At 33.0% G+C, this 72,089-nt stretch overlaps 3 protein-coding genes and 1 long non-coding RNA gene across 5 annotated transcripts; 2 read left to right on the top strand and 2 right to left on the bottom strand.

Annotated features, from left to right (window-relative positions):
- The first annotated feature begins 24,646 nt into the window (after positions 1–24,646).
- LOC145031294 (uncharacterized) lies at positions 24,647–25,413 on the top strand. Its single transcript, XR_013676914.1, has 2 exons — positions 24,647–25,081; positions 25,149–25,413. It is a non-coding gene; the product is annotated as an uncharacterized LOC145031294 (long non-coding RNA).
- A 5,127-nt stretch (positions 25,414–30,540) lies between these two features.
- LOC145031293 (ras-related protein RABA5e-like) lies at positions 30,541–31,536 on the top strand. Its single transcript, XM_078979815.1, has 2 exons — positions 30,541–31,001; positions 31,100–31,536. The coding sequence occupies exons 1-2, from the start codon at positions 30,668–30,670 to the stop codon at positions 31,420–31,422; spliced, it is 657 nt and encodes a 218-aa protein (XP_078835941.1). The 5' UTR covers positions 30,541–30,667; the 3' UTR covers positions 31,423–31,536.
- An 11,180-nt stretch (positions 31,537–42,716) lies between these two features.
- LOC145031292 (DNA topoisomerase, type IA, core) lies at positions 42,717–49,692 on the bottom strand. 2 transcript variants are annotated; one of them, XM_078979813.1, is made up of 14 exons: positions 49,570–49,692; positions 49,433–49,489; positions 48,605–48,708; positions 48,381–48,474; positions 48,177–48,276; positions 47,851–48,091; positions 47,543–47,705; positions 47,330–47,449; positions 47,134–47,213; positions 46,456–46,734; positions 46,189–46,357; positions 44,991–45,332; positions 44,717–44,896; positions 42,717–43,511 (listed from the first exon to the last, which is right to left on the bottom strand). In XM_078979813.1, exons 1-14 carry the CDS (start codon positions 49,588–49,590, stop codon positions 42,900–42,902), a joined length of 2,562 nt encoding a protein of 853 aa, XP_078835939.1. In that variant the 5' UTR covers positions 49,591–49,692; the 3' UTR covers positions 42,717–42,899. The 2 variants fall into 2 exon arrangements, with proteins under 2 accessions (XP_078835939.1, XP_078835940.1); XM_078979814.1 differs by lacking the exons at positions 49,433–49,489; positions 49,570–49,692 and having other exon boundaries at positions 48,381–48,469.
- A 7,145-nt stretch (positions 49,693–56,837) lies between these two features.
- Positions 56,838–63,942, bottom strand: SEC (Tetratricopeptide repeat (TPR)-like superfamily protein). The gene is made up of 28 exons (XM_078979812.1): positions 63,480–63,942; positions 62,613–62,758; positions 62,422–62,520; positions 62,267–62,317; positions 62,038–62,154; positions 61,919–61,975; positions 61,389–61,508; positions 61,227–61,289; positions 61,054–61,132; positions 60,856–60,965; positions 60,724–60,777; positions 60,567–60,634; positions 60,385–60,487; positions 60,102–60,304; positions 59,916–60,012; positions 59,723–59,794; positions 59,562–59,638; positions 59,358–59,474; positions 59,102–59,186; positions 58,867–59,034; positions 58,679–58,789; positions 58,502–58,588; positions 58,255–58,382; positions 58,068–58,150; positions 57,826–57,931; positions 57,594–57,740; positions 57,384–57,504; positions 56,838–57,200 (listed from the first exon to the last, which is right to left on the bottom strand). The coding sequence occupies exons 1-28, from the start codon at positions 63,694–63,696 to the stop codon at positions 57,087–57,089; spliced, it is 3,000 nt and encodes a 999-aa protein (XP_078835938.1). The 5' UTR covers positions 63,697–63,942; the 3' UTR covers positions 56,838–57,086.
- Between the last annotated feature and the right edge of the window lie 8,147 nt (positions 63,943–72,089).

Here is a 72,089-nt window from a genome sequence, read left to right as displayed (position 1 = left end):
AGGGGGGTAGCAGGCTTAATTCATGGTTTGAGTCCCAATAAGTCATGCAAAAGCATAAAGTTTTCAACTTTATGACATAATACACTTTAATAACCTTGGATCTGAATTTGGATGTCAAAAGCTTAATGGGTAAGAAATTACAAGATGGATGGTTGTCTGACCAGTACGATGGGCGTACTCTTGAGTACACTGTGTGTACTAGGCCAGCACCCCGATTCCGGATCATGCAGTGTACCCCGAGCGTACGAGCCAAGTATGTTACACGTACGAGCTTCCTTGGGCCTTGGAAGTTTTGGGCTCGGGATTTGATGGGCTTTTGGGGGGAGCTCACTAATCTTTGTGCTTACAGTTTTTAGTTTATGTTTCACGTACTTCCAGCTCGAAAGGGAAGGGCCCAGCCTGATCGCACCGTATTTGCCCATATTTTCCGCATTACATTAGGATTTGTACTATGATATTTTTACACTATGATGCACTTTTGGTTGTTTTGACATGTTTACTAGACATTCTGGAATGAATTGGAAATGAAATTATTGTCTATGAATTTTAGGGTGCTACACAAAGATTTTGGTAACATGTAACCATCTTACATGAAACCATGGAATGAGTTTGCAAATCCCTTCTTGTAGATCATCGCTATCTAGAGTATCAGTAATACTCACAATCATCACTGCTTTCCAGGGATAAAAATCATAAGTCTCAAAGCTTTAGGACAACTCACAACTTTCAACCCAACACACATTCATGATTGACATCTCATTTCCAAATGAAATAGTTTGTCTCCATTTCTAAAACTTCTTTACAAATACATTTGGTGAATATATATATATATATATATATATATATATATATATATATATATATATATATATATATATATATAGAGAGAGAGAGAGAGAGAGGTTCAAATGTTTTTGATAACTATTGTGTGCATGAATGCACCAATAGGAATTCAAGAAAAAATAAATACTTAAATAATCAAAATAAGGCTAGATATGTAATTTTGCATATAAAGTAAATAATAACCAAAATAAATCTTTTGATTTATGGATCAAATCCCTTAAATGAGGCAATCAATTTAGCAAACATATAGCACCACCACCGATTCCCCCTTTTCTCTACAAATCATCGTCTACAACAACCCTTCGTCGTTGCCTCGTTTCCGTCGGTCCTCCACTTGCCGCTGTTAATCGCTCGAAGTTCACCACCGTTCTCGCTACCCCCTAAAAACTCTATCACACAAACATATATGCTCAATTGAATAGTTCATCAATTGGGTTTTCTTATATTACATGTAATTTTGATTATTGAGTTTTTGATTTGAAAAAATATGATTCTATAGTTTTGGTGTTTGTTGAAAATGGTTTAAAATTTTAAGCGTTTTGGTAAATTAGCAAAACGTTGCTATGCATTTGATGTAATCGAAGATTAGTCATGGCAATTCAAGAACCCAACATTGCGATTATTAAGGTTAGTTTGATATTTGACTTATATTTTTCTTCTTGCATTTGAATTTAATTAGGGATTTTAGTTGTAATCTTGATTCTATTCGTAGCTTCTTTTTATCTTCGTATGTTTTCTTAATACAAATCCATGTTGTAGTTTTTTTTTAAATAAAAGAAATTATTAATTTTTTCCACCATTATTTTGACAGAATTTGTATGGTTTCAAAACCGATACAAATTCTATAAGAATATTGAAAACCATTGTTGGAGAATTTTTACTGTATCATTCTTGCAGAATAAACATATTTCTTGATAGCTATTAGACTCTAAGTAATATTATGTTAGAATAATTCTTTAATTTGGTGTATTTTATGTTTTTGGAGTCTTTTTTTGATTAAAAATTGGTGGTTCGAGGATTACATTCTATAAAAATTGTTGAACAAGTTCACACTTCTTTAAATACTTTATATTAATGATTTATTTTCCACTAGAGAATCTTCTTCCTACTTATTGTTCCCTTACGAAGATGGTTTATATATTCTAATTGTTTTTTTCTTTAGTTACATTTTGTGTTAACATGATCTTTTCATATATTTATATTTCAAATGTTTTCTTCGTTGGGTATATTCTTGATAATACAAATTCTTTAAGAATATTCAAAACCATTCTGCAAGAATAATTTATTCTGTAAGAATATTATTGTTGTATTCTTATAGAATTGTAGTTAATTATTTATATGTTTAATGTGCATTTATTACAAGTGTATCACTATAAAATATCTGGCAATGAATTTGTGATAGAAATGGCTTGAAGAATGGCTTGAAGACCTGATGGGAAAATCTTGTAGAATGAATTAAAGAATGACTACACTCACTGTTTAAGAATGTTGTTATTTTTTAAGAATTACACTTGTTATTCTTTCAGAATGATGTTATTATTCAATGAGTCACAATCATATAATGTAATTATTTGGTATATTATTAGTTCAAGAATCGATTTTGTATATTATTTCACAATTTATTTACTAGTTCATAGTTAGCATTATGTCATTCTAACAGAATAAAATCGAAAAATATATTTACTAGTTTATGGTTTGGATTCTATCATTCTGACAAAATAAAATCGAATTTTTAAATTTGAATTAATTAAAATATTCAGATTTTTTAAAATAAAGGAATTAAATATCCCTAAAAATCCGAAAATTTCCTTTTTAATATAGTTAATTAACTAAAATGCCCTATGCTGAAATTTGTGTGATTATATAGTACATGTTATTCTATTCTAATATCATAGACACTCAGATCATGACATTTGATTATATTTCATCCGGTGGTCCAGATCTGTGCATTCTGGCATATAATAGTTAATAAAAATAAAATAATCTAAGTCCATATATATATATATATATATATATATATATATATATATATATATATATATATATATATATATATATATATTGGATGTATATAAAAATTCAATAAATGATGATAATAATTAACTTCTAATCTTATGACTTTAATGGCCTTAAAATAATTATTAATTAATTATAGAGTAAATTACAGTTTTGGTCCATGTGGTTTGGTCATATTCACACAATTAGTCATATCTTTGAAAAATTGACAAGATATATTTCTATGGTTTAAATAAATCACACCTGTATTCCCTGGTCCAGATAAAAAGATAGTATTACCCTTTCTAATTTAAATTTTCTTTTTTCTGTTACTCGTTTATATTATTATTTGTTAATAATAGGAAATAAATAAATAATTTCTTAGTTTGATTAATATGACATTATAAAAATCACCCACTTCACCCCAAACACCCATCCCTATGTTGTCCTTCTTCTTTCTGTCTTCCTCCCCCATTACCCTTAGACGGATGGGCCACAACGAAAAACGATTTGGCTAAGGTGGCACACGAAAACGTCATCATAACCACGCGGGGGGGGGGGGGGGGGGGGGAACACCGCCCCCTACTCGTTGAATCTCACTATGGCTTCACTCGTGGCTATTACCACGAATCGCAACGGATGAAATTTTGAATGTTAATTACTTCGACCATTTGCAAACGATCAAAACTTAAATAAAAAAATTTAGTTTTTAAAACCTTTGCCTCATTCTCTCTATATCTTATACACATATTTTCTTCTAATTTTTAAAAAATTGAGCAAAACCCAAACACCCCCCCCCCCCCCTCCATCATCAAACTCAAACACAAGCTCGCCTCTCGAATTTGCGGATTATGAAAATTATATCAATATTTATCGTCTCAAGGATCACCACAAATCTCATACCAAGGCGCTGCTTTCAATCTCGCTTCACCGCCACTGCAATTTTCCAACTCACCTTACCTTCAACAAAATTTAATTGGTTAAAACCCAAATTTACAACAAAATCTTTTCCCTACTTTATCTTCAATACAATAAACAACCAACCAACCATCACCTACAACACAACCATCGGTTGAAGTGGAAGCGGGAGGTAGTAGAAGAGGGAAAGGGAAAGGGAAACAGAAAATGCAGACGTTCCACAATAGTGGACACCGGAGGAGGAATATGCTTTGACGGCGGCTTGGTGTGCTACTTTAAAAGATGAACTCGGCAGAAATGGAATAAAGAAAGGAGCTTAATGGGGGGGGGGGGGATGCGTGACAAGTTTCACGCTATTTTAAAGAAAAATCCGTATCACAACAATGACATGTTGTGTAGCAAATGGGGTCAAATAACTAATCGGTGCAACAAATTCAACGATATTTACAACCAGCTTCAGGTGCAACAGCAAAGCGAAACCAACGACTTCGATTTGTTAAAATATGCTAAGGAACAATATTGGGTCGAAATGAGACGTGTTTTCGACTTTGAAAAATCATGGGGGTTGTTGCAAGTGGATCCAAGGTGGAATAAAATGCCTACATCGTCAGAGGTTCAATCCAAAAGGTCTCGCAAATCGAGCTCGGTCGACGTGTCGGACGTACGGACTCACATTGACCTAAATGCCGACACCGATGAGATCTTGAATGATATCAAGGAGATATCCCCACCACGAAAACCGCCCGGACGCGAAAAAGAGAGGCGCACTGCAAGGCATGCAGATGAGGTTTAGGCGAAAGCAAAAGAGGCGATGGAAATAACAGCGAAATTCGACGAGCACAATTTATTAATAAAAGAAAAAATGACTTGAAACGTCGTCATTTGGAGTTCCTAGAAAGGCAGGCACGGGAGAAGCATGAGAAAAAAGATAGAGAGCTAATGACATAACAATTGTCAATTCTTCGGACTAGCAAGGAGGGTTTGGCGCCTCAAGATCTAGCGGTGCTACAAGCCATGAAGGATCAAATTAGGAAGAAGTATTTGGGTTAATTAGAATTTTAGGAGTAATTTGAATGCTATTTTAGTTATGATTTTTGCCACAACTAGCCTTTTTAGCTAAGAAATTATGTCTTCATGTGAAGATCAACTCTTGTATAACTTGTAATCTAAGCTGATGTCAAGTACTACGCTCATTCAAAATCAACCATTTAAATCAAAACTCCTGAGTGAAGTTCAAAACATAATTCAACACATCTCATATACTCAACTATGGGTTTGAAACCCTAATATCCACGTTCAAACATTTTAATGAGCCATGAATCAGCTATTGGGCCTAATGGACTACTAAAACCTCAACTTGATTCTTTTTAAGATAAGAGTCTTCAATTGGGCCCTAATTGGACCCATATTCATTAAATAATATCATTTTGGGCCATAAGACCTCTCATGGGCCTTATTGGGCCTAAAATGTCTCTCTTTGTCATCATGGGCCGTAAATGATTTTCTTGAACCCAAATGGGTCGTAAACTCCTTTTCCCCATCATTATTGGGTCGTAAACCCTCATAAGGGCCCAATGGACCGAAAATCTGCAACTTGGGCCTCATAATTTCGAATATAAGCAAGCATGGCCCAAACCCTTCCCTTCTCTTTCCTTCCCCCCTTATTCTCGACTATACTACAAAAAAATATATATGGGGCAAATTGTGAGGAAGACACATCACCATTGCATGGTGAGTATCCATGCCTAATATCCATCAAATATCTATGTTAAACTGATTTATCCATGTATGTCCCATCTCATTTCTCTCTTCTCTCTCTGTTATTCTTATTCACAGCTAAAGCTGTCACACCCCAAAACCAGGAACGACGGAAATGTTTTGGGGCAGAGGACGTCATGTACAGTATCACAACAATGAAAAGTAGTAAACAAGCAACAACATCATCCATTGCATTAATAATATAATTATTATACAAATGTGTTTTGTCAAATTTTGATAAACACTAAAACATAAATCAAAATGAAAGATGAGTCTTGAACAAGCTCCATCTTCCTTTCTCCTTGCATCGGTACCTGTCTATGATGACCTAAGGATACAAGTAATTTTGAAAGCGAGTATCAGCTTTGAAGCTGGTGAGATCATAAGTATTTTAGTGACTTAATTTGTATATAAGTATTTGTATATAAGAATTTGTATATGAACTATAAGTAATTGAAAATGTTTGTAAAACAACTGTAAATGTTTGAAAAACCCTAGAAATCCCTATGATTCCTACTATTATAACAGGGAGTCTTCTATCAACACTTAACTGATCTCTATATAACCTTCTACCAAGGCATCTAGTGTCTGTGTGTGTCTCTTGTAGGATTGTGTATTTTCCCAAGTCTGACTACCATTAATTAAAAGATAGTTTCTACATTATTGTGCATCGTGTGAATGTTCACAAAGTGAATGTAATGGGAAAACGGAATAGTACTATGGTGTAGCACTGAACTACAACCGTACCATTTACCTTAATTCTAAGGTAATACTTCTAAGTACTGTAGTATTTGTAATAAATAACCACATCGGTACTCAACTGCCTTATTTAAGGGATAAGGTATAATGTGATGTCTAGATCCCAGACTATACGCTCCCCTATCAAAGGGATTTTGGGACCTACCCATGACCCATGCATGTATGCAAGCCATGAGCATCCACATTACTATGATCATGTATACTCGATATAACGATCACAATTGCGTTGTGATTCATCGGTATAGTTAGATCCTGAACTGGTTCCATGCTATAGCACCTAGTGACGTCTGTCCTATGTATATGTAAGTGTGATCATGTAGTTGTTCTCATGTAAGTGTGATCATGTAAGTGATCATGTAAACATATCTATGTAATAATATAATAATGTACTGTAATGTTCCACGTGTGCTAGCTGTAAAGTGTGATCTCCCTCTATCTAGCATGTATAGTAATGTACTCGTTCTAGTATCGTTGTATATGTTCTTCTCTAATATAGTTGTATATGTTCCTCTCTAGTATTGTTGTATATGTTCTCATAATAGTAAGTATTGACTCATGAATGAACTGACTCATAGTATGATATTGTGTTCTAGTAATAGTTCTAGTATCTGCCTAAACTACCCCTATGGTAGTTTACTAGTAATCTCACTAGTACGTATGGACATGGATGTATACCCTTGCTACCCAAGGATATTGATTGAACTGGAAGAACCTTTATGACTACATATGTACACATGATATATAACTAATATTTAAACGACCTTCGGACGGTTACCCGATATCCCACCAGACCACATCTCAAGCGCGAAAAGGAAATAGGGTGGATAGCCTTCCTAAGTCTTTTAAACATTGCTCATATAAATATACATATATAGGCATGCAATTTATAATATAAAAGCATAAATATGTTTTGTAAAACATTTGAAACATAATTATTATCTTAAGAAAAGATCGACTTGATGTCAATCTATAAAACAATTTGAAGTCATGGGTTTGATAAAACAGTTTAGTATAAAGAAACGTTTGTTTGAAACACAATTGTAACTAAGTTTGAAATGTAATATACAGAGTAAAATATACAGTGTAATAAAGAGTTTAAAACATATAAAATGTTTATAAGAATCATTTGAAGAAAACTGTTTGGTAAAACGGCTAATGTGTAGTGAATCATTTGAATGTTGCATATTAATCACATGTGATTGATATAATAACTAGCATAATTCTACTTATTAATCACATGTGATTGATATAATAACTAGTATGATTCTACTTGTATCCCCCCCCCCCCCATAAAACATTTAAAAGTAGTTTAAAACATTGATTAAGGGGTATGAACTCACCTGGAGTAAGTGACTGGAATTGAACGGACTGTTGTCGTAAGGAAGGATCAGACAAGTGCTTGGTGTCAAGTGAAGACTTTAGACACACACAATGATCCTAATTACATATGAAGACATATGTATATAAATAATTAGTGATTAAAACACTAATTATACAAGTATAAACATTTTAACGCGGGGAAAACACTTTTGGTCAAGTGCTAGGAGGCTAATGGGTTGCAACCAAGGAGTGTAATACCTCAAATAGGAGTTTAAGGTCTAATGACCATATTCTTTGGAGTTTACGGCCCAGGGGAGTAAACTCCTGGCCGTAAAATCTACATTGGGTCATTAATTGAGACTTAAAGTTGTCACAACTCAAATGGTAAACTGTTCCAAGGTTTAAACAAGTGTTTGGGTGTCATATTAACTCCTTTAAGGAGTTTACGGCCCTGGGACCATATTCCTTTGGATTTTACGGTCGTAAACTCCCTTGGGAGGGTGGTTATGGTGTTTTCAAGTCTCAAACCTTTCTAGGTAATGATCTATGTTGGGTTCTGGGCATAAGGAAGGAGTTAGGGTGTCATTTGACCCCTTTATAGGTGTTTACAGCCCAAGAGCTTGTCTTGGCCGTAAAATCTTTAACACATGTGATTACTTATGTTTTCTAGGCTATAAACACTTTAGGGTACTTGTCTAAATTCAAGCCTAAGCCTTAGGAAGTGTTTGTGGCATCAAAACACCCCTAATATGGAGTTTTCGGCCCATGAACCAATTGGCCATGTGTTTGCGGCCGTGAACACCCATAGGTGTTGGTATTTTGATTATTTTGAGTCCTATACTCACCAAGGTAATTTTCTATGCTAGTCTCTTGCCTCAATAAAGGCATTTAGGGCATTTTGGCATCCAAAAATGGAGTTCACGGCCTAAGAACTTCCTTGGCCGTGAACTCACTTTCACCATTGATTCCTAATTGTTTTTGTGTCCTAAACGTGCAATGGTAGTCCCTATGTTGAGTTCTAAGGCTTTGAGGGACATTGGGACACTTTTAGCCCTTAAAATGGAGTTTACTCCCCAAGTGTTCTTGGGCGGTAAACTCCGAAATCTTGGGGTTTTGGTCCGATTTTGATGTTATAATACACAATCTAAGCTATATAATATAACTAGATCAAAGTACTCACGATTTGGGATAAAAACCCGAAGATCCGTGAGAGAGAATTTTGGCTTTTCTCTAACTGGAAATGTAACTAATGAACTATTTGGTTCCGAATTCTATTTATAGTCCTGAGATATTTTTGGAAGAAAATATTTTTATTCCTGAAACGAACTCTAATTTCCTAGAGTATTGGAATAACAGTGTTGCACAAAACCCTAGTGCAACCACTCTCCTAATATCTCCTTAAGTGTAAATCCTGAAAACTGCCAAACTTATACTCGAAATCTGAGTTTTCACTGTAACTGTTCTACTTCTATCTGCTTGATATGGCTTGTTCAGAATGGAAATTTCGGGTTGTCACATCATCCCCCTGTTGAAGGGAACTTCGTCCCGAAATTAGAATCTAGGCAAGGAAGTAGGTACGAATGATCGAGTCGTGAGGTGGAAACTTCCAAATCAATTGGTTCTAGCGCACCTAAGTGAAATCGGGTTCTCGGTTGGAATCCCAACGAACCTTCACTAACTGGCGACGACGTTGCTTCGTCCGCTTGACCTCTCCGTCGAGGGTCACTACGGTTCTAATACGAAGGCGAGGATTTCGACGAGTGGACTTACAAGAGTCCTAACGGAAAGGTATGGTTTCATGATCGAGACACTAAGAGTATAATGTACATTACTGAGTTCGTGGAGTAGGTCTAGTTTGTGAGATACAGGACCGATTCTGGTAAGAATCTCGGTGGTCCTAACTATATTGGATTCAGCTTTCCACGCGATACGGAGCGTATTAAGCCATTCCTAGAGTGAGTTAACCTAAAGAGCTTGGTCACTCACTTGGAATTCCAACGGTTCCTCTTCTTGCTTAACTTCTCAGTCAAAGGCCACCCCTTGCTGGGTCAAAGTCGTACGGGTTTCTGTAATTTTTTGAGGAGTTCTGAATGAACTATGACAGTAGGTCTGTAAGACCTAGAATTTGGCGAAAGACTGTCGGCGTCTCAAGTGTCGACAAATTTCTCAACTGTTTTGACAAATTGTAAGAGTACTCAAAATTTCCCCCATCCCTAATAGTGTGTCTTAGGAAATTTTGACTCTTCAATTCCAAAGCTTGGGTCCAGAGAACTTCGCGAAAAGTACCTCTGAAGGAAATGTTTCCATGGTTTTCTTCTTACTACGAGGGTAGATAAGTAAGTCATTATATGGAGAAATGACGAGCTGATCCAAGTAAGAAAGACGTACCTTATTCATTTAGCTCATGAAAACTATGGGCGTATTGGTCCTATCCGAAGGGTATCACTATGGACTCGAAGTGTCCGCATCGAGTTCAGAAGGTAGTCTTTCGGACTTCCTTCCCTCACACTCAAACTGGTGATATTCGGATCTCGGTCCAATTCTGAAAAGTACTCGTTCCTTGCGTTAGCTCAACCGCTTCATCTACACGCGGCAGAGATAGAGATTTCTAATAAAAATCTTGACGGAGTCCTCGATACCCGAGGCACATACGATGTAATCCGTTGATCTCTGGGAGAATAAGACTGGGGTTCTCCAGGGTGAGAAGCCTAGTCTTCTAATTCTATTTCTATGTAGTTCGCTAAGTTTTCCAGACTGTTCTTGTATCTCCGTAGGTGTTTAAACTATAGGGTGATTTGTTTACGGGAGTCGTACTGGGTTCTAAGTTTGTTCGCATGACGATGCGATTACTCGTAGGCTTAAGCAGTTCTCCGTCTTGAAGTTCATATTAGAATTCATACGTGGTTTCACAATCACAACTTCGGGTATACGAGTCGTATATAATTAAGATTGAAAAGGTAGTCGAATAACTGATTCTTCCTTAAGCTCACATCCCATCGGGGAAAAGAAGTGAAAGTGGAATCATCAATTCTAAACCTGTAGAAGCTTGATTATATATCACTCTTATGTATACCTTCCTCAGTGATAGATTCAATCGCATGAATCCTTGGATTAAACTTGACGTACTGCACGAGTGGTACTTCGGGGATTTCTTCGGAAAGAAAATAACTAAGAGGTACTCCTGGCATGAGTACTTCGGTGTTCTGGTATGACGGCTTTGCTGGAAAAGTGATCTAGAAGAAAGAGATTTACATATGAAGTTGTTTTCGTGAGGATCAAATTGAATCGATTCGTATGATAATGTCGAAATCATACAGAAACTCACGGACATTAGATCTGAACATAAAACGTTTACAGACAAAAACAACCGTGCAACCACGAACAGAGTTACAGTACTTTAGATTTACTACAAGACTATTGTTGCGAATAAGATATACTACAAAAGACAAGTATACGCAACACGAGCATCCCTATACCGACAGGATCCCGCAAAAGATAAGACTCTAGTTGCATTAGTACTGGATAGTTTATAAGTCTGTTACAACAACACGCCTGAATTACATTAACGTGGGTTCCGGAGCAGGTTCTCCTGCAGCTGTGATCCGGAAAATTTTTCCATCTGCGCCAGAGTTCTTTGTTATAGGACAATCTTTCTTGAAGTGTCCTATCTCACCGCATTGGTGGCATGACTGGCTAGTACTAGCTTTGGTGACGAGATTGCGGTGTTTAGCCAGTGTTATGTGGACACGAGTGCCTTCCTCATTACTCCACTTTGAGAATTGCTTCCTAAATTGTTCAGCGTCATAACTACTCTTGTGTGTAGGGTTAGTCCCGATTGAAGGGACTTGAGTGATGGGTCGTGCCGGTGCTCCTCAGCTACGAGCATGGTGCCCTATGTTTAGGAAATTGCAACATTGCATCTCACGGCAAGCCCCATGATGATGGAAACTACACTTATCACACTTGGGGAGCTTTCCCTCGTATGGCCTGCTCGGTACGGGAATGGCAAGGGTTTCCACTTGCTGTTGTTGTATAGCCAGCCTTTGGGATATCTTGCGTTCTTTCCGGGATTGACGCTTTCGTTTCTTGTTCTCTACTCTTCGGCTTTGTGAGCCTATGACTATTAATGTTTGGCGACTCCCTGGATGGATACCACGATTGGAGCCTTCATTCCCATCAGCAGCATTGACTATGATGATAGCGCTACGGTGCGCAAGGACTGCGGTTACGACAGCCACCACGGCAGCTGTAACTGCTTTTTGAAAGGTAGCGGCGTTCATATGAAAGGCGGAGGTTTCGTCGTTCGACTAATTGCTTTCGGATGACGTCATGATTCTGTAACACGAAAGATAAGAATTTTGTGAGCGATTCTGGTTGACCCTTGATGTACTTAGATTGTTCATGAAAAGAGTACAACTATGTTCTCGAAAGTTTGACCTACATCCCTATGATGAAGTCCTAGTACGGAATGGAAGTATGATCGCGAAGGTTTGACCTACATCCCTATGATGCAGTCCTGGTAATGAGTAGAAGTAAGTTCATAGAATGGTCTCAAGACGTTTGACGTTCGAACCGAGGTATCGTGGGTTGGTGAATAACAAGATCCAACCACTGAAAAAGACTTGGAAATGTCTTCGGAGATAAATCACTATAGTCCAATGACTTGACTAAAGCATGTTTCAGATAGACTCCAATGAAAGTATGATAAGAGTACTTGAATGAAGAATGGCACAAAAGTTAGCCGGCTGTCAATATCTTTGATATTTACGATGTAAAGATTCGGGAAAATGACCTTGTAAAGGTCTTACATCATATCCAGAGAAGATAGTTCTTAACAGCATAAAGGCCTAACTAAAGTACTTACAGTACAAGATAATTTCATAGAAAATGCCACATCGGGCATAGACAGAAAAACACGATTCCTTTTTATAAGGAAAATAAAGTAAAGCGTCTATTACCAGCGACAGTCATCCTTCTGGTGAACTCTCAGTTCAGCCAGTTGACGTTCCACGTCAAGTAAGTGTCTTTCGTACACCCTATGGCGTACTCGGAGCTCTATAACTTTGGCTCGTAATTCAGTCAGTGCTTGCAGCAGGGTTTCATGGTTTCTCTCTGATCTCTCGTGAGAATCTTCTAGACGAATGGTGCGGAGGGTATGCATTCTCGCATTGGCGACAACTTCGGTAATCTGATGTAGGGCTGTCCTGTCTTGAATCTCATTTCGGGCCACTCTGCAGACCAAGATTGGCAAGCTTCTGTCTGCCGAGCCCCCATTGCTCAGGTCATAAAAGTTTCGATCACTATCAAATGGCATGGGTTGATCTTGTCCTTGGCTCCATGTTTCCAAACATTCCACCCATGGAGGCGTCGGGCCATGAAAATTCGGGCGAGGGTTAGGAATTTGAACGGGAGCTGCCTGGGGTAGATCTTTAACCTCGGGTTCGAAATTAGCACCATCCGAAAGGTCTTCATCATGGTGATCATTCACAGGGATAGGTGATCATTTTCTGGCTCTTCTTCAAACCATCCAGCAATAACTTCGTTCAGAAGGAACAGGTTGCCGTGGGGATGGAGTCCAGCCATGTTATCTACGCGAGATTTGGGATAAAATAATTATTAGACGGACTATCTAGATAATTAGTTAGAAAATATCCATCAGTTACATCGCTATTTGTGAAGTGCATACCAGTTATATGTAATCGAAACAGGATAGGCCTTCGAATAAGTGATCTTAACTCCAAATTCACACAGAATCGGGGTGAAGTAAAATTTTCACAGATTCTAAGTCTATAACATCCTAATTACATACAGCCTTAGTGTATCCACTTAGCAACTATCAACTTAGTAATGAACATCCCGTTTTAGTTCTCAAGTATAAAGTACTTATAGTAACACCAAATACTCCTATAGTATTTTAATTTTAATGTTATGTTCTATTGTTCTCATTGTGGTAGGGTTAGTAAGATTTTAGCATTGTTGCAACCACACAATTAAACTTAGGCACATGCTAGTCAACCCTCGGATAATATAGGTGATCAGGCTATATCTTCCCAGTTTCGACCATATGTCTCTAAGCCCACTTGTGTTGCCCAACAATCGTAATTCTTTTGTATTGTCCTAGTGACACTTATTTTAGTATGAATGCAGACACGTATACTTTATTAAATATTTTATTATTTAAAGTATAAAATCTTGGTTAGAGTATTTTTATCCCTTATGTATTTATAGTTAGTATATCTTTTATGGGTTGATATACTTAATTCACTATAAACAATGCTCTGATACCAATTTGTCATACCCCAAAACCAGGAACGGCGGAAACGTTCTGGGGCGGAGAACATCATGTACAGTATCACAACAATGAAAAGTAGTAAATAAGCAACAACATCATCCATTGCATTAATAATATAATTATTATACAAATGTGTTTTGTCAAATTTTGATAAACACTAAAGTATAAATCAAAATGAAAGATGAGTCTTGAACAAGCTCCATATTCCTTTCTCCTTGCATCGGTACCTGTCTATGATGACCTGAGGATACAAGTAATTTTGAAAGCGAGTATCAGCTTTGAAGCTGGTGAGATCATCAGTATTTTAGTGTCTTAATTTGTATATAAGTATTTGTATATAAGAATTTGTATATGAACTGTAAGTAATTGAAAATGTTTGTAAAACAACTGTAAATGTTTGAAAAACCCTAGAAATCCCTATGATTCCTACTATTATAACAGGGAGTCTTCTATCAACACTTAACTGATCTCTATATAACCTTCTACCAAGGCATCTAGTGTCTGTGTGTGTCTCTTGTAGGATTGTGTATTTTCCCAAGTCTGACTACCATTAATTAAAAGATAGTTTCTACATTATTGTGCATCGTGTGAATGTTCACAAAGTGAATGTAATGGGAAAACGGAATAGTACTATGGTGTAGCACTGAACTACAACCGTACCAATTACCTTAAGTCTAAGGTAATACTTCTAAGTACTGTAGTATTTGTAATAAATAACCACATCGGTACTCAACTGCCTTATTTAAGGGATAAGGTATAATGTGATGTCTAGATCCCAGACTATACGCTCCCCTATCAAAGGGATTTTGGGACCTACCCATGACCCATGCATGTATGCAAGCCATGAGCATCCACATTACTATGATCATGTATACTCGATATAACGATCACAATTGCGTTGTGATTCATCGGTATAGTTAGATCCTGAACTGGTTCCATGCTATAGCACCTAGTGACGTCTGTCCTATGTATATGTAAGTGTGATCATGTAGTTGTTCTCATGTAAGTGTGATCATGTAAGTGATCATGTAAACATATCTATGTAATAATATAATAATGTACTGTAATGTTCCACGTGTGCTAGCTGTAAAGTGTGATCTCCCTCTATCTAGCATGTATAGTAATGTACTCATTCTAGTATCGTTGTATATGTTCTTCTCTAATATAGTTGTATATGTTCCTCTCTAGTATTGTTGTATATGTTCTCATAATAGTAAGTATTGACTCATGAATGAACTGACTCATAGTATGATATTGTGTTCTAGTAATAGTTCTAGTATCTGCCTAAACTACCCCTATGGTAGTTTACTAGTAATCTCACTAGTACGTATGGACATGGATGTATACCCTTGCTACCCAAGGATATTGATTGAACTGGAAGAACCTTTATGACTACATATGTACACATGATATATAACTAATATTTAAACGACCTTCGGACGGTTACCCGATATCCCACCAGACCACATCTCAAGCGCGAAAAGGAAATAGGGTGGATAGCCTTCCTAAGTCTTTTAAACATTACTCATATAAATATACATATATAGGCATGCAATTTATAATATAAAAGCATTAATATGTTTTGTAAAACATTTGAAACATAATTATTATCTTAAGAAAAGATCGACTTGATGTCAATCTATAAAACAATTTGAAGTCATGGGTTTGATAAAACAGTTTAGTATAAAGAAACGTTTGTTTGAAACACAATTGTAAATAAGTTTGAAATGTAATATACAGAGTAAAATATACAGTGTAATAAAGAGTTTAAAACATATAAAATGTTTATAAGAATCATTTGAAGAAAACTGTTTGGTAAAACGGCTAATGTGTAGTGAATCATTTGAATGTTGCATATTAATCACATGTGATTGATATAATAACTAGCATAATTCTACTTATTAATCACATGTGATTGATATAATAACTAGTATGATTCTACTTGTATCCCCCCCCCCCCCATAAAACATTTAAAAGTAGTTTAAAACATTGATTAAGGGGTATGAACTCACCTGGAGTAAGTGACTGGAATTGAACGGACTGTTATCGTAAGGAAGGATCAGACAAGTGCTTGGTGTCAAGTGAAGACTTTAGACACACACAATGATCCTAATTACATATGAAGACATATGTATATAAATAATTAGTGATTAAAACACTAATTATACAAGTATAAACATTTTAACGCGGGGAAAACACTTTTGGTCAAGTGCTAGGAGGCTAATGGGTTGCAACCAAGGAGTGTAATACCTCAAATGGGAGTTTAAGGTCTAATGACCATATTCTTAGGAGTTTACGGCCCAGGGGAGTAAACTCCTGGCTGTAAACTCTACATTGGGTCATTAATTGAGGCTTAAAGTTGTTACAACTCAAGTGGTAAATTGTTCCAAGGTTTAAACAAGTGTTTGGCTGTCATATTAACTCCATTAAGGAGTTTACGGCCCTAGGACCATATTCCTTTGGAGTTCACGGCCGTAAACTCCCTTGGGAGGGTGGTTATGGTGTTTTCAAGTCTCAAACGTTTCTAGGTAATGATCTATGTTGGGTTTTGGGCATAAGGAAGGAGTTAGGGTGTCATTTGACCCCTTTATAGGTGTTTACAGCCCAAGAGCTTGTCTTGGCCGTAAAATCCTTAACACATGTGATTACTTATGTTTTCTAGGCTATAAACACTTTAGGGTACTTGTCTAAATTCAAGCCTAAGCCTTAGGAAGTGTTTGTGGCATCAAAACACCCCTAATATGGAGTTTTCGGCCCATGAACCAATTGGCCATGTGTTTGCGGCCGTGAACACCCATAGGTGTTGGTATTTTGATTGTTTTGAGTCCTAGACTCACCAAGGTAATTTTCTATGCTAGTCTCTTGGCTCAATGAAGGCATGTAGGGCATTTTGGCAACCAAAAATGCAGTTCACGGCCTAAGAACTTCCTTGGCCGTGAACTCACTTTCACCATTGATTCTTAATTGTTTTTGTGTCCTAAACATGCAATGGTAGTCCTTATGTTGAGTTCTAAGGCTTTGAGGGACATTAGGACACTTTTAGCCCTTAAAATGGAGTTTACTCCCCAAGTGTTCTTGGGCGGTAAACTCCCAAATCTTGGGGTTTTGGTCCGATTTTGATGTTATAATACACAATCTAAGCTATATAATATAACTAGATCGAAGTACTCACGATTTGGGATAAAAACCCGAAGATCCGTGAGAGAGAATTTTGGCTTTTCTCTAATTGGAAATGTAACTAATGAACTATTTGGTTCCGAATTCTATTTATAGTCCTGAGATATTTTTGGTAGAAAATATTTTTATTCCTGAAACGAACTCTAATGTCCTAGAGTATTGGAATAACAGTGTTGCACAAAACCCTAGTGCAACCACTCTCCCAATATCTCCTTAAGTGTAAATCCTGAAAATTGCCAAACTTATACTCGAAATCTGAGTTTTCACTGTAACTGTTCTACTTCTATTGGCTTGATATGGTTTGTTCAGAATGGAAATTTCGGGTTTTCACAAAAGCCCCCTTCACTCACCATTCTCCATTCCACACTTCCAACACTACAATCCTCGTCTCAAAGCCATCTAAGATTCTCTCATTTCCATCCCTCAAAATTTCGTAAACTAAGGTGTGTTCACCAAGGTTTTCTTCAAAGATCATCACTCATTCGGTAAGCTCTTTAAGCTTGATGATTTACTTCATTATATGATAATCTTCACTCCTTAACATATTATTTCGTGATCCATGCCCCTAGATCCATTTTAAGTTCGAAAAACTCCACTCAAGAAGCTTTTAGGGCCGAGATCTCATATATCCTCCATCAAAAACCAAAATCTACAAATCAAAGCGAGTTCATACCCCTTATTTTTGGTTTTTACTATGTTTTGGGGGAGAATAAAAGTTGTTTTGTGTAGATCTATGTGTGTATGCATGATTTTGTTTGTTTTTCATGATATATGTGTGATTATGTGTTATAAACTCCATGAACTTTAAGACATGTTAAAATATGATGATAATTGTAGAACATAACATCTATTTCAAACTTCTTATGTAAAGAAAGGTTTTTAAATACTTCAAGGTTGCTTAAAACCATGAAAAGTACATAAAAGGGCCAAAAATGACAAAATAATAAAAAATGAGGTTATTATATGTAACTCGCGGCTTTAAGGGACTAAAAATGATTATTTTTTATAAATATGATTCCTTATGGCATTTGTGATTTTAAAAGGGTTAAAGGGGTAAATTTTCACAAATGGGCCTCATTTTTGGGCTTTCACGGTTTTTGGCCAAAAATTGTAAAATTTTAAACTTTTTGGGCTTAAGTGTCATTTTCAACTAAGTTGTGCCAAAAATTTAAATTTTTTATAAGAAGATCTAAAAATATAAATTTATTAAAACTTGGGCCAAAAAGATAAAATTATTTATAAATGGACTGAGAATGCACATTTTCATAAAGTGATAAAACTAAGCCAAAAATGATATTTTTGACAAAAGTGAGTTAAAGATATTATTTTTACTAAAACTAACCTTAAATGCAAACTTTGGCCTTAAAGGACCTAAAATGTCATTTTTACCAAAAAGGTGTCATAATTGAAAATTTTCGGTTTTTAGGACCAAAAATGACCTTTTACAAAAAGGTGGGCTTTTATGTCATTTTGGTAAACAACGAAGCTTAAACAACCAACGTAACAAACCACGGATCAATTACGTCATTTATACTTTTATTGGGTATGAAATATAATTTACATGCTTAGTGGACCTTTGTTGTCCACTGATATGTTTATTAGGCCTGGAATATACATTATATGCTCGTTGGGCCTGAAATATAATTTACATGCTTATACCTTTCATGTTTATTCGCGTAAATTCGATTAAGGATCTAGTGAGACGTTTCGTTTGGCACCAAATGAGTGTACAAATGTAGCCTACAGTTATAACAAGAGTCTCCCGGAGAGAGAGCAATAGTTTGTGTATAGATCTATACGGGGGTGACACCCCACACCTGAGTTGTTCGCTACAGTTAGACTAGGCCACTCTAGCGTGACAAACCTTACCTTAAACAAGTCGGCGTCTAATAGACGTCATGACAGGCGAAATTCTCATTATCAAGTATGGTTATAACGACTCACTTAGAGGAATTAACATCATTATAAAATTTACGGGAAACAACCGTTTTTGGATAACACGGTAACCATACACGCACTGGTACTCAACCTCGGGTGTTGAGATTCCAACATTTTTTATAGACATACAACTTCGGTTTGTCTGGGGTCATTCTCTTTACATTCTCATAAACATTAACACACATGCATTAATACAAGATCGGACACAAACATTTCAAACCGCTTTTCAGAAAATATCGGATTTTCTGGTGTTTACAAGTAATACAAAACATTTTTTTTTAAACATGCTTATGAACTCACCAATATTATATATGTAGACCTTTTTAAATTAATTTGTATTCTCAAAAAATCGTTGAGCAGGTTGGTCAGCAAGAATACATGGATATTTTGTTATGTTATGTTTTCATCTTACTTTGGATATTTTGATATGTAATACTGAATTGAAATAGTTAATGTAAACAATGACTGTTGTAATATTACATGTGTGATGATGATTATGTTATGTTTTAATTATATCAATGTGATGGTACTACTAGAATGAAGTCGCCCAAGCCTTCAGACGTTTCCGCCGTCTGGGGAGGGAGGAGGGGGGGGGGGGGGGGGGGGGTTGACAATTTTAGGTTTAAAATTATCTTTTTTTATTGTAATCGTAATTTTAGATTTTAAATATTATGTTATTTTTTAATTTTATGTTTTATAAAAAATATATTAACCTCCAACCTAAGAAAAAACATTATCTTAATATAAATTTCAACCTTTCAAACCCAACAGTTAAGAAAGATAGAGGAGAGAGTTAGCAAAGTAGGAGCAGGTAGGTGGCGTTACTGGGAATGGTGATTGGTGATCTCATATTCTTTCCTTCCCCCTTCCTCTAACCCTTTATCATCTTCTATACATCTCGCATCTCCACAGACTAACATTATCTTTATACCATTATCGCATCCCAATAACACAAAATACTACTCATTATGTGTACGGTGACACCTCTATTCATCAAGAACACCCATAAACCCATGTTCATTATTGTTGTAATCCAGAGATATTGTGTATTTTGTTCATAGGAGCAGCTTGCAATCTGGTAATAATTCTTTGAGAAGTGATGTGGTAAAGCATAAAGGTTATGATTGTGATGCAGACAATAGTAAAGAACGTAGTAACTGGATTCATTGATTTGGTTGTATTTATTTTTGAGAAACAATTGAGAAAAAGATAAGGCTACGGTGGTGATGCTGACAATATTTCATTAGACGCTTTTTAACTTGCACATCAATTGTTTGTAGAAATGTCTCTATGTAACCATCATCAGAAACATCACATGTATCACACACGTATTACCTGAAGCTGTTATTAGTGGTGTTTAAGAACTTCCTTCTAATATTTGGGAAGTATGGTGTATTGTGTTTGTGAGGTTGCTTGGAAATCCATTTTCGTTTTGTGAAAAACAATTATCTTGGTGTTTGGCTATATAAGGGCTGACAAGGGACTACAAATTAGAACAATGGTTGAAGATGATGGTGGTGTATGGTGGTTCAGTTGTTGATGTTGTTGGTTTGATGATGTAGAAATGATGAATGGTTTGTGATGTGGTGGTGGTTTGTAGACCGATGCTTGATTTCATATTGTTTACAAAGTGTAGATCTTCACAAGTTGTGGTCGGAGATAGTAAATTTGGTAGCCGGAAATCAAAATGGAGGTGGTGGTGAAAAAGATAGATGAAGACGATATGATGGGGTGAGGTGGGTCTAAATGGGCCCTTTATTAATTACTGTTATTAATACCGTAAGTAGTAAAAAAAATAAATAAATAAATAAATAATAAAAAGAAATAAAAAGGGTAATATTGTATTTTTATATAGGCCAGGGAGCATGGGTGGAGTTTCTTTAAACCATGATCGTCCTATCAAATTCTCAAAAGGTTAGACGAAATTGCTAATTTAAACAAGGGAAAACTACAATAAAGTCCCTACATATTGGTCTCATAATCGATTTAGTCCTTATATATTTTTTTTATTCAATTAAGTCCCAAATACCGGTAATCGTATTCAATTTAATCCTTTGACCCGGTCAACAGGTCATCCAACTTTCAAAAATTACATTTTTGGCCCAGATTTCAAAATTTATTACAAATTTGGTCCAAAATTTACACTTTTGGCCCGGATTTTAATTTTTTTTTACAAATTTGGTTCAAACTTTACCTTTTTTGCCCAAATTTTAGAATTTTATTATGAATTCATCCTAATTTTAGTTTTTTTGCAACTTTTTTTTTTCAAAAAATTGTTTCTAATATGTTTTTTCTTTATAAAATCATATTTATACCAAAAAAATGTATTTTCACATAAAAATCTTATATTTTCTATATAAAACTTTTTTTAAAAAGTTTTTTGTATATGAAATATCTAGTTATAAAAATATGTATTTATTTAGTATATAAATATATATAAATTTGTTTTTATAAAAAAATGTATACACACCTATCACCTTTATATATATATATATATATATATATATATATATATATATATATATATATATATATATATATATATACATATATATATATATACATATATATATATATATATATATATATGCACACAAATAGGTGTGTATCTATATTTTTTTTATAAAATCGTGTTTGTTTATATTTTTTTTATAAAAACGTGTTTGAATAATTTTTTATATAATACGTGTTCGTATACATTTTATAAAAACGTGTTTAAATAAGTTTTTATATAATACGTGTTTGTGTATATTTTATAAAATCGTGTTTGTATACATTTTATAAAATGTATACAAACACGTATTATATAAAAAAAATATTCAAACATGTTTTTATAAAAAAAAAATAGGGAAAACTACAATAAAGTCGCTACATATTGGTCTCATAATCGATTTAGTCCCTATATATTTTTTTTATTCAATTAAGTCCCAAATACCGGTAATCGTATTCAATTTAATCCTTTGACCCGGTCAACAGGTCATCCAACTTTCAAAAATTACATTTTTTTGGCCCAGATTTCAAAATTTATTACAAATTTGATCCAAAATTTACACTTTTGGCCCGGATTTTAATTTTTTTTTACAAATTTGGTCCAAACTTTACCTTTTTTGCCCAAATTTTAGAATTTTATTATGAATTCATCCTAATTTTAGTTTTTTTGCAACTTTTTTTTTCAAAAAATTGTTTCTAATATGTTTTTTCTTTATAAAATCATATTTATACCAAAAAAAATGTATTTTCACATAAAAATCTTATATTTTCTATATAAAACTTTTTTTAAAAAGTTTTTTGTATATGAAATATCTAGTTATAAAAATATGTATTTATTTAGTATATAAATATATATAAATTTGTTTTTATAAAAGAATGTACACACACCTATCACCTTTATATATATATATATATATATATATATATATATATATATATATATATATATATATATATATATATATATATATATATATATATATGCACACAAATAGGTGTGTATCTATATTTTTTTTATTAAATCGTGTTTGTATATGAAATATTTAGTTATAAAAAAACTTTCTTCAAAAAGTTTTTTGTATATGAAATATTTAGTTATAAAAATAAGTATTTATTAAGTATATAAATATATAGAAATCCGTTTTTATGAAAAAAAAAATGTATACAAACACCTATTTTATCTATTTTTTTTATAAAATCGTTTTTGTTTATATTTTTTTTATAAAAACATGTTTGAATATTTTTTTTATATAATACGTGTTTGTATACATTTTATAAAATGTATACAAACACGATTTTATAAAATATATACAAACACGTATTATATAAAAACTTATTTAAACACGTTTTTATAAAATGTATACGAACACGTATTATATAAATAATTATTCAAACACGTTTTTATAAAAAAAATATAAACAAACACGATTTTATAAAAAAAATATAGATACACACCTATTTGTGTGCATATATATATATATATATATATATATATATATATATATATATATATATAAAGGTGATAGGTGTGTATACATTTTTTTATAAAAACAAATTTATATATATTTATATACTAAATAAATACATATTTTTATAACTAGATATTTCATATACAAAAAACTTTTTAAAAAAAGTTTTATATAGAAAATATAAGATTTTTATGTGAAAATACATTTTTTTGGTATAAATATGATTTTATAAAGAAAAAACATATTAGAAACAATTTTTTGAAAAAAAAAAAGTTGCAAAAAAACTAAAATTAGGATGAATTCATAATAAAATTCTAAAATTTGGGCAAAAAAGGTAAAGTTTGGACCAAATTTGTAAAAAAAAATTAAAATCCGGGCCAAAAGTGTAAATTTTGGACCAAATTTGTAATAAATTTTGAAATATGGGCCAAAAATGTAATTTTTGAAAGTTGGATGACCTGTTGACCGGGTCAAAGGATTAAATTGAATATGATTACCGGTATTTGGGACTTAATTGAATAAAAAAAATATATAAGGACTAAATCGATTATGAGGCCAATATGTAGGGACTTTATTGTAGTTTTCCCAAAAAAATATAAACAAAAACGATTTTATAAAAAAAATAGATAAAATAGGTGTTTGTATACATTTTTTTTCATAAAAACGGATTTCTATATATTTATATACTTAATAAATACTTATTTTTATAACTAAATATTTCATATACAAAAAACTTTTTGAAGAAAGTTTTTTATAACTAAATATTTCATATACAAACACGATTTAATAAAAAAAATATAGATACACACCTATTTGTGTGCATATATATATATATATATATATATATATATATATATATATATATATATATATATATATATATATATATATAAGGTGATAGGTGTGTGTACATTCTTTTATAAAAACAAATTTATATATATTTATATACTAAATAAATACATATTTTTATAACTAGATATTTCATATACAAAAAACTTTTTAAAAAAAGTTTTATATAGAAAATATAAGATTTTTATGTGAAAATACATTTTTTTTGGTATAAATATGATTTTATAAAGAAAAAACATATTAGAAACAATTTTTTGAAAAAAAAAGTTGCAAAAAAACTAAAATTAGGATGAATTCATAATAAAATTCTAAAATTTGGGCAAAAAAGGTAAAGTTTGGACCAAATTTGTAAAAAAAAAATTAAAATCCGGGCCAAAAGTGTAAATTTTGGATCAAATTTGTAATAAATTTTGAAATCTGGGCCAAAAATGTAATTTTTGAAAGTTGGATGACCTGTTGACCGGGTCAAAGGATTAAATTGAATACGATTACCGGTATTTAGGACTTAATTGAATAAAAAAAATATATAAGGACTAAATCGATTATGAGGCCAATATGTAGGGACTTTATTGTAGTTTTCCCTTTAAACAAACCAAATTGGACCATTTCTATAATTTATTTCTCATAAAATAAAATTCAAATGTGCTTACAAAAGTAACAAGTACTGAGCTTAGCCAAACCACTTTTTCTTTGGCCGGCTGGTTTTAAGCTCTGGCTTCTATTCAAGCCGGCTTGGGTTTTCGGAGTTGCGGCTTTAGTTTACTTTATCATCGGCTAACCCCTTTTATGGCTAAAAGTATCGGCTCCACCGCTTAAATTAAATCCCCTAAATCACAAAACGATCCTCTGTGCTTGAATTTCCATTTTACTGGTGTTCCTGGTAGTGGCCAACAAAAGCCCTAAATCGATTTCAATCGTATGCTCTGCATCTCCATTCAACATCAACGATATGTCAAACCTTCCTTGTATCTCTCTCGTCGGGTTTGAACCCCTCCCAAACCTCCGATTTCATTTCATCGCCTTCAATCAAATCGGCGCCAAGGTGAAAGGAAGACAATCTGTTGGTCCAGAACGAAATCACGACTACCGATGAGGACGACGATCAACCAGATTCTGATATTGACTTTGAATCGAACTTGGACTCGGAGTCGGATTCGGGGGTATTCAGTGTATTCTTCAGACGATGAAAACGGACACGACGAGGAGAGCCGGCGGAGACAATCGACCGATGAGGTCGACGCCTACTACTCCTTTGTATTTCACTTTCTTCTAGGTAACACTCGATCATCAGAGGAAAAAGCTTTGGTATAAAATTCTCAGTATCTCTTTGTGTGTTGCAGATAGTAGTGGTTGTTGCTGACACTGTTTGTTTTCAAAAAGGTATTGTATCTTTTTGCTTATTGAGTGTAGCAGATTCGTCTTCAATCCCAACAATATCATAAGCTCTTCATCTTGTAGCAAAAATATGTGAGTTAATGTAGTCTGAATTGTACATGCTTTGGGAAGTGGATTATGGAATAGTTGTAATTGGAAATTGGATTGGTATACAACTTTCATTCCTCGATGTTCTTCATTTGAAGTAGATGAATATGTGTGAGGCTAACATCTGATTATTTGTTTGCAATAAACTTTTCTACCATCGGACCAATCATCAATTTTCCCTCCATAATTATGAAGGAGTAGCCTGGTGTTTCTTTTTTTTTTTTCTTTTAGAAATTGAGTTGATAAGTTGCAAATTACGCAGGTTTTTTATTGTTTTATAGAAATTAGATTAATTACTTTCATAATGAAATTAGTATTAAGTGTTTCAGTTTTAATGTTTTAGGGATTATATTGTGCAGTTTGCTAAATAAACAAGATTAGTTTTGCCGTTTTCAAAAACTAATTAATATGTTTATTGGTATTAGTAGGCTAAAAAACTGGTCGCCCTTGAGGCTCCTTAAGGGTCTATTTAGTCTTAATGAAGATTGAGTCGAATTCTAGTTCAAAATCGATTTCAAAGGTTAATAAATCTCTATTTGCTTTATTTAAAGAACTACTTATCCATATTGAGTTAAACAACATCAAAACATGATTCCAAATTTTAAATTGGTGATTAATTTATAAATCAATGATATGATCCAATTTAAAATGAACCAAATCATCAATTTCATCTTAAAAAGGTTTTAAAACTTCATTAAAATCTCAAAGTTTCCAATAAAAAGCTTGACAGTTTTTTTTTAATCTAAAACACTGTTGTTTTATTTTGTTTTTCGTTCAGAAAACCATTTCTTTTATAAAACCACATATTTCTTAGTTTTTTTTTTCTTTTCAGAAAAGACACTCAGTATAAAAAAATAAAAAAATAAAAAAAAACCATCTTTTTTAAGAAAAATAATACTAACACAACATAAATTATAAGCATTTAAAAGAGTTTATTAACGGCTAGAGTTGGGGGTGGCAAATTGAACCACGTGATAAAGTTTTATGTAACACGAATACTACACGATAATATAAAATAATAATTAATTTATTTAATTAATATTTAATCATACAAAAAACGACAAACAAAGGTTAAATTATGTTAATTTCGTATCGAAATTTGAACATGAACATGACACGGAATCGTGTTTTTTACACTTGATACGAACACAAATTTGAATTTGAATTTCGTCTCAATTTCGTTCGCGCCGTTATTTTTATCATGTCGTGACATCAATTGAAACACCTAGCTAGGAGTGAGAATTGATTTGTGTTTGAATAAAATGGAAACTGAACCTTTTTCTTACTTGAAATTTTTTATTTTTTTTACTTTGAAATTTCCGACTTTTATATATAAAAAAGCCAACTAAATAGAAATATATAATTTTTTTGGATAACTATATCCTTTCGTTTATTTTTTTCTTGATTCTTACATATAAGAAAACAAACTAAACCGAAATAATTGGCTTTTTAAATAATTGATTTGTTTCGTTTCTTTTTTAAGTTGTATATATAAGAAACCAAACTAATCTGAAATAATTGGTTTTCCTTTTTTTTTTTGGTATGATTTTTGTTTTTTGAATTTTTGAATTTTTTATTTTGATTATTTATTTATTTATTTTTGCAAATTGTGCTATTTATCTATAAGTTTTATATAACACTTTTTCAAAGATATTCATGATTTCTGTTGAAATTTAATGTGAATTTATTAACGATATATGAGAAAGAACAATAGAAATGTAAAGTTTCATTTAAAAAAAAAAAAAAAAAAAAAAAAAGGAACCGAAACAGGAAAACCCATAACTTTGTATACTCAAATTTAAAAACCAAAAAGTTTTAGTGTGGTTCGAGTTTTTGTAAAAAACAAACCGTTCTCACTCTCGTAAGATAATAAATTTCGTTCACTGAAAAAGTTACATTCTTTTTTAATAAAAAAAACATCATTATAAAAACCGGAAAAACAATTATCTCATTTTAGTTTGCTTTCTTACATATAAAAATCGGAAAAATAAAACTAACCAAAATACCTAAACTACATTGTTTTCTTTTGAAGCAAACCGAAATTTTCAATTCGTTTATCGTTTGCCCAAATCAATTCATACATATTGTTGTTAACAAACTTTGTTCCATGTTTAGAAATTTTTTAATATGTGCCCTAAGATGATGGGGTATGGAGGATGTTTGTACGCGTAAATAGTGACGTGGAGGGGGGTATTCACGCGTGAACACCGCCGCCCTCCATGGTGAATGTGACGTGGATTGAGATGGGTCACGGATGATTACAGAAACTTTGATTGGTTACCTCCAAATTGAATGCATTCTCATTGGTTGTTCACTAGTGAACATCATTTCCACCCTATAGTGAATGAATGGTGAAAAATGATTGATGATGATGTGGCAGCCCTTTAACGCGTAAAATCTCAAAACCATACTTCATAGCCTAAGGGCACATATAAGAAGAATTAATTGAAATATTAATTATAAGAAATATTATCAAAATTAAATGTGATAAACATTAATTATAAATAATATTCTTTATAATTAATGTATTTTACATTTAATTAGATAATATTTTATATTATCACATTTAGTTTTGATAATATTGTTTATAATTAATATTTTAATTAATAATTTTTTTATATGTGCTACATATTCGAAAATTCCAAAAATTTGTATTATGGGAAAAAAAATCTAAAAAAAGATGTTTATTGAAAGAAAAATTTTGATATGAATGGTTTTTATGAAAAGTTTAAGAAATATAAATGTTTTTTTTAAACAAAAAATAAATTAATAAGTTTTCAGATAAAACCTTTAAAAAATTATGATATTTCTGATTTAAAAAAATAAAATATTTTCTGATAAAACAACAATCAAACTACCCAAAACTATAAGAGATCATTTGTCTAAATTAAATTACTTTGGAACCAAGAAACATCAAATTTTGCAATAAAATAGAAGGAGAATGTGGGCATGTGACCACTTGTTAATTATGGACATGGGAACGTGATCATCATCGTCACGCTTAATCACTTTGCGTTCCCATTTCTGATTTCCCCCACTCTCTACCTCCCCACGCCTCGCCTGGACAATAGACCTGCACTTTTTTTTATTAAGTGATTATTTTTTTTATATAATAAAATAAGTATTATTTTATAAACTTTGCAGTTTGAAAAAGAAAATAATTATTTTGTAAAATAGTTTTTATAAAAGCAAAATGTCCTTCGCTTCAAAAACTTAAAAAAGTTATATTTTTAGTGGACCCTTTTTGAAAGAATGATGTGTCGTAAAAATCACTTTATGAAATATATACTTATTTTGTTATATATGTTCAAAAGATGGTACGTATAATACAAAACCTCTATTTTTATCATTTTTATGTTTAACTATATATTTTATAAAGAATAAACCTTAAAATTCAAAACTATTTGAAATAACTTTCAATAGCTTTTACGAGTTTTAGAACTTTTAACTTTTATATTATTTTACAAATTACAAGTTTTTAACTTTTAACTTTTATATTATTTTACAAATTTGAAAGGTTTAAAATCTAATTTTTTTTAAATATTTTTATATAAATAGAAACTATAGTTATGAGCTTATTAGTATTGATTTATCAAACATATATTTAAGATCATATTAGGGGTGTTTGATATGTTTCTAGGACTCATAAGAGACTAAGTGAGCAAGTGTTATTCGATTAGATTCAGACCATTTGATATCATAGTTATAATAGTATTGTTTTTTCAGTATAAAAAGTATCATTAAAGTATACTATTTGTATGTAGAATACCAACGAAATACATATATGTTCAAATAAAAGCTTATGGTAACCGGTTTTTTCAGGTAAATGGAAAAACGACTTAAAAATGTAACGAAGTTTCCAAAATATTCAAGAAATATCATTGTTTTTTTAGTACAAAAAACATCATTGAAGTATATCATTTGTAAACATAATACCAATAAAGTACACACATTTAGAACAAAAAATATCATTGAAGTTTCCAAAATATTCAAAAAATACCGTTTTTTTTTTCATAGCACTTTTTGTTAACTTCGTCTTTGTCGGATTATGTAGAATACAGTCACCAGAGATCATTCACCGTCATATCATTTCACAACAGTTGTATACTCTCTTTTATTCCCCACTCGATCGTTCTTGAAGTAACATGAGAAGTAAGTGTGTAATAACATTAGTTAAACGTTCTTGCTTCCAAATCATATTATATGCCTCAAAACTAAAATTTATATATGTTTTATACGTACACATATTATACTTTAGGGTTAGCCGCTCATTAGTGTTGCAGCACAAAAGAGACACAAAAAACTAGACAAAGGAATGGTTGCAGATTTTGTGACACTACAAAGTTTGTCGGCGGACGATGTTTCACATAATCGGTTAATGAGAGAAGCGAGTGTGACATTATGTCATGAGAATTCCTAAATGTGGATGTAGAGGGTAGGAATTGTATTTAATTCTCAAAGACCATTGAGGGATGAATGGTCAGGAACACTCAACGTCATGTGGCTGAGTTGATAACGATTTGTAGTCAAAGTATAGAGGGGAAGAATATGTGTTGGAGCGCTTGAACGACTTGCATCCTAATTGATGGATTCTTAGTTATGTGTTTTTCTATGATTATATTTAGATACAAACTAATCGAGTAGGAGAATAAAAGAGTGTGCACAATTATTGTGAACTGGTATGACGATGCATGATCTTCATTGACTATATTTTATATAATCCGACAACAACGAAGTTAACAAAAAATGATTTAAAAAACAATGATATTTTTTGAACATTTTCAAAACTTCAATAATATTTTTAATATTAAATGTAAGCACTTTGTTGATATTATATATACAAATGATATACTTCAATAATAATTTTTTATACTGAAAAAACAATTATATTTTTTGAAAATTTAGAAACTCTGTTATACTTTTAAGTTATTTTTCCATTTACTTGAAATAACCAATTATCTGAACGTACGTATATTTCATTGGTATTCTATTTAGTGATTTTCTAATATGTACCCTAAAAGCATATATAATAAGCATTAATTGAAGGTATATATTACCATAATTAATTATAAAATACATTAATTATAAAATATATTACCATAATTACATATAAAGATAAAATCCAAACAAATCAATTTACATCCTAAATTTAAGTTTGTCCATGTGATATAGCACGCAAAAGGTATGAGCGCGTAGGAATTGACTTGGTGTCAATCGCTAACAAAAAGGTCCACAAACGCACCCCTGTCTCTGACACCTTTTTACCTTTTTTCTTCTATTTCGTCTTCGTCTTTTTCTCTCAAATCAAACCAAAATTCACCTCTTCGATCATTATCAACTACAGATTCCACTCAGATTCTCCTCATTTTCTCAAAAAATGGACTCATCGGATGATGAAGGAGAGGAGTATCTGTTCAAAGTAGTGATAATCGGAGACTCAGCTGTCGGCAAATCAAATCTGCTCTCCAGATACTCCAAGAATGAATTCAACATGCACTCTAAATCCACCATCGGAGTCGAATTTCAAACTCAAACCATGGAGATCGACGGCAAGGAGGTTAAGGCTCAGATTTGGGACACCGCCGGTCAAGAACGCTTCCGCGCTGTCACCTCCGCTTACTACCGCGGCGCTGTCGGTGCGCTCATCGTTTACGATATCTCCCGTAGCACTACTTTCGATAGCGTCAACAGATGGCTTGAAGAACTCAAAAGTGAGTTCGAATTTCGTATTTTACTAAAATTTGTTAATTTGCGATTATCTGTTTCAGAAGAATCTCATGTGATTAGATCCGGTTGAAATTGTATGCAGCTCATTCGGATACAACAGTGGTGAGGATGTTGGTTGGGAATAAATGTGATTTGGGGAATATTCGAGCTGTAAGCGTTGAAGATGGGAAAAAACTTGCAGAAAACGAAGGGTTGTTCTTCATGGAAACATCTGCACTTGATTCAACTAACGTGAAAACAGCTTTCGAGTTGGTGATTAAAGAGATCTACAACAATGTTAGCAGGAAAGTATTGAATTCTGATTCGTATAAATCTGAATTGTCCATGAATAGGGTAACTCTTGATAACAGGGGTGACGATGATGGATCAAAGCAAAATCAAAGCAGATCCTCTTGTTGTTCTTGAATCTTTGAGTAGTTAAGAAGTAAAGCAAAAAATGAGGTCTTTCATGAGTTGTATCTATGTTTATAGACTAAATTTGATTTCACATATTTAAAATAAATTTTTTTTTTCCAGAAATTGTTTTGTGCTTGAATTTTATTCAACTTATGGAAACCAATATCCGGAAATAAAAACATTCTTTGTGATGTTTGACCACAAATGAAACAAACTCATGATTTTTGTTTACAGAATCTCGTTCGTCTATATTGTTTTGAATCACTTGACTTTGATATATTGGACCATTTATATTCCCTTTAAAATAATAATTATTCAAGATGTATTTGCCTCTATTTAAAACTATATTTTTAAATGAAAAAACCGCAAAAATGATCACCGTGTTATGTATTTTTTCTGGAAAATGGTCCATGAAAGTTTTGGATTTGTGGTTTTTTTTTGAGCATTTTATATTTGTATGTTGTTTTGATCTCTACGAAAATTAAAATTACTAAATGGCCCTTATAATATTCATTTTCTATTTTTATTGTTTATATTAAATAAAGATAAGGCATGTGCAAACATTTCATATACAAGGAGTCCCACCATCTTTATACATCAATTACTATCCCATATCATAAACCCATTTCTGAGTTAGGGTTTCATATGAACGAATTGATGGTTTTTGAAGTTTCAAAATCAAAACTTACCATGACCCAAAGCCAATAATCGAATTTCGAGCTGACAATTTCAAAAAATCAAAACCTGCAAGTTGTCAACAAGAAGAAAGGAACTAGAGGCTGTAAGATTTTAGAATGTCTGCAAGATTCCGACGAGATGGTTGATTCAGTTGAAGATTATAGACAAGTCGCATTTTAGTCGAGACTAAATCCTGCTCATTTCGGAGTAAAGGTTGTGAGCAAGAGGCTTATGGATATCCTTCCATGGATCGTAATTGGGTATGGAGATGGATATATGATGGTGGATATGGCGTGGGAAGATGATTGTGAATAGTAGAAAAGGATGGTGGCACGGAGAAGATGACGGAAACAGTAGAGTTGGAGTTGTTTGTGTTTCTTTTTGTAGGTTTATGTGTGGCTGGAATCAAATCCTCATGTTCAAAAGGACTATCAATTCAAAACTTTAATAGTTTAGACGATTTTTTTGGAAAAAATGCATATCATAAGGACCATTATTGCAGTTTTGTCTTTTTAAATAGACGTATGGTTTCTCAAAGACGTTGAAAATAATTCTTTACAAGGTGATTAGTGAGTTAGATTGTTACTTTTTCCTCCTTCCATGGTGGTGCATTTTCTAGCTGTTCAAGTTCGGGATCAAGAATAGACAAAAAAGTAGGTATGAGAACAAGAAGTTATTGCAACATTATTATATCCTAAACTCATTGGCTACATGGGGAAAGAGGACGATATTGACATTCTAGTTAAATGTTTGTTCTACAATACTAGATTGAGATCATTGGACCAAAACCGAACTATCGGTTTTAAGAAAATTTGAACCCAACCCAACCCAAAACCGATGAGTTTGTTTTTTCGGTTTCTCTGGGCTCGGTTTCGGGTTTAATCGGTTTTAAAACCGCAAATTTTAAACTTCATAACCAAATACCATCCATGGAATTATTAGGTTCGGATCAATCCATATCCAGTGAATCGATCAACCCATATCCAATGAATTCATTATATAGAAGAATATATTAAGGTGAGTTTGATCCCAACTTCGATGTGGCACAACTCTAATATGATATTTAAAACACATCACTTAAACTCTCCTTTATACAATCAACCTTGATCTTTTGTGTATAAAAAGACAACAACTTACCAAGCCACCAAGAAGCTATATGTGTTCTTATTTCTCACAATATATCTATATAATATATATGTATAATACGTTTTTTTATGTATTTAATAAACTTCGGTTCGGTTCGGTTTTTCACGGTTTCTTAAATTTATGAAACTGACCCAAACCGAAATTTTCGGTTTTTCAAAATCCCAAACCCAAACCGCTGGTTTCGGTTTTCGTTTTTTCGATTTTTCAGTTTATTGGCTCGGTTTTGCTCATCCTTACAATAAGGATACCGCATTCAAGAGGATAGAACACTCGGCATACCAACCTCAAGCAATATCTATGTAAGATTGTAGGTGGATATTTTACAACATTAGTGAAAGTGTTATGCTCCTTGAAACTTGATTGTCAGTGGCGGATCTTGGGCCAGGAGGGGCCATGACCACCTCGCTTTTTGCCTAACTAATGTCACTATACAAGTTATATACATGTAATTAAATCCAAAAACTAAATAAATAAAATAAAATAAAATAAAATAAAAAAAAAAAAACAATCTCATGGCCCCTGAGGTGCATAAAATGCATCCAAGAAAATCAAATAAATTAGGAACTAAATCGATAACTAACAAAAATCCATGAATTACAGAAAGAATCAAGAGCAATCCTAGTAAAAATATAGAATATTGATATCTATAAAAATCTAATGTACAATTTATTCATGTAATCTTGTAGAAATACAAAACTCTGAAAAGTTATCTTTCCCACCGGAACCGGTGGATGCCTTCGACGACTAAGTGTTTACCTCCTTTGTTCACTAAACTAGTGACCTCCATGCATGCTCTCTCTGTTCTTCGCCCTTGCTGTTCACCTCCGTGCAGTCTCTCTATATGTGGTCCGCCCTTTTCGTGTTGTTCACCATCTCCGACTGGTGACCTCTGTGCAATCTCTCAATCTCCTCTTTAAACTTGTGCGTGCACTCTTTCTCTCACCAATAATTATTTTTATCTATTTCTTTATTTTCTCTCACTAGTGATTAGGCTGAAGGGAGTAGTAACATCTTTAGTATGTTGTCATATAGGATTTTTTAAGGCCACATAAGATTTTTTTTAGCCATGTAGGATGAATAGAGTGGTAACAAAAAGGTTGAGAGTGGTAGCATTTAATCTTTTTTATTTATATTTTGGAAAAAAAAGAACAGAAAAATAAAATCAACCAATCAAGGACCTTTATTTCCCAATCTCTTTCTCTTTCCTCATGCTAAGAGGTTGACGACTTTGTTTTGGCGAGGGCTTTGACACATTTGTAGGGAATGGGTTTAGCACTCTTAGCAAGCTGGAGGCGAGCATGGCTGGCGAGCCACTCCCTCTAGCCTTAAGAGAGATGCGAGATAATAAAAAGAAAACTATGAATTCCGAAAAGATAAAAGGTCTCCTGCCAACTTTTAAATATTTATAATTTTCTTGTTTATTTGTCTTATAAAGAAAAAAATTTACTTGTTATTTTAGTAACTTATTAATTATAACTAAAACATCAATCTTATTTTATTATATATATATATATATATATATATATATATATATATATATATATATATATATATATATATATATATATATATATATATATATATATTGAAGAATAATGACGGCTAACATATTCAGCATCCCTTATTATTGCTTATTAGTAAATATAATTAACTTTTTTGTACAACATTTTACTAAGGTCAAAATAATTACTGTCATTTTCTTAGCTAACTAGAGAATTATACGAATTTTATGATGTTTTAGTTTCGGCCCCTCTACTTATAACGCTCGTGTTCTACCCTTGATGATGGTGATACCATAAAAGCTCTGGAGGCTAAAAATTCATACAAGCCACCCCATACAGAGCACATTTTCTGAGCCTCTGCTTGTAATGGAGAATAGTGTCCTTGGTTGCATTAAATTGTTTCCTAAAGGAACTTCGGTGTGGGAGGGATAAATTTAGGGCGCAACATTTTTTGGATTCTCTATGTGGAGAGGGGTCTGATATAGCCATAGATCTCTTATGTGCAATCACAACAATGATTAATTTATAGCTAAGGAAAGATGTTTGGAAGAAATTGATGTGTCTGCTCATCTTACGTTGCTTTTAAAACCCGATAATATTGTATCCTAAACTCATTGGCTACATGGGGGGAAAGAGGACGGTATTGACATGCTAGTTAAAATTTTCTTCAACAATACTAAATTAATATCATTGAAACAAGGATACCACATTCAAGAGGAGAGAACAGTGGGCATACCAATGTCAGGCAATGATACCACAAAGGCTTTGGAGGCTAAAAATTCATACAAGCCACCCCATTCATTCATGTTGAACACATTTTATGAGCCTCAGCTTGTAGTGGAGAATGACAATGTCCTTGGTTGCATTAAATTGTTTCCTAAAGGAACTTCGTTGTGGGAGGGACGACTTTAGGGCATAATTTTTTTTGGATTCTCTATGTGGATATGGGTCCGATGTAGCCACAGATCTCTTATGTGCAATCACAACATTGATTAATTTGTAGCTAGGGAAAGATGTTCGTCGAGTTTAGAAGAATTGGTTGTGTCTGCTCCTCTTATGTTGCAATCACAACAATGATTAGTTTGCTCTCAGAAAGGTAATCTAGAGGTGCAATTTTACCATTATAAGTAAAATAGAAAATAAGGAGTTTGTTTGTTTATATGGAATGGAATAAGAAAGGGAATGGGGTGAGTTGTTACATTCCATGATAATGGTTGGTTGGCTTTATAGTGGACTAACGTACCACCTTAGGATTACATTATTTTTAGGATGATGAGATATGGTCAGTTTATCGCAAGACATACTTAGGCTCTTTTGGGAAGAATATAGTACATTGGAGAGAGCTCATGGGATTCAAGTATTGACACAATATTGTTCGAGATATATTTAGGTAGGCTGGAGTCTTTGTCAAGAAAGAGACACTTGTGAACTTCTTGACTGACCTGCTGGAAAAAAAGTCAATACTTAGACCAGCTGACGTTTTGGTTTTTGGAATGGTGAGAAGAAAATCATATGTGTGGATCTAAGAGGGATTTCCCCTCTTGTGGGATTGAGGAGTTGGGGTTTCACTATGTGGCAGATTGCTTCAAAAGTTACTTCATTAAAAGTGAGAAAATGGGTATGGAAAATCAACTAGTACTTATATCATTGTGTTTGATACTTTTGGTTTCCTTGCACAAGATGTTGTGGAGCTCCTTAATAAAATTCAGCGGATCATGCATAGTAATTTTAAGAGCCTGAGATCTATGAATAAAGTTTTTAAAGAAATAGTTTTGACATCCAAAAAGAGCTAGCAATACAACTTACTCCATGTGTTACCACCACCTTGATGTAAAAATGTCAAGTTTAAAAATATATTGTAATGAAGATGCGCTAAAACACAATATTTTTTTATGAAGAACGAATCTCACACTTTTCATATGATGAAACCTGTTTGTAATCAAGTCAGTTGACAATTCACACCAACAATTTTGCATATTTATGTTCAAACATTTCCTTTATCTTCCTATCATAAGTATTAAAGCCCAATTACATCTCAAGAAATTTTTACACTTCGTTCCTATCAACATTCATGTACCTCTTTCATCATAATTATAAAGGCAATATATCTTCGACTCCGATCCTTTTATGCATATTCATAGAAACAGGGGCAAGGACAGAAATATCTAGCATTAATGACACCAAAAACAAAACCCGATCAAATATAATAACATAGTCCTAGAAAACGGATCCATTTAGGTCGGGTTGAGATATGACAAACCCATGAAACCTGTCAAACCCAAGTTAAAGTTATGCATAAAAAATAATATAATATATTTTATGAGGTACTTGTTTTCGTAGTTAACATGATCATATTAACAGATAAAGTAAGTTTCTCATCTTTGTTAGTGTTTTTTTATCAAATCCAGTGTCCTTTGGTTTAAAACCGGAACTTAACATAACATATCCATAGTTAGCATACAAAATAAAAATTATGCATAAAAATAACATATTAGTATGTTTTATTAGATAACTATTTTGATGGTCGACATGATCATATTGAACATATCCATAGTTAGCATACAAAATAAAAATTATGCATAAAAATAACATATTAGTATGTTTTATTAGATAACTATTTTGATGGTCGACATGATCATATTGAACATATCCATAATTAGCATACAAAATAAAAATTATGCATAAAAATAACATATTAGTATGTTTTATTAGATAACTATTTTGATGGTCGACATGATCATATTGAACATATCCATAGTTAGCATACAAAATAAAAATTATGCATAAAAATAACATATTAGTATGTTTTATTAGATAACTATTTTGATGGTCGACATGATCATATTGAACATATCCATAGTTAGCATACAAAATAAAAATTATGCATAAAAATAACATATTAGTATGTTTTATTAGATAACTATTTTGATGGTCGACATGATCATATTGAACATATCCATGGTTAGCATACAAAATAAAAATTATGCATAAAAATAACATATTAGTATGTTTTATTAGATAACTATTTTGATGGTCGACATGATCATATTGAACATATCCATAGTTAGCATACAAAATAAAAATTATGCATAAAAATAACATATTAGTATATTTTATTAGATAACTATTTTGATGGTCGACATGATCATATTGAACATATCCATAGTTAGCATACAAAATAAAAATTATGCATAAAAATAACATATTAGTATGTTTTATTAGATAACTATTTTGATGGTCGACATGATCATATTGAACATATCCATGGTTAGCATACAAAATAAAAATTATGCATAAAAATAACATATTAGTATGTTTTATTAGATAACTATTTTGATGGTCGACATGATCATATTGAACATATCCATAGTTAGCATACAAAATAAAAATTATGCATAAAAATAACATATTAGTATGTTTTATTAGATAACTATTTTGATGGTCGACATGATCATATTGAACATATCCATAGTTAGCATACAAAATAAAAATTATGCATAAAAATAACATATTAGTATGTTTTATTAGATAACTATTTTGATGGTCGACATGATCATATTGAACATATCCATGGTTAGCATACAAAATAAAAATTATGCATAAAAATAACATATTAGTATGTTTTATTAGATAACTATTTTGATGGTCGACATGATCATATTGAACATATCCATAGTTAGCATACAAAATAAAAATTATGCATAAAAATAACATATTAGTATGTTTTATTAGATAACTATTTTGATGGTCGACATGATCATATTGAACATATCCATAGTTAGCATACAAAATAAAAATTATGCATAAAAATAACATATTAGTATGTTTTATTAGATAACTATTTTGATGGTCGACATGATCATATTGAACATATCCATGGTTAGCATACAAAATAAAAATTATGCATAAAAATAACATATTAGTATGTTTTATTAGATAACTATTTTGATGGTCGACATGATCATATTGAACATATCCATAGTTAGCATACAAAATAAAAATTATGCATAAAAATAACATATTAGTATGTTTTATTAGATAACTATTTTGATGGTCGACATGATCATATTGAACATATCCATGGTTAGCATACAAAATAAAAATTATGCATAAAAATAACATATTAGTATGTTTTATTAGATAACTATTTTGATGGTCGACATGATCATATTGAACATATCCATAGTTAGCATACAAAATAAAAATTATGCATAAAAATAACATATTAGTATGTTTTATTAGATAACTATTTTGATGGTCGACATGATCATATTGAACATATCCATAGTTAGCATACAAAATAAAAATTATGCATAAAAATAACATATTACTATGTTTTATTAGATAACTATTTTGATGGTCGACATGATCATATTGAACATATCCATGGTTAGCATACAAAATAAAAATTATGCATAAAAATAACATATTAGTATGTTTTATTAGATAACTATTTTGATGGTCGACATGATCATATTGAACATATCCATGGTTAGCATACAAAATAAAAATTATGCATAAAAATAACATATTAGTATGTTTTATTAGATAACTATTTTGATGGTCGACATGATCATATTGAACATATCCATAGTTAGCATACAAAATAAAAATTATGCATAAAAATAACATATTAGTATGTTTTATTAGATAACTATTTTGATGGTCGACATGATCATATTGAACATATCCATAGTTAGCATACAAAATAAAAATTATGCATAAAAATAACATATTAGTATGTTTTATTAGATAACTATTTTGATGGTCGACATGATCATATTGAACATATCCATGGTTAGCATACAAAATAAAAATTATGCATAAAAATAACATATTAGTATGTTTTATTAGATAACTATTTTGATGGTCGACATGATCATATTGAACATATCCATAGTTAGCATACAAAATAAAAATTATGCATAAAAATAACATATTAGTATGTTTTATTAGATAACTATTTTGATGGTCGACATGATCATATTGAACATATCCATGGTTAGCATACAAAATAAAAATTATGCATAAAAATAACATATTAGTATGTTTTATTAGATAACTATTTTGATGGTCGACATGATCATATTGAACATATCCATAGTTAGCATACAAAATAAAAATTATGCATAAAAATAACATATTAGTATGTTTTATTAGATAACTATTTTGATGGTCGACATGATCATATTGAACATATCCATAGTTAGCATACAAAATAAAAATTATGCATAAAAATAACATATTAGTATGTTTTATTAGATAACTATTTTGATGGTCGACATGATCATATTGAACATATCCATGGTTAGCATACAAAATAAAAATTATGCATAAAAATAACATATTAGTATGTTTTATTAGATAACTATTTTGATGGTCGACATGATCATATTGAACATATCCATGGTTAGCATACAAAATAAAAATTATGCATAAAAATAACATATTAGTATGTTTTATTAGATAACTATTTTGATGGTCGACATGATCATATTGAACATATCCATGGTTAGCATACAAAATAAAAATTATGCATAAAAATAACATATTAGTATGTTTTATTAGATAACTATTTTGATGGTCGACATGATCATATTGAACATATCCATAGTTAGCATACAAAATAAAAATTATGCATAAAAATAACATATTAGTATGTTTTATTAGATAACTATTTTGATGGTCGACATGATCATATTGAACATATCCATGGTTAGCATACAAAATAAAAATTATGCATAAAAATAACATATTAGTATGTTTTATTAGATAACTATTTTGATGGTCGACATGATCATATTGAACATATCCATAGTTAGCATACAAAATAAAAATTATGCATAAAAATAACATATTAGTATGTTTTATTAGATAACTATTTTGATGGTCGACATGATCATATTGAACATATCCATGGTTAGCATACAAAATAAAAATTATGCATAAAAATAACATATTAGTATGTTTTATTAGATAACTATTTTGATGGTCGACATGATCATATTGAACATATCCATAGTTAGCATACAAAATAAAAATTATGCATAAAAATAACATATTAGTATGTTTTATTAGATAACTATTTTGATGGTCGACATGATCATATTGAACATATCCATGGTTAGCATACAAAATAAAAATTATGCATAAAAATAACATATTAGTATGTTTTATTAGATAACTATTTTGATGGTCGACATGATCATATTGAACATATCCATAGTTAGCATACAAAATAAAAATTATGCATAAAAATAACATATTAGTATGTTTTATTAGATAACTATTTTGATGGTCGACATGATCATATTGAACATATCCATAGTTAGCATACAAAATAATAATTATGCATAAAAATAACATATTACTATGTTTTATTAGATAACTATTTTGATGGTCGACATGATCATATTGAACATATCCATGGTTAGCATACAAAATAAAAATTATGCATAAAAATAACATATTAGTATGTTTTATTAGATAACTATTTTGATGGTCGACATGATCATATTGAACATATCCATGGTTAGCATACAAAATAAAAATTATGCATAAAAATAACATATTAGTATGTTTTATTAGATAACTATTTTGATGGTCGACATGATCATATTGAACATATCCATGGTTAGCATACAAAATAAAAATTATGCATAAAAATAACATATTAGTATGTTTTATTAGATAACTATTTTGATGGTCGACATGATCATATTGAACATATCCATGGTTAGCATACAAAATAAAAATTATGCATAAAAATAACATATTAGTATGTTTTATTAGATAACTATTTTGATGGTCGACATGATCATATTGAACATATCCATGGTTAGCATACAAAATAAAAATTATGCATAAAAATAACATATTAGTATGTTTTATTAGATAACTATTTTGATGGTCGACATGATCATATTGAACATATCCATAGTTAGCATACAAAATAAAAATTATGCATAAAAATAACATATTAGTATGTTTTATTAGATAACTATTTTGATGGTCGACATGATCATATTGAACATATCCATGGTTAGCATACAAAATAAAAATTATGCATAAAAATAACATATTAGTATGTTTTATTAGATAACTATTTTGATGGTCGACATGATCATATTGAACATATCCATAGTTAGCATACAAAATAAAAATTATGCATAAAAATAACATATTAGTATGTTTTATTAGATAACTATTTTGATGGTCGACATGATCATATTGAACATATCCATAGTTAGCATACAAAATAAAAATTATGCATAAAAATAACATATTAGTATGTTTTATTAGATAACTATTTTGATGGTCGACATGATCATATTGAACATATCCATGGTTAGCATACAAAATAAAAATTATGCATAAAAATAACATATTAGTATGTTTTATTAGATAACTATTTTGATGGTCGACATGATCATATTGAACATATCCATGGTTAGCATACAAAATAAAAATTATGCATAAAAATAACATATTAGTATGTTTTATTAGATAACTATTTTGATGGTCGACATGATCATATTGAACATATCCATAGTTAGCATACAAAATAAAAATTATGCATAAAAATAACATATTAGTATGTTTTATTAGATAACTATTTTGATGGTCGACATGATCATATTGAACATATCCATGGTTAGCATACAAAATAAAAATTATGCATAAAAATAACATATTAGTATGTTTTATTAGATAACTATTTTGATGGTCGACATGATCATATTGAACATATCCATGGTTAGCATACAAAATAAAAATTATGCATAAAAATAACATATTAGTATGTTTTATTAGATAACTATTTTGATAGTCGACATGATCATATTGAACATATCCATAGTTAGCATACAAAATAAAAATTATGCATAAAAATAACATATTAGTATGTTTTATTAGATAACTTTTTTGATGGTCGACATGATCATATTGATAATGGTCATATTGATAGTATTTTCACCGTAAGCAATAATGATGCTTTTTTTCAAAAACAAAACACAACAAATTCTAACCAAATTGTACAAGCCACTAGATACAATATTTTCTCACAACCTAGAATGGTTTACCAAGGTCAACATCTCATACATGCTTTTTAAAAAAAAAATGTTCAAGTAACCCTATTATTTGCAAAAAGACAAATTGCCATCAAAAATCTCTAAAACTCATTTTGGGGTCTTGTTTCCTCCCACCTCTCCCCCTCCCCCTCCCCCTCCCCCTCCCTCTAAAAAACGACTTCCCATGCTTCATTTCCACAAGCGAATGCAACAAGTCATCACAAAGTATACACCCAGCATGCAACGTTTCCCCATCCTTCAAAGGCGTAGTTTTCTTATTAAAATCCACTTCAATAATTCCACTCTCACACTCCTTACATTTCTCCTTGGTTACACTTATCCTATGAGCACCTTCCGGAAGCAAAACAAGACAATTGCACATGTTGCAATAGAGCCGCCATTTGGGGGCGCTGACCGGGTCAAGGACGAGGGTCCCGTCACATTCAGGGCAGGCACACACGCCTTGTGATATCAGAGAGTGGCGGCATGTGGGGTGCGGGCAGAGGAAACAGGGCATGCCGACTCCTTTTCCTAGTTTTGGTGAGGTGGCGGTTTTTGGGGCACCGAATAATGTGTCTATGCCTTCGAATGGAGGGTTGTTGTAACAATAAGGGCATAATGGGAATGATTTTCCGTCGGGTCCCGCCATGGAAAATAATAAAAGCTCGAAGTTGTCTAGAGGACATGTCAGTTCTTTGTAGAGCTGTGTTAAATTTATAAAAATGAAAGTAATTAGAAAACCTAATTCGATAGTATCAATGTATTTTATATAATTTGATAGGTTTAATATCCCATAAAAGATGTTGTATTTTGGGTATTTTTTTTCCGGATTAAACATCAACTTTATTTTTTGTCTTCAAAAAGACCGACCTTGCATTTTTACATTTATTCCGATTTGGCCCTTTTAGCAGGATTGCTTATAATCTTCGAGATTTAGACAATTTTTTCTGAAAAAACCTGCACTTTTTTTTCGAAAAATCCCAGATTTTTTTCTTTTCTTTTCTTTTTTTTTTTTTTTGAAAAAAAATCCCTCAACTTTCTTTTCCCCAAAAAAGGGTTGATATCATTAAAACAAAAACTTATATATTTAGTTTTTTCCAGATTAAACATCAACTTCATTTTTTCTGAAAAAGACCTTGCAGTTTTTCATTTTTTTCAGGAAAAAATAACCCTCGAGTTTTTATTTTTTTTCCTAATAAACCCTCGACCTTTTAATTTGTTCTGAAAAAACCCTCTGACTTTATTTTGATTTTCATAAAAACCCCTCGAGTTTTTTCGGAAAAAAAAAACTGCTAAAAGGGCCAAATTGAAAAGGGTTAATCTCATAAAAACCTTATATTTTGTGTGTTTTTCTGGATAAAACCTAAAAAAAAAAAAAAAAAAAGGACCTTGTATTTTTTCATATTTTCTGAAAAAAACCCTCAACTTTTTTAGTTTTTCTTGTAAAAACCCTCACATTTTACAATTTTTTTGGAAAAAAAAAATGACTAGCAGCTAAATCAGGAAAAATGAAAAAATACAAGGTCTTTTTCAGGCAAAAAAAAAATTTGAGGTTTAATCCAGAAAAACACAAAATATAGGGTCTTTTATGAGATTAACCCAATCAAAAAATGAAAAAAAAATAAAGTCTGGGTTTAATCCCGAAAAACCACAATATATAAGGTCTTTTATGATATTAACCCCGAAAAAAATGTCAAATCTGAGGGGGGTTTCCAGAAAAAAAAAATGTGTCTAAAACCAGAAGATTAGTTGTAAACCTGCTAAAAGGGCCAAATTAGAATAAATGGAAAAATGCAAGGTCTTTTCTTAGACAAAATAAAGTTTGGGTTTAATCCGGAACAAACACAATATATGAAGTATTTTATGATATTAAGCCTTTTTTTATATAACAGAGTTTCCATAGGATACCTTGATTGTGCCCTTTTGAGGAACATAATAGACTTCCTCACATGTATTACAATACAACCTTGATGGAAGCATAGAGATGTACTTCATATATCGCAAGCATTTCCCACATTTACTAAGCGCACGTCCCGTGTCAGAAAGTGGAGAAAATTGTGCTTCAAACAACGCATCCATATTCTCAATCTACACAATCCATAGCTTTTATAATTAGTAATACAAATTAATTATTAATGAAAGTATGTATGATGCTACAATACAAATGATTGAATTTGATTACCTGTTTGATGAAGTAAGTGAACTTCTGTTTGAACTGTTGAAGAACGTGTTGCACAACAAGGGAATGATTTGCTTGACCTTTGGAAACGAGAGTGATTTGGTGTTCAATGAAGCTTCGGATATCTGGCAAACAAAGATCCGGATCGATGCATTGATAGCCTCGTATAAGACTGATGCCTAAAGTTGTTGGAACTAATTTTCTTCCGGATTCTACTTTCACATAGTTGCGTTCACTTATGTTGTTGATGTGGACGGGAATGGAAGCGTCTGTTCCAATTCCGTGTTTTTCCATTAGAGAGATGAGTTCGCTCTCGGAAAGGTAATCCGGAGGTGTGGTTTTACCCTGGAATGGAATGAGTCGTTACATTCCATGATCGTGTTTAGTTGGTTGGCTTTGTAGGAATGGTGGAAATATGGAATGGAGTTTTTGTGGTGTATGTAAATAATTAAAACTTGTGTAATCCATTTAAAAGATTGACCACCTTTTGACCTTTTAAAAAAATGACCATTGGTTAAATGCAAAATTACTTTTAGGCAAAAAAAAATATATTATTTGTTTATTTTATTCCACAAAATGATTTTTTTTTGGTTATCTTTTAAGGTTTTTTGTGGTGGGACCATTCACCATTCATAAAGCAAATTTGCAATTGACCACATTATGAAATTGGTCATTTTGTTAAAAGGCCAAAAAGGTGGTCAATTTGTTTGTTAACAGAATCACCAAGTTTGGTCATTTTGTAATTTATTTTTGGGATAATGACATAAAAGCCCTTAAGTTTGGCAGAAATGTGCGGATTTACCCTTTTGTGGATTTTAGGTTTCATTAATACCGGATACTTGCATGTTTCTGCCAAACTTAAGGGCTTTTATGTCATTATCCCATTATTTATTTGTTATATTAAGAAAATAAAACTGAAATTGAATGAAAAAAATAATAATAACATAAAAGAAAGTTGCAATTTTTCATTCCATTCCAAAATGTGAAAAAAAAAAAAAAAAAACTAACAAAATAGAAATAATCACATTCCTTCTGGAAGCAGACAAAACAAACAAGTTTTTTTTTTATATTCCTATGGAATGGAATGAACCATTCCATTCCTTCCCTGATTCCATCATACCAATAACTACCAAAGTAACACAACCATTAACACAGAAGTTACTATTTAAAAAAAAAAAAAAAAAAAAATTGAATATATTACCTCGTAGAGCTCAACTTTTAAAATCTCTATTTTCTCCCCTTCTGTAAATTGAGGTAAATTCTTCTCACTAACTGCCAACCATGGCATTATGGCAGTAAATCCTTTCACTGTCACATGCTGTCCAACACAACTGAACAACTCCCCACCAACAGAATACTCAATTTTCTTCCTATCAACATTTTGAAAAAAAAAAAATAAAGATTTTAAGTAGTGCAATCAATACTGAATCTAATATCTTGAAATTATTAAAAATTGTTTTTTTTTTACCTTACATATTTACAATCAGGAGAGAGGGTACCAAGAAAATGCTGACAGACATACTGATAAAGTCTCCAAGCATCTCCACCCAACATATCTTCATTAGCTGACTTCATAGGGGTAATTGGGGGATGATCACCTACATCAGTTCCTGATTTAGGCTTATGGTAACCATTGGTGAGTAGTGTTTGGACATAACTACCCCATACTGGATTACTCACTATTGTGCCAAGTGTCCCTTTGAAGTCATATGATGAAGGGTATGCTGTACTTTCAGTTCTTGGATAGCTGACATTATTAACAAGTGGATATTATTATATTAATTTGTTATCATTCCTTTTGGTATGCAAAATTGTTACTTTGTCATGTTAATTAAAACTTAGCCTTTTTGCTTATGTGGCATCCAGCTAATGGTGATATGGCAAATAAAAATGCCAAATCAGCATACAATACAACCGTTACTTCTTAGCATTTATTTCTATTTGTCTGATGAATGGATGCTGATTTGGCATTTATATTTGCCATATCACCAATTCACCATTAGTTGGATGCCACATAAGCAAAAAGGTCGAGGTTAAAAATTGCTATAACTGGTAAGTATGTTGCTATAAAGGGTAAAAAATTGATGATATTATTAAATGATTTTGGTGAAAATATTAAAGAGATCTATAAAGATGACAAGATTACCTGATAAAACCTTGGGTATACAAACGCTCAGCCAATTGCATGGCTACATGAGGTCCCAACCCTAATGCACTTGAAGCAACCTGGTTTGTAATTTGTAAATAAAATTATAAATAATTATCATCCACTACCTTTAAATGTATTAAAAATTCATAGTACACTTGAATAACATAATTTGAAGATTATGTTGTTTTCTGACCTTCAAAAGGTTGACTGTATTAAGGCCAGAAGGACGACCTTTGGTTTCTTGTTTTTCAGAAATGTTGGTGACTTTTACAACAGTATCTTCCAATATTATCTTCTGAAACATCTCTGCCACCTGTTGATTGGTGGTTATAAAAGTCAGTGGATGGAAAAAGACAGATATACCCTTAATCAATGAAGATGAAGAGGAAGAGGAAGAGAATCTCACATCATGATCAAACAACCTATTCCGATCCCATTCCAGCTTTAGTTCAAAACCGTTCTTTATTATGTAAGGAAACACAACCCAAAACTTTTCTGGCTTGAAAGTACTAATTTGAAGGTAGCGTTGCACACAAAATCCAAGTGTAGGAGTTTGACATGGGCCATATCTGAGAAAAAAAAAATTAAAGATATATTATTTTCAGTGTTTTTTACTTCAATAGAAGTTCCATCACATGAGTGGTTGGATAAGACTAAGGGGGAGTTTAAACAAACCAAATGCCCCTTTAAAGTATGTGATAGAATAGTACTTACGAGATAACTCTGGAATCAAGATTCCCATATTTTCCTTGAAAGTAAGTTGTCTGAAACCGTGTAAATGCAACTCCAACTTTCAAATCTATTTCTTGGCGAGCATCTACAGCCAATGCCTCATCTTTATTAGGTTGAACAAGATTTTTCATAGCATGAGTTATGTCTTTTTCAGTCACAGAAGAAAATCTTGCACGATGAATTCTTCTACCATCATTCGGATGAAATCCAGCACACTCAATAACTGAATGCAACAAAATGTTAAAAAAAATGGTACCCAAAAAGGATTCTTTAAAAGCATTGAGCAAAATTTTAGCAACTTAGAATACCTTCAAAGCATATATTTTCTCCTTCGCGATCACAGTCTAACCAAAGTACCAAATCTCCACAACCACGAGCCTCTCGATTTAGATGTTGACGAATATGAGCCTTTTTATAGGATATTTAGCAAGAAAGTGGAATTAGGTGATGAAATGATCAATAGAAAACAGATATAGATTATGATGTAGGTCAAAGAATGAAAGAAGCAGTACTTTTGGGTTGGATTCTGACTTGAGAACTGGAGCTTGAAAAAGAGTGAGAGGATCTGTGGCTGCCCAATCTTGATAAGTTGGTGGAAAATCTACACTAGATTTGCACATAAAGAAGTGGAGATCTTCAGAAGTGTTAAAAGATTTATAGAACTATAAATAGATTTTAGTTTATCATGATTAGTATTGATGATATAGTCTATGAAGTTTTGGTGTAAAAAGAACACCTGAAAACATGACCAATCACTGATGTCACTTTATATTGGACCCGATATCCTAAAAACATTCCATCAAACTCATGAACCTCAGTACTACCCCTTCTTGATGACATCTGCAAAACCAGTATAGGATTCAGAAATAAAATGAGTAATAGTTAATTCCAAAACTCTTTTTTTAGAAATAATAGTCAAAAAATCAGAAAGATATTTACAGAAGATAGCTATGTTTACTGATTCATAAGAATTGCCAAAAGAGTGAAAGGCTTGAAGAAGAACTAATACCTCCCATCCCCTTTTCAAAAGCATAGAATGGCATAGAGGGTATAACTAAAGTCTTAACTACTACATGAGCATGAAGATCCAACACATCAGAAAAAAAATAATAAAGGTTTCTTAAGGTTTTGAATTTGGATATATCCAAAAGAATTCTCATGTAAAATCCATTTGCTATATCATAGTTATGGTGTATAGACAGCAAATCAGTGAAATGCATAGTTTGTATTCTTCCATTTCACCATTTGTATCACCATAGCAACTTTACCTCTCATTCTTCTCACTCCCAATTCTAATCAACAGGTTTTCAATGAAGTACAATTACATAAAGATAGGAAATACAGAAGATAAAAAGAAGAGGATGAATTGTCAATCGATGATATGACTGAATCCTGTTGATAAACAATAGAGGAGGGAAAAGCCTATAACTGTTTATATGTTATATAAGGTAATTTAGCAATCAGAAAAATCATAACTACTCAGAACCATGTCAAATTCGAAGTTACAAAAAACCTAGTACAATAGAAAATGCACAAAAACGAAAAAGGAGTCGCAGGGACTTACTCGACCACCGGAGAGTGCTGTAGCAATCGAAAGTGCGATGCTTGGCTTCTCCGCGACCTAATCATAGAGACATAGAACAAGTGAATGAAAGTTGAAAGTTGAAAACCCCTAAAAAGAGCTACGAAGTATTCTCTCACCATGAGTACTTTGGTCGCCATTGTTAGCTTCGTGTAGAACTCTGATGGAAGTCTGAATCAAACGCAACGCCCTCTCAAAATTTCATTCTAAAAAAAACCGAACCGGTCGGACTGTCTTAAAGGCTCTTTCAGCGGTTCAGCTTGAGATTATAAAGCCCAATTGCCCACAGTTCCGGATGTGGATCGCATCATTAAAAGTAATCGGGCTAACGATGGGCTTTTACAAGAGAAATAAGTGAGCTTCTAAAATTAACATAATCTCTTCGTTTCAAATTCTTAGACCCGATGATGTGTGCGGGGATGCCTGCACCCCCTTTCTGTCCGGCCTTATTATCTTATGTATTCTTCATCCCCTTGATGGGAGGACAGACTCTTAGGTTGAGGTGCAAAAACAAAACGAGTAGAAACTAGTCTAAGAATCAAAGTGATTTGGGTTAGAAAATCAGTTTGAGTGAAACTGGTCCGATTGAAGCTGATTATGCAGTTTGGGAGCGGTTTGCAAATGGATTGGCATGTGAAACGTTGAAACAACTATATTGAAAACTATCTTGAAACCTACTAAAAGAAAATGATTTTCATATTAATATAAAAATATCGTTTCATCCATTATTTTACTCTTAAATTCCAAATTAAAGATCACAATACAATGAGTGAGAAGGAAAAACGGGTAACAAACAGCGCCGCTAAACCTTTTTGGATGATAAAGTTATTTTTTTTAAACTACATCCATAGATCTAGAGAGTTGTAATCTATTAAGAAGTTTCGTGGAATTTGACATAATAAAACCAAACGTATCAAACGCGAAAGGTATGAAGATGTGTTGATTTTCCAAACACGTTTTCTCATATTTTATGATTTTGCATGTAGCAGCTTTCAAAGCAGTTTGTCATGCCTTCAAACCCCCAGCCCTCAATCCCACCATAAGGGATATCCTTGTAAGGTCCACACAAACGTGTTGACCTTCCTTTTGTCGGGTCAGTCAAGATATTCACAAGTGTCTCTTTCTTGGTAGAAACTCCGGCGTGCTTAAATATATCAAACAAAACATCTATAACCATATCATGTCGTTATTTGAACCCTAGAAGTTCTTTACAGTAAACTGCATGCTCTCCAAACGAGTTCAAACATATCTTGCAACACACCACACATATCTCTTTAGTTTGAAATATTAAGATCATGAATTGATATTTAAGAATAGCATGATATTTTCTAATGGCGGTTTTCATTTTATTAGGTTGAATGCTTGAGAAACATTTTTCCAGGCTCCAAATTTTCTATGGGATATAATTATTTGTTCATGCTTGACAGAGAAATCTCCAATAAAATCTCAAAATTTTAGTATTGTTTATGAAAAAATCATGGCTTTATTTTCTAAAATAAGAAAGCCAATTACTTACGTAAAATGACAAAAATATACTCTTTTACATGTTAGGGTTTTTTTAAGGTAGCATTTAATCAGTAATTTTCAAAAAAAGAAAATATCATATTATAAACTCGTTAACAATAAAACCATTAATAGATTTCAAAGACAAGAAAAAAAATAATAATAATAATAATATATGTTCCGCGTCTTTTCAAATCTTTCATTAAAAAAAACTACATTTTATACTCGTTTAATACTTAGATTTATACTAAATAGATATTAAGTAATAATAATAATTTGAGTAAATTACTGAAATCGTTCCTATAGCTTGGTTAAAATTGCACGTTTGGTCCTTAACTTTTTTTTTGCACTTGGATCGTCCCTATAGTTAAATTTTGTTGTGTTTTTCATCCCTGAAGTTTGATTTTGTTGCGTTTTTCGTCCCTTACATACATAAAATTAGGGACCAAACGTGTAATTTTGATCAAACCATAGGGACGAAAAACACAACAAAATCAAACCATAAGGACGATTCGAGTGCAAAATAAAAAAGTTAGAGATCAAACGTGTAATTTTTACCAAACCATAGGGACGATTTCAGTAATTTACTCTAATAATTGTAGTTTAAAATTGTTAAATTATACTAACACTTTATATTATTAATAACAAAAATAAAATAAAAATAATAACAAATGCAAATGGTAAATCATGGTACTCAATGACAACTGTTAATATTCTATTTGTCTTGATGTGTTTAGTAGGTCTACTATTTTTGGTAATCGCATGCTTCTTTATTTCTTTATGTTTAAAAACAAGAGTATTTTTAGACTTTGGTGCAAAATATCATCTATTTTTTTCAAATTGACGCTTATATCATAGCACATGTCTATTTAGTAAATTATGATATTAACAATTTTAGTTGAAAATTTTTTAGGATCTGTTTGGTTGTTTGGTAAGCTTGAATGGAATAATGAAAGCACGGAGTTGAGGAAGTAAATGAACGAATCTATATTATTTCATTGTCATATTTGAACGTGGTGTAATGAATCATTATCGGATGTTGTTTGGTAGATAAGAAAAAAAAAAGTTTGAATAGTATAAAATCAAGACAAAACTGCAAAAATAATCTTTGTGCTATACATTTTTTTTGAGGTTTAGGTCAAACCTCGACTTTTTTTTGGTTTCATGATCTTTTTGAGGTAATTTGTTTGTGGAATTAGTCTCTAATAAACTTGAAAAGACTAATCTATTCTTTTAATTTGTTTTCCTGTTTTTTTAACATTTTTCTTTTTTATTTAAATTTTTAAAAGTAAAAACAAATAAAAAGGGGGCCTCTCTCTCTCACTCACAGACACACACACATTTTTCCCAAATATTCATTTTCAATATTTCATAATCAAATCCTTTTTTTTATAAGTTTGCTCTTAAATGGGTTATCTTTCATCTCCTTCCTCCTTATCATCGTTTTCATCGAGCTCTATTTTCATGGTTGCTCAATCACACTCGAAGATGTACAAGCTCTTAACCAGTTCATAAATAGCATCAATATTTCTCGATCTTTCTCTCTTCTAAACCATCACCGAATGGAGTATGATCCATGGTTTGTGTTTTTGATTTCTAGTAGTAGAGTTTGTGGATTGACCGCCTGTATTTTCAGGGGATAGTCATACGGAGAATGATATTGGTGGAACGGTAATGGTTTTGGTAGAGTCTGTGGATTAACTGTCTGTATTTTCTGAGGATAGTCATAAGAAGAATGATATTGGTGGAACGATAATGGTTTTGGATCCATCGCTCAAAAACAAACCTCATTACAGCTCGAAAAGCAGGACATCTGTTGCAACCGACGTGAACCTTGATGTTGCCGATGGCCAGCTCGACTAATGTCGACGTCTCTTCCATAGAACAAATCCGTTGATGATTTTAGGGTTCTTATTTTTTTCATCTCTCAAGTTCTTCACTTTCTACCTTTTATCATGTTTGATCTAAAATTCTAAATTGATGTTGTTAGGGATATGTTTGTTGAAAGATGATTGAACAAAGCCATATTTGATTGTGACTGTTGCTTCATTATTGATGGTCATTTGATGAAAATATTTATAGGTTTGTGTTGGTTGATTTATGTTGTTTCAATGAGATTGAATAAGTGAATATATGTGTCTCAAATGGATGATGGTTTCCTCTGAATGGGTTCTCGATCCAATCTCAAGTTTGGTTGTGTTTAAAATGGTTTCAAATGATTTGCAGGTTTCAATAGAAGAGGGAGATAGGGTAAACTCACCGTTTGATGCACGGTGATGAGTAAACGAGGATGTCGATGAACAAGGGTAGAGAAAAAGTTGTTTAAGTGTGTGTGGATAGAGAGAGAGCACCCTCTCTTTATTTGTTTTTATTTTTTTAATTTTAAATAGAAAGGAAAATGTTTAAGAAAATAGAAAAACAAAATTAAAATGATAGATTAGTTTTTTCAAGTTTACTAGAGATTAATTCAACAAACAAACTACCTTTTTTGACCATAAAACCAAAAAAATCAAAATTTTGATTAAACTTGTAAAAAAAAACATACCAAAGACCATTTTTTGTCTAAAATCAATTGAAAAACCTTGTATCCTAAAATTCATACAACATATAATTTTTAATAACTATAAAATTTCCTAGAACTCAATAGTTTTTTTACAAGTTATGTATCTATATGAAGAATCATCATTCATACTTAATTTTGTTTTTTACTTCAGACACAATCTCTTCTTCATTACTCATCCCCATCCGAGGGATTCTAATGACACACCTATAATATTTAATGATAGCTTATTCTTATTTAACATTAATTTTTTTTAATTCGTATTAAAACGAAAGGCTTTCACTCAATTTTGATTTGGTGATATCATGCATATATTACATTTATATAAATGTTACAAATTACACCTAACTTTTGTTTTATATAAATATTTTTAAATTATATGTTTACGACTTTTTAAAAAGAAAACATTTTAGAACAAAATTGAACCATATTTTTTTTAAATTAAAATCATCATATAATATTAATATAAATAAAAATAAGTAAATAAAATTAAAAAACTCACTAACCAACATCACTTACTACCCAAACAATATCATCCACCACCACCTCTTACCGCTACCCACCACCACCACCACCCATCACCACCACCTACCACCATCACCCCCACCCACCACTCACCAAAACCACCACCCACCACAACAACCGCCCATCACTACCACTCACCCACTACCCACCATTATGACCAAAACCCGCCACTACCACCAACCACCAACTACGACCCACCAACCATCATCACCACTCGTCACAACCACTTATCACCACCACCCTTCTCCACCACCCACCCCCACCATACATCATCACCACCCCACCACCACCTATCACCATCACCCGTCTCCACCACCCATCGTCGCACTTGCCACCGCTACTTGCCTCCCACTATAATCACCACACCTACCACCACCCACCACCATCACCATACATTACTACCTACCACATCTCTTCTTTACCAAACAAATCCACCAATGTAGTATATGTTTAAACGTCTATAAATAATTGTTGTTACCTCTACAAAGCAAAAATAGCTAGAATTTACTCCACATACGTAATTAACTCAAACATCAACATTCAACAATCATAAATTTATAAGCACACCTTTAATTTCATAGTGTGCATAATAGTAAGTCAGATTCACAATGTGAATATGAACTGATCGAACTTTTTCACATTTTGAATATTAAAAATTGAAATATTTACAATGTAGATTTATAGTGTGAATCTACAATGATCAAGGTTTTTTTCCGAACTTTCTCAGATTCACAGTGTGCATAATAAGAAGTCAGATTCACATTGTGAATATGAACTGATTGAGTTTTTTAACATTGTGAATATTAAAAATTAAAATATTTACAGTTTAAATTCACAGTGTCAATCTACACTGATCAAGGGTTTTTTTTTCTTTTTAATCGGTGTTGATGTTTATTAATAGAGTACAAAAAATTAATATTTTTGGTATAATTAGTGTTTTTTTTTTATAAAAATAAAATTAAATATTGAAAAAAAAACTAACAAAATGAAGTGAGTTTTTTTCGAAAAAAAAATGGTTTTTTATTTATATCAATATGCATCTCTATGAAAAAATAACGAAAAATCGTGAACAACGGTATATTCGGTTTTTTTTTCGATAAAAAACATGACCTAAAAAAAATTAAATGAAAATACATAAAAATAATATGTAAATTTATTAGAATATATATATATATATATATATATATATATATATATATATATATATATATATATATATATATATATATATATATATATATATATATAGGGTAAAGTGAATATACCTAACAACCTTATATAAGCTTAGGTACCTAACATCATCAAACTACGTCATTTTGCATTAAATTTTCATTGCAATCATCAAAGTTTTTTAAAGTTCATTCCTAAACTTGATTTACTTCAAAAAAATTTGGAAATTCATCATTATATTCTCCTACATCCTTTCATTTGTAGCAGTAAGATATGAAGCCCATCAGATGGTATTCGATAGAAAGACGTAATGTAAAAGAAATATATTGTTGAAACTCCAAAGATTTTGGAAGTAATCAAGTGATGAGGTTGAAGTTTAAAAACCTTAGGCAATTACAATGTAAATATGATACAAACTGATGTAGTATTATAGATTTAGGTATCTAAGCTTATATAAGGTTGTTAGGTATATTCACTTTACCCATATATATATATATATATATATATATATATATATATATATATATATATATATATATATATATATATATATATGTTCAGGTTCATTTGAGACCATTCTAATTTTGTGAGACCGTGAGAACAAATCTAAAAATAATTTTAAAATGCAAAATAAATGAAAAAATCCAAAAATTCCTTTTTAAATATTATTTTCGGAACTTGAATTAACTAAAAAAAATAAAAATAAAAAATAAAAAATAAAAAATAAAATCCAGTTTTTTTTTTTTTTTTGAAAAATACGTGAAATATTCTAAATAGAATATTACACTGACATATTCTAAAAAATAATTATAAAATGCAAAATAAATGGAAAAATCTAAAAATTCTTTTTTTAAATATTATTTTCGGAACTTGAATTAACTAAAAAAAATATAAAAAAAAATTCTATTTTTTTTTTAAAAATACGTGAAATATTTTAAATAGAATATTACACTGTACATATTCTAAAAATAATTTTAAAATGCAAAATAAATGAATAAATCAAAAAATTCTTTTTTCAAATATTATTTTCAAAACTTGAATTAACTAAAAAAAAATTTTAAAAAATAAATAAAAAAATAAAATAAATAAAAAAATGTGTCTCACGATCTCACAAAATTAGACCGTCTCACATGAACCTAACCCTATATATATATATATATATATATATATATATATATATATATATATATATATATATATATATATATATATATATATATATATATATATATATATATATATATATATATATATATATATATATATATATATATAACGGTGATTTATTGGAATATAAATAACATGTAAATTTATTAGAATATAAATAATATGCAAAATAGAGAATCGTAAATACATAAAACTTGTTAACGACGATTATTAAATTTAAAAATATAAAAGGTTGAAATTGAAAATAATATAAAACACGAGGGACTATAATTGTAAAAACAAAAAGATCATAAATTTGGTTCTAATGATGACGCGTAGGAAAAGTAAAAATGGTTTTTAATGTGGTATCGACTTTAAAAACTGGTTTTGACCTAATTTGGGTGTGAATAACAACACCCTCCTCATCCACATCCCTCCAACCAACATTCAAATATAATAACTTGAGTTGAACCAAAGACAAGATGAGGTAAGGTCATATTTTGATAAATGATAACAATAAAAGCATAAGCATACGAGTAACCCATCTGACATTCTCATATACCTGTCACTCACATACTACAAACCATATATATATCTGTTCTTTAAATATTCAGCATCCTAGACAAGCACAATATTATAATTATTAATATTATTATTATAGCAATTTACATTCTCTTCCCACTCATCAACAACACACCGATGCCTCACCTACCATGCGATTGTGATCTATCACTAACGATCATAAGGATATTCTGTATCATTCTCCACCACTTTCAAGTGCTGAGGTTGTTCACCCAAACAGTGTACATTCCACATCTTAAAATACGCCCTTTCCAAGTTTTTCACCTACAAAAAAATAAAAATAATAATAATAATCCCCTTAAACCATATATAACTGTACTATGAACAACAATCTATCTCTATTCTCTAGGGGCATTTGATTAGTAGAATGTTTTTATATGACATGGAATTCAATTCCTTCCATTTGGGAATGGAATGGAATCGCGAGTTCCAATTCCGAGAGCTTACCCAGCGGGATGTGTCAAAGAGAGGACAAGTAAGGCGTGATAACTTAAGTTTGCTCTTCAGCTCTTCAAGTTTCGACCGGTTTAAAGCAAGATACACCGCCCTCTCTTCATACTCTTTCATGCTTCATAATTTCCAAAAAAAAAAAAGTTAAATCAGAATATTTCAATTCCAGCCCTTGAGGTTTAAAGAAGCAGCAAAAGTTGCACAAACCTGTTAACAATCATTTCCTCACCAACTCCTGTGGCTAAGCAGAGTGAACCAGCAACTCTAGTGGCCATTTTCTCAAGGGGAAGTGTCACCATTGGCAAACCAGCCCAGAGAACATCTGTCCCTGTTGTATGCGCGTTACATAGGGGCCTATTTTAACATAATCACAAAACTATAAGGACTTAACTATAATATAATTAAACAAAAAGTAAATAAATAGGGGGAGGGGGTTTACGTATCAAGGCAAAGATCTGCCAAAGAACTGCGTCTGATGTGTTCGTTCTTCATAGCAACATCTGTGAAAATAATCTGGTCTGGTTGCACACCCTGTGCAGCAGCATCTACACAACACCCAAAAACATGTAAGAAACAGCAACCTACTTTTGGTTCTTCTTATTACAACATTTAAACTATAATGTCTTAATTAAAAGTACAAGGTTATAGTTTTATATAATAAGAGGATTAAAAATAACATACATGCACGAAGTCTCATTTCACCAGCAGCTGGGAACCTGAGAAGCCAAAGGGCACTATTGGGAACACGCTTTAAAATATTGCACCTGAAACAAACAAACAAACAAACAACAAACATTATGTTAAATGTTAATGTTACTTACAAGAGTAATAGAAATTGAGATATATATAGATATATGTTTAATGTTACCAAGTGATGAAAATTTCAGGATCCATCTTGTAAAGCTGATTAAAACAAGCAAATATGAACTTGTTTTCAGGCAATCCGTAAGCTGAACGTTTGGGTTGGCAGTTTACATCCAGCACATCAAGGTTTTTCTGCACACAACCATTAACAAAAAAGAGCAGATGTTACTTTAAAAAATCTAACAAATATGAAAAATCTAGTCGATTATAACAATAACAAATTATTAATCAAACTACATTTACAAATTTACCTGCTTGTAATCATTCACAAAGTAGCAATGAGGGAGATGAACGAGTTTCTCAGAGTAAATATGAGCAAACCGAGTTGGAGAGACAAACTGTAAGTAAGGTTAAACATTTAAGCATCTAGTAAAAATGAGATTTTTTTTTTTTTAAAAAAAAAAAGAGATAAAAAGAAAATTCTTTACTTCATCAGTGACCAAATACTGTATGTAGTTAGCACCAGTTGTGCCAGGGAATCCCATATATGAGACCTGAATGGGAGCTGGTTGCAGAGCAAATATTTCATTTCTTGCCCCCTGGAATATATAAATATATTATAGAAACAAGAAACTGATGAAGTGAAAATGATGGTTGAATTTAATAATATTCATACCTTGGTATAACCATTGAGATTGATAAGTATTTGTATCTGATCCTCATTTATAAGCCTTGCAATCATATCAGAAGTCATTGCTGACACATCCTTAAAATGTTCTGCTTCTGACTGGATCCGAACCCTCCATTCACTCCCATCATTTGGACTCAAAGCATAGCAGAACACCTAATTTTCAAACAACAAATTAAAATTAAAAATTCATAATAATTACAAAAACTAAACACCAACAAACCTCAACGTTTTCTCTATTATGCATGCCAAATACAGATCCCATCAAATGTGATAGTGGATGGTTTCCAAAATCACTGCTCACATATCTACAAGTATAACACAATGTTTTAGGATCCATACTAAGAAATAAATTTAAAAAATACATACAATGTACAGCATTGATGAATTTATATAAGTAATACGATGTAAAATAAATGAGGAATTTATATAATTAATCACATTATCCCTTAAAAGTTATAACACATGTTTATGTGTACCCGATTTTCAGTCGATTGTAGCCTCCTGTGATCTTTATTGGCAATGGAAGAGGATGTTTGAAAGGAGGAAGAGAGAAACGGTTTGCAATGACAGAACAATGTGCAGCATATTTGCGACTAAAAAAAAATAGAAAAATAAAAAGGAATCCAATTAGTATTTTATAATTATATCAAGTAATTCATAAATCCAATTCATAAAACTACCTGATTTCAAGTGCAAGGAGTGGATCAAGGGGGTATGCAATCGCATGGAAAGGTTGCACGCTAGGAATAACCGACATCTGGATGGAAAAAGTCAAGTCAAGTCAAACTATCAACTATGTCATAACAAGACCAAAAGGCTAAAAATGTAATATTGTCAAAACCTTGATTTGTCTTCTGAGTATATTTTCAACTTCAATAAACATTCTTTTCCTGTCATCCCAGTCGCATACACACTAGAAAAAAAAAAAAAAAAAAAAAGTATCAAAAACTCTCTTATTAGCAAGTAGTAGAGAAAATGAGAAATTACAAATACGATTCACGAAAAAAGGGCTAAAATGTAAATGCAAGAAATACCTGTAACGTGTGGAGCAGATTACAAGTTGCTTCAGGAAAGTCAGAACGTATGGCTAATGCTTGACGATAGCTTTTAATAGCTGCTTCCACATGTCCACTACAAATTACAAGTGTAGGTGTTCAAAATACAAATTGACCATTTGACCAAGTTAAGTATATTATTTGTTTAAAAAGAAGTGAAGAAACCTGTCTTTGTAAGCTGAAGCAAGGTTTGCATGAGCCTCAGCCATGGTTGGGCGAATGACAATTGCATGTGAGTAGTCTTGAATTGCTTCATTAACTCTCCCAATTTCCTTGTAAGTGTTTCCACGATTAACAAGACCATCAGCTGCTAAAGGATCAATGCGAAGAACTTCATTGTAGCAAGAAATAGCATCCGCATAATTCCCCTGTTTGTTTAATCATCAATCAACTCTTTTTAGCACACCTAAATGCAAAAATAACAACCTGTTTTCCTTCATTTTGCTACCTGTTGCTTGTATATTATGGCTAGATTGTTAAAAGGAGCAGACAATCCTGTTGTTACAGTTAAAGTTGCCTTGTAACATTGTGCAGCAGCAGTCATCATGTTCCTGAATATCAAAAACCTCATTTTAGACCTGTTACTACTTTATGTAAATATGTAATACACAAATAATTTTATAACCATACCATTCCATGTATATGTTTCCAAGATTAGTGAGAGCCTGAGGATGACTAGGTTGCAAAGAAAGGCATTGCTAGAATGCAAAACAAGACTTTGATCACAACTAAGCCAATAAAAGATTTCAGAGAAGAAAAAATAAATGCAAAGAATATGATAACCTACACGGTAGCAATGAATGGCTTCTTCAACTTTGCCAGCATCCTTAAGTGCATTTCCCTAGTGAAAAGAATATTGTTAGAAGCATGAACAAACAAAAAATTAATTATCCAAGAGAATAAAAAAGGAAAAACTCACGAGATTATTATATGCTTCTAAAAATCCAGCATCACGAGCTATAGCCTGCTTATAATGGTTAATTGCCATCTCCAAGTTACCTTGCTCATAATATATGCTAGCTAAATTCCCTGAACAATGTAAAAGTCAAATACTTGGTTCATGTAAAAGATAGAAACAAAATATGATAGTATTACTATTACTATTACTATTACTCACCAAAAGCCATGGCATAGTCTGGTTTAGACTGAAGAGCACGCTGATAACATACAATAGCTTCTGTAGCCATTCCCAAAGCCTATATAAATTGCAAAGTCAACCCAATTTTAGCAAAAAATTTAAAAAGAAAAAAATCTCATTGTGTTAATATCTACCAAGAATTAAGTATTCACCTTGTATACATTACCCAAGTTCAAATAGGCATCAGAAAATGTTGGCTTAAGTTTGACTGCTTCCTGCAATGTGGAAGAGTAATACAAGACATATATAATATTTGCATGTCATTGACAAAAAAAAAAGGAATAATAATAATAATAATAATTATATGTATATACCTTGTAATACTGGAGTGCCCTATTAAGATCACGTGACTCCATGAAAAGGCCAGCAAGGTTTGACCAAGCAATAGCAAAAGTTGGTTGAATACGGAGTGCCTCCACATAGCAATTGTATGCCTGTCCAAAAAACACTTCTCAACATATAGCAAGAGCTACACAAAATGATGCCTTATAATCTTTGACAAGAAGTTCCTCTTCTGAATAGCTCGTAAAGATATTCGGACAAGTAAAGATAGAATGTATAGATAGACAAAACTTATGTCCACTTTTGCCCCTGGATCATTGTATTGTAAGCCACTGAAGTTCAAATGACAAAGTGGGAAAGTGATCAGGAACTGTCTTGAGACTAATTAATTAACACCAGACATATATAAGAGTTAGAAAAGTCAATACCAAACAGGACCTTCAACGCTTCTTGGAAAGTCAAAACTATGCATTATTTAGGGGAACATGTTTATGGCATAGTGTCAATGGAACAAAGGAAATGTGATAACTGATAACTAAACATATGTATCATGTTTTCTTACTTCTTGAACCAATCCTTGAGCCTTCATCAAGTTCCCAAGGTTGCTGTGAGCATCAACCTACATAAACATATATAATTAGAAACCAAATAAAGATGACTAGAGTTCATAAGTTCACATACCAAACGAGGGTTCAAAGAAAGAGCCTGTCGACAGCATTGAGCAGCTTCAGTTAGCCTTCCTTTCCTCATGTAAGCACTTCCCAAGTTTGACCATGCATCCGCAAAGTTAGGGCGAAGCTACATATATCATGCTCAAGGTTAGTTTGATTAACAGAAAGAGGTGAAAGTGGAATTGGGGTGGGGGGGGGGGGGGGGGGGGGGGGGGGGGGGTCATATATATCTTCCTTACCTCGATTGCAATTAAATAATAGCGAATGGCAACATCAATATTCCCCTTTTCCTGTATAGAAAGAAAATTGCAGTGAGCAAAATCGGTTATGTGATGCTGTAATGTTTAAAAACAGAAGAGAAGAGACACCAGAAAACACAGTAACAAGTTATAACCTTCCATGCATTTGCCATATTCCCATAGCACTCTGCAAAATTTCGATCAATCCGTAGAGCTTCTTCATTCTTTGCAATACACATATCAAAGTCATGTAACTGAAACAAAAGAAAAAGCTTGTGTGTGAGAAACATGAATATGATGACTAAACTAGAAAGCAAGAAAGGTACATAGATTGAATATAGCCAACCTGATAATATATTGCCCCCATGAGAAGAAGATTATCTGTTCGCATTGGGTTCCTGTCATAAACAGCCTTGCTATGATCTAATGCCAGTCTAAAGTCTCCAGACTTGTACTTCTGATGAGCAAGGGACATGAGCATATCTTCATCGGCTGTAACATTTAGCATTATTTATTGTTCAGCTCTTCAGCCAGAAGGCACAAAAAAGAAAGACTGAAAGACCATAACATACACAAAAAATTCAAACGAAAGAGTATTTACCATGTTCAGGTCACCCCCCCAAAACCCACACACACACACACACACACAACAAAACATTGCATGGCAAAGAAACAACAAAACATTTCAAAAAAGGTATGGAAACAGATAGTGAGGCCTCAACCAAAACAACCACAAAGGTATGTCAAAAGACCACCAAAAATTGAGTGATCAAATGTGATCCCAACCTCAATTCACAAATGGAAGCACCCTCTTTAGCTCTCTTGCTCATACCTGGTCCAAAAAAGAACTGAATCATTTTAATTTCTTTATCAGTTATCACCCGATCTAACTGATCCTCTTATTTTGCTCCGGAAGAGTTCACATTGCCCATAACTTGGTGTCACGAGAAATTTTGTAAAGGAAACTAGCGAAAGGTTTTAACTTTTAAGAGTTGTGAACCTCTATGAAGAAAACAAAACCACAGCCGATCATCTCACACACCAAGTAGTGACTTAAAATTTCAACTACTTAATTCTCAAGTCTAAAACCCTAAATGCATAAACTTCCCGATTCCAAGACAGCCAAAAGTTGAAAGAAAGTTGCACAAAAAAACAACCAAACCCTAGGCATTATCATATAATCTAAACCGTAAATAACAAAATAAAATTAAACCTTCACGAATTTCAAGTCCTTGCGACAGTTTAAGATTGACGTTAGCCGATGAAGGATCAATTTCCGTTGACAAAACAAACGAAGATTCACGGTGATGATCGCCATTATTATACGAAACCCTAGCAGCCTGCTGCAACAACTGGTGTTGCTTCTGCTGCTGCTGCTGCTGAAATTGCTGTTGTTGAGCTTGTCTAGGATCGGTCTGTAGGGACAACATAACTGATCGGCCGGAGAATTTCCTAGAATGGAGATCGTCGTCGCCGATTAAACCTCTTTGTTATCAAACAAAAATCATGGAACGCGACGATAATGAGTATACCGTTTCATAAAATTAGAGGATCAAAAACAAAGGATGATGATCCTCCCTCTATTTCTCGATTTGTGGGGATCTTTCGCGTAGTAGAAACGAAGAAGAGAGAGAAACAATCACGAAAGTGTTTCCCTTTTGTTCGTTGATTTTGTGCCTAATTATATATAAATATAAATAAAATATATTTTCCATAAAATCTTTCCCACCCACCGCGTTTAAAGCCGATCAAGTCAATTTCACTGTCTCCACCGCCGGAACTTCTGTCTATACTCCACCGACCGGCCCAAGGCCCATAGATAAAAATAGTCAAATCAACCTCAAATTACTTTATAAAATCAACATTGAGAGGTTTCAAGTTATTTTAAAATAATGATTTCATAAAGAAAAAATTGAATCGGGGATTTTGAGAAATTATTGGGTATTTTGAGAAATTATTGATTCTACATCATCAAAATGGTGATATAAATTGAAAATTTTGTAGATTTTTTTGTGGATGAAGATTTCAATTACCATAATAAGCGCGAGCATTATGTCGTGTCCGCCTGTTAGATGATCTTGATCTTCTTATAATCGTGTGTTGTATGGTATAAATTGTTGTTGTAACCACTCGATTTTGTGTATTTGCCATTATCGCCATCGTGAAAAGATCTCTACATATGAGATTTGAGATGTTATCTGCCATTTAGTATTTGCTATCTCGATTTTGTCACCTGAATTTCAATTCTCTAAAATATTCTTAGATTGCTAGAAGGCCATATGAACACAATTTTAGTAGTAGGAGACTCTGAGAATGTATATGAGTGTTGATATAAAGAGAAACTACACGATCTATATAATAATGTCTTCTGGCAAATATATATCATAAATTTATCGGTTCCCAACACACTTTACCCTTTTTATGCGGTGAATATAATCTCGATATTCGCTTCAGGTGTCATTGTAAAGTATGAAATATATTATTATAAATTGAAACAACTCTTTATGATATTTATGAAACAATTATGTAACACCCCAATTTCAGGTATATTTTAAAAGCTTTATATTTATTTTATTGAAGAAACTCGACGAGTTGGATGCCCCAACTCGTCGTATCGAACCTAGCCAGATCCGCGTGATTTTATGACTTCTACTCAACGAGTCGGAGGACCCCGACTCGACGAGTAGAGTCTGTGCATGGAAACCCTAAATTTTAGGGTTTGCACCATATTTAAAGAACTTATGGGACGTTTCTAACCTCCCTTATCGTTGTTGCAGCCAGAGGAAACCCTATATAGAGTCCTAAACCCCTATTGTGTGTGTGTCTAGGGCTTGAAAGGTATTATTTGTTGATCTTTGAAGGGAAACTTGAAGAGTGAGGATCTTGGATCGAAAAGGAGGAAGTGGATATTTCATCTACTTCGTTTTGGCAACTAATCTAAGGTAAAAAGCTAATACCTTGACCCTTTCATGCTTAGATCTTCTTTTATGGACATTTATGATCATTTTTGGGGTTTAATGGAGCCACTCTTGGGTTTGAGCTTGTCACAAGGACATGGTCTCAAATTTGGACTCCCCTAGGTCCCAAATTCATAAAGTTATCAACTTTATCTTGTATTGACCTCTCACCACACCCTAAACCTCATTCTAGGCTTGATTTTGGTGTTTTAAGCCTTTAAGACCTTGCATGCACGTAAAGTTTGCAACTTTACGTGGAATCTGTGCCTTAGGAAGCTAGATCTACAAATTAGAGCTTTGAGAAGCTTAAAAACGTCTGAATGAGAAATGGGCTGAAGGGACTCGACGAGTTGCATGGTCAACTCGATGGGTCCGATGAAGATTGGTCGTTGTTGGTTTCTGTATGGACTCGACGAGTTAGTGAGACGGTTCGATGAGTCAGTTAGTGTTTTACCGACATTTAGACACGCATGGACTCGTCAAGTTATCTAGAAACTCGGCGAGTCAACTAGGGTTTTCACAATTTCTCGAGTTCTGGAATGACTTGACGTGTCAGTGAGCTACACTCGACAAGTTGGGTCAGTATGGATGTTGACCTTAACCGTTTACTTTGACTTTAACCAAAGGCTAACCAGTTTGACTTGGGGGGTATTTTAGTAATTTGGGAATTTATGGAAGTGGATCATTGGTGGATGTAGGTGTCTGAGTTTGAGCTGCATTTGGATGAGTTTGACATTATCATCCCGACCTACTTGTGAGGTGAGTTGTCCTCACTATAATAACAGGGTTGAAGGCACCAATACCGGCCCTTTTCAGATTTGTATTCGGGTTTATTACATGATATGCTTATTGATTTACATCCTGGTGGTTAGGATGGTGATATGTTTAGTGACCTGGTTAGGTCGGTATCCTGGTATATAGGATAATGCTATGTTAGTGACCGGTTAGGTCGGTATCATGGTTATAGGATGTTGTTATGATTAGTGATCTTTTAGATCGGTTTAACTATTATATACATGCTAACGTATGATATTTATGTGCACATGATTGTTTGATTGGGGCTTGGGTTGATAAGGACATGCTTTGTGCTGAAGGCCAACATACCCAGGGTGGACCGGATAGATTGCAGGCCCGGGAGGGCATACTAGTCAGACTGAAGTCCCAGCGATGCGGTTCAGACGTGCCAATGGCTCGGAGAGCGGTCCAGATAAACTGATGGCATTACGAGGCTGTCCAGTCAGGCTGATGGCTAATTATGCATGTAGTTTGTTTATATGATATTGATATGGTTGTATGGTGTTGGTATTTTGGGGAAACTCACTAAGCTTCGGGATTATAGTTTTGGATTTTGTTTCAGGTACTTCGGAATCGTTGATGCTCGACCTTGAATTTTCTGTAAGTGAAGCACCGCTCCACATATCAAGCCACATCCTGCTTCATGCGGGGCCACCAATAATTAGGACAAAGATCTCTATACATCTTCATCGCCCCGAGATGAATGAAGAACCTAGACTTGCGCACCTCCTCCGTCAAAACCTGATGCACACCACCCTAATATGGAACCCAAACCCGCCGATGAAGATCCAATAACCCACGACTATCATAATCGAAGGAAGCCACCTGACCCACAATACGACCACTCTTTCGGTGCTCTTCCTTCATAGCCTTGACCTGAGCCTCATGAATATGCTCCAAAAGCGGAGTAATCACAGTCATCTTCAAACATATATCCCTGATCGGAGTTGCGACCGCCTTGCAGCTAAGAGCATCGATCACTACATTGGCCTTCCTCGGGTGATAAAGGATCTCACAATCATAATCCTTCACCGCATCCAACCATCGACGCTGACTCATATTCAGATTTGGCTAATCCATCAAATACCTTAGGCTCTTGTGGTACATGTAAGAAGTACAACGGGCCCTATAAATGTAATGTCGCTAAATCTTGAGGGTGAAAACCACAACCCCCAACTCTAAATCATGTGTCGGATAATTCGCTTTATGAGGCTTCAACTGCCTCAAAGCGTAAGCGATCACACGACCCCTATGTATCAACACTGCCCCAAAGCCCATGATTGACGCATCACAATAAACCACAAAATCCTTCACACCCTCCGAAAGGGTCAAAATGGTGCCTGACACAACCGCTATATAATGTTCTCAAAAGTTGCCTGCTGTTCAGGCCCACAGTGAAATGTAACCGACTTCTTTGTTAACCGAGTCAAAGGAACAACTATCTTGGAGAAATCCTGTATGAATCTTTAATAATAACCTGTTAAACCAAGGAAATTTCGAATCTCAGATGGAGACCTCGGAACCTCCCACTGCATCACGACCTCGAGCTTGGCTGGATCGACTAAAATATCATTATGGTTGATAAGGTTCCCCAGAAACTGCACCTCGCGCAACCAGAACTCACACTTGGAGAACTTTGCGAAAAGTCTATCCCTCCTCAATGTCTCCAACACCTCCCTCAAGTGCTCCTCAAAGTCTACAAGATATAATCAATGAATACAATCACAAACCGATCCAACATTGACATGCACATACGGTTCATGAGATCCATGAACACGGCTTGAGCATTGGTGAGCCCAAAAGGCATCACCACGAACTTGTAATGACCATAACGAGTCTGGAAGGCTGTCCTTTGCACATCCTCATCCCCAACCCTCATCTGATGATAACCCGAACACAAATCAATCTTAGAAAACCAAGATTCACCCTAAAGCCGGTCAAACATATCATCAATCCTTGGGAGTGGGTAACGGTTCTTCATTGTTACCTTATTTAACTCCTGATAGTTAATGTACATACATTGAGACCCATCCTTCTTCTTCACAACCAAGATCGGTGCTCCTCATGACGAACTTCTCGGTCGAATGAATCTCTTGTCTAACAGCTCTGACAACTGTGTAGACAACTCCTGCATCTCGGGAGGAGCCAACTGATACAGTGCTTTGGCTACCAGAGTCACACCTGGAACCAAATCAATCCTGAACTCTGATGGGTTTTATACAAAAGAACAATCCTATATGCTCATGCAAAACCCTAAATTCTTTGATCTAGGTTTCTCTATTGTACATGCAATTCATCCAAGACTTGAAACCCTAATCTAGCATACTATCAAAGAAACGATATCTACAATATTACAAGTTTATATGATACCTTTCAATAGTTGCAAGAATCATTCGATCTTCAAGAAGCTTAGTGTCATAAGTGTAACGCCTCTAATGGCTTACAAACACCACAAGCAAGAGGATGATGTTTAGGAGAGAGGATGAAGGGAAAAAGTCGACTCCAAGCTTCCAAGGGATCAAGTGGTCAATTTTCTTAGCCCTAGCGGTCTTTATATACTTGAGCTTTTAGGGTTTCAGTCAAAACCCTAATTGGATGACTTAAGCCCTAAGCAACTTGAGAACCTTCTGGAATAAGGCCTCCTTGGACGAATTTAAGATGGGCTCCACCTTAATTTCGTCCATGCCCTAATCCATAAGGATTATCAGCCCAAAATCAACTATCATACAATTGACAGTTCCAGTCCCTTTTAATTAATTAATCTCCTTTAGCCACAAAATCAATTTTTAATTAATTATTGACTAATATTAATTAAAATAAATGATTTCTCCTTTAACATATTATTCATATAATATATTAATAAACCATAATAACCCCTCTTTCTCTCTCCCTCTCTCTCTCTCTCCATAAATCATCCTGTCAAGTTGCTTTGATGAATGCAACCGAAAAGGACCATGCACAACCGGGTCAAACACTTACCAAATATAGTTACGGGCTTAGACACTAATCCAAGAGTCTCTCACTTGGATAAGTCTCATAACTATAAATGCAAGTACTACCCGATTAGCAATCGTAGCTCTCAAAGATGTTGTCGAACTATGATCTTATCAGTAAACTGTACTTTTGATAACGGATCGTATAGTCCTCCGTTCTAAATATCGTGCGGACAAATACATGGAACATAGTCATACTTATTGTCCAACAGTTTGTTCTCGATCTATGATTTGTCTAACATAGAACTTTATTGAACACATCAACTCAGCTATGACCTGGCCCGACACATAAGTCAAACTAAATCATCGAGGGGCCCAGATATCGCTTTTACCCTCTAAGGATAAAATGAACATATAAACTCTAACTTATATGCATTTACCATTCACTCATCAAATCATGCACAACAATGTGTTTTATAACATCAAGTTACTTATGCATTTATGCATTATCAATGCACAACCAACTTGCAAACAATAAACCATATATCTAGGTTTTAAGACCATATGATATTATCGTCTTGCGATCACTCGAGATAAGTTCCATGAAGTGATTCCAGCAAGCACGAGTCTAATCCAATGCTCAAATCTTATTCATAAGCACTTATGAATGTTGCATAAAACTTTTTGCTATGTCTAATACACTTTAGGCAATATACAAACCAATTCACAACAATCTTCTTTCATACCTACTCCCAAAGTATGAGTAGGGATGGCAATAGGTACGGGTATACCGAGTTTCGTGTTCCCCATCCCCATACTCGACCCCATCCCCATCGGGGATTAAAAATCTATCCCCATCCCCATCCCCAATGGGTATCGAGGATCCCCAATAGGTAATCGGGGATTTTTTCCCGTTACAAAGTTTTGAGCTTTTATGAAAAATAACTCATAATTATATATTAACCAACAAACAAAAACTAACAGAACTAATGCAAAACACTATAATCACTGAATGTCTTCAAACACGAACAATAACATTCAAGGTTACAAATTAAATCATTATTTGCAAAAAAAGACATAAAAAGTATTCCCAAAACTATACGTTTGATTGTTAGAAAACCTTATTTATTCTAATGAACATTTGCTTATGCATTATTAAAAATAAAAACATAAATATTATCTATATATATATATATATATATATATATATATATATATATATATATCGGGTACCTATCAGGGCCGGTTTCGGGTACGGGTATGGGTACCCGACAGGTAAAACCATCCCCATCCCCATCCCTGCTTTTTATATTCGGGTAATACCCATCCCCGATCAACTCGGGTTAGGGTTTTGGGTACCCGTTGGGTACGAGTTTTTTTGCCATCTCTAAGTATGAGCGACTATGGAACTTTCGAATAATCTTATTATCCAGGAAGTCAAAACATGCAAAGTGAAACAATAGGTAAACAATCAACATAAGACAATAACTTTATTATAAATAATACTCATTTATTTAATTATCAAATGTCAATTACATTTATCTATCATACGTTTCGAAGCTATCTAATCTAAACTAATATCATTTTTCAGCCCGATGCTACTAGCATGCTGCAAGTGCTTAACCATACTCAGTCCCTTCGTAAGGGGATTCTGTAACGTCCCAAAAATACGAGCCAAAAATTTCGTTTTTAAAACGTGTAGTTAGCAAAACATTTAGGAATAAATCATTCAACAATCATTTCTTTTCACAAAAGATGTTGCACGTCGAAAAATGTAACGACCCAACATTTAAGACCAAAAATTTCTTTTAATAGAACATTACTTTAAGCAAAGTCATCATTCCAAAACATAATCTGAGTATAAGTTTTCAAAACACATGTTCATTATCAGAGTAAACATTCCCAAGTTGTCTAATCTATGGTGTGTGTCATACGATCACCCCGAGCTCTTCCCTCCGCTACTGGAAGTACCTGAAACCAAAACTGAAAATCGTAAGCACAAAGCTTAGTGAGTTCCCCACCCTACCACATACTGCACACACTGGAAGTATCTTGGGCCTCACCCGTTACAACGACCCCGCCGCTCCAGGCCCCGCCTAGCTTCGAGCCCCACTCGGATACAGATCTGTTTCACTTAGGCCTCGCCTGTCACAGGGCCTCGCCCGCCAACAAATAATAACACATAAACATATCACAACACATAAGCTAAACTCATACGACTAATCCTGTCCTAAGGCCTCGCCTGTCTTGGGCCTCGCCCCTATCCTGCTACTGATGAGTCATGGAACCCCGTCCACGCTCCTACTGGTAGTGAGATACGGGCCCAACCCACTCTCACTCCTTATCTAGCTTGGGCCTCGCCCCTGTTCTGCTACTAATGAGATGTGGAACACCATCCACACTCTGCTATTGGTGAGATACGGGACCTCGCCCACACTCACCTCCCTACCAGGCACATACATGTATCACATAGACAACAAGTATAAACTATCATATAAACAAATCCTTGGGCACTCGCCCGCTATTAAGGGACCTCGTCCTGAAAATCATACTAGCATACTGTGCCTAGGGCTAACCCCGGGTCTTCTACTCGTAACTACATGGGCCGACATTGTGGCCTTAGACCCATTCACACAAAGGGAAACTCACCTGCATTGGCTGAATTTGCTGATGATCTCACTAGTTGCTGCCCAGCAACTCACTGAACTCCTGCTCCCCTTGCTCCTCGAACTAACAATATCAAAGCAATACTGAGCCTAGCTGACCCCCGAAAGACAACCAAGTCAACCCTGGTCCAAGTCAAAGTCCTGGTCAAAGTCAACCTTCCAGGTCAACCCTACTCGCCGAGTCACCCTACTGACTCGCCGAGTTCAAATGTTCAGATTCTTTCCATTCGCGTCTCGACTCGCCGAGTCAGTCCATGACCCGCCGAGTCTACTAATTTCTAAGTCCTGACCTGTCCAACTCACCGAGTCTCCACCCGACTCACTGATTCGAGTCTCAACTCGAAGGGTTTGGGGTTTCGCAACCTGACTCGCCGAGTCCAAGAACAGACTCGCTGAGTACAAGGCAATCTTCATCTGACTCGACGAGCTATTCATCCCACTCGTCGAGTTGCTCCTCACCCTCATGCTACTC

Source organism: Lactuca saligna, chromosome 2 (genome assembly GCF_052625555.1).
Source record: "Lactuca saligna cultivar CGN05327 chromosome 2, ASM5262555v1, whole genome shotgun sequence".
Taxonomy (NCBI): Eukaryota; Viridiplantae; Streptophyta; class Magnoliopsida; order Asterales; family Asteraceae; genus Lactuca; species Lactuca saligna.
Note: the sequence above shows the minus strand (reverse complement) of the source record. Positions and strands in the feature narration are given on the sequence as shown.

Excerpts from the sequence above, each read along its gene's own strand:
- LOC145031293 (XM_078979815.1), top strand. The coding sequence starts at position 30,668 with ATGGACTCATCGGATGATGAAGGAGAGGAGTATCTGTTCAAAGTAGTG. Across the intron at positions 31,002-31,099 it reads ATGGCTTGAAGAACTCAAAA|CTCATTCGGATACAACAGTG; the intron begins GTGAGTTCGAAT and ends AATTGTATGCAG.
- SEC (XM_078979812.1), bottom strand. The coding sequence starts at position 63,696 with ATGTTGTCCCTACAGACCGATCCTAGACAAGCTCAACAACAGCAATTT. Across the intron at positions 60,966-61,053 it reads AGACTATGCCATGGCTTTTG|GGAATTTAGCTAGCATATAT; the intron begins GTGAGTAATAGT and ends TACATTGTTCAG. Across the intron at positions 59,035-59,101 it reads ATAATAGAGAAAACGTTGAG|GTGTTCTGCTATGCTTTGAG; the intron begins GTTTGTTGGTGT and ends TTTGAAAATTAG.
- LOC145031292 (XM_078979813.1), bottom strand. The coding sequence starts at position 49,590 with ATGGCGACCAAAGTACTCATG. Across the intron at positions 49,490-49,569 it reads TGGCGACCAAAGTACTCATG|GTCGCGGAGAAGCCAAGCAT; the intron begins GTGAGAGAATAC and ends CTCTATGATTAG. Across the intron at positions 47,450-47,542 it reads ATAGGTTGTTTGATCATGAT|GTGGCAGAGATGTTTCAGAA; the intron begins GTGAGATTCTCT and ends ACCAATCAACAG.